Raw genomic sequence first — 71828 nt, forward strand, 5'->3', positions numbered from 1 at the left:
TTACAAACTGTGAGAGCTCAAAAAATGTCAGATACCACCATAGGCGCGAGAGTACTGTCACTTTGCATGAGTAAAGTGCTGACGACCCCGGATATCTTCAAATCAATGTTTCCGTCTTTCCTTGGAAATACCAGAAGGCCCAGGAACATCATCATGAAGGCTACCCGTCTGTGTTTGTCCCACTTCTGACGAATACCTTTGCTGCACAGTTTGTTGATTGGATTATTGAATCCTCCCTCATGACCGTACCTATCATATATGAAGCATGGAGTACAAAAACCGGCAGCCAGATCCGGGTTGTGGACCGTTCTGGGTATTTTCAATGAATCTAGGAACCGATGTACCGTGACAGCTCTTGGGGCGACCAAGTATTTTTGCCTCAACGGAAGTTCCGCATTTCCAGTGTACCCAGCCATTTCTTCCAAAGTCGGGGTGAGTTCAAAATCAGAGAAATGGAAAACATTGTGCGCCGGGTCCCAGTAGGTAACCAAAGCTCTTATGATATCTCCCCGAGGCTGGATTTCCAACAAACCCACGAGACCTTTCAGATATTTCTTGACCTCATTTTGTCCTTCAACACCTAGATCATTCCACCATAGCCGTAACTTGACAGGGATTTTGGTCATTATTGAAAAATGTTCATTTTGCATCGTGCTCATCCTGCACATTTATTAAGGTGATTTTAACAAAATGACTTGACTCAAAAATATTTTACAAAGGGGATCAAGTTTTGAACACGGCCTTTAAGCACTTTGGGGACGAAGATTTTAAGGCTGTGTGGGTCAACTAGACAAAAATACTAAACAAGACTCAAAGGTGGTTGTTTATGCAAAGTCAGCCTTCCGGTGTCCCTTTCGGGAACATTCGGCTATTTATGACAAACCGCATCACCTGACTTATTTATGACTTGTTTATAGTTTTTCAAATTAGAGAACTCAAATATTGCCAACACGACCTTTCAACGCCTCGGTGACGAAGATTTTAAGGCTGTGTGGGTCAACTGGATCAAACCTTGAAAAATGACTCAAAGGTGGTCGTTTATGCAAAGTCAGCCTTCCGGCGTCCCTTTCGGGAACATTCGGCTATTTATGACAAAACAGCATCACCTGACTTATTTATGACTCTTTTAAAATTTGACACATCTTTTTCCTTTTTTTTTCTTTTCTTTTTATTTATTTATTGATTTTGGCTATTTTAGCAAAAATGGGGTTGAACCCGACGAGGGTTGCCTACGTATCTCACATCCGGTGAGAATCAAACCGGCGTAGTTCGGCACATCGTGAATCAATTAAACCCAGAAAGCAAAAAAAAAAAAAAAAAATTATTCTTGAAAAGAGATAAGGACAAAAGAAAATCTTTTTTTTTTTGTTTTTTTTTTATTATTTTTTTTATACATTTTTTTTTAAGGAATATTTGGACTATTAGTCTGAATTTATAACGGAGGTATTAGGAAAGAAACAACATTTTTTTTTTGAATTATGAATTTTCCGTTTTTTTTTTTTTTACTTTTACTTTTAAAGAAATACCCTTTTTTATTTTGAGAGTGATAAAAAAAGATTTTTTTGTTTTTGTTTTTTTTAATAAATCAAACTAGAGAAAAAAAAAATTTTAAGAAAATTCCGGCGAGGTTTTGACACTACTTGGACATTGGTTTTATTTTTCCAAAATAAGTAATTATCTCCCTACACTGCTATTTTCCATTTTTTTTAGAAACCGGTCAGCATGTGGAACCGAAGCAAATAAATGCGCAAAACAGATAGGAATGCAGCAGGATGGTCTTTTCATTTCAGGTTGCCTGTCCTAGACGGACCCAACCCCTGTGTTGAGCCCCCTAAGTCAAATGCAACATGATGCAAATAAACGTTCCTACTAGGGATCCGGCATGAAGTTTCGTTATACTAGGTTTATAACCTGGGCATTTGTTCTAGACTGTGTACCCGAGCGGACAACTCGAGTCGAGGAGGGGGCTACGTACCGGGGACCCGCGAGATCGTCCGGCTTTGTAACTTGTCCGACCTCTTTCTTATTTCAGGTATCGACACTAACAGAATAGGGAGTCTCGACCAGCGAGCTTCTCCCCGGAGGTAAGAAAAGAAGGGTTTCGGCACAGTTTATATACAGTTCAGATAATATCAAAGCGGTAAAAGACAACATTTAGCACGTTATGCAAAAACATGTAATAAAAATCAGATAATAAAGCCAAATATAACAATTATTCTAAGCTCGAATTCTTGAACCCTGAACCAGTGGTTCTGGGTTAATTATCCCCAGCAGAGTCGCCAGAGCTGTCACACCTCCTTTTTGCGCGCCCGCCCCGAAGGTTTAAATGCGCGAGGGAATTTTTCCAATTTAAGTGACAATATTCGAAATGAGATTATTTATTTAATTCAGAGTCGCCACTTGGGAAAGGTTTGGCTTTTGGTGTCCCAAGTCACCGGTCTATCTTGAATCCCAAATCGAGGAAAATATTCGACTTTTCCAAATGAAGTCTGCGAACCAGAAATTCTAAGTAAGGAATTCTGTTGACCCGAGGGAAGGTGTTAGGCACCCTCAAATCCCGTGGTTCTAGCACGGTCGCTTAAATTGTTATAATGGCTAAATATCTGATTTAAATATATGTTATGACTTACGTGCTTTTATTAAGTTTAAACCGCTTTTATTATTATCATTGTATTTTTATAGAATTGCAACGTCGTGAGGATGCATCTCGAACCACGTCACAATCAATGCACCCGTGGTCGTCGACACATTTCGACTCCGTTGAGATTTGGATTTGGGTCACATCAATGTGCACCCGAATTCAAGAATATGATTTAATTAAGCCGCGCCTAAAGAGTCTAACGCGTTATTATTTTTTGAGAAGGCCATGAGATTCACTAAACGGCCTAGCCTGAATTCTAAATATTATGATTAGTTGTTGAGGGCCCCGCAATTTGCATCTTTTATTTGGCGAGGCTCGTCTCATTATTAAAAAAAGGATATCCTAAAGTGACTACATTTCTGTTATATAGGTCTCTAAATAAAAGAAAAGACCCAACTTACTTGTTGAAACAACTACCTACTAAATATCTACTATGTTTAACGAATCCGAATTTTGTTCGATTACCTAATTGGTTGTTTATGAGATAAGAATTACCTTGTGCCTTGTTTTTGAGGACTGAATGAGCTTCGTTAATTTGCCAAGCAAGATTGCAAGCAAACTAATAACACATACCGAATTTACATTAAACAACCCTCGAATTTGACTTTTAAAATTAACTCATTTAGGCTAGATAAATGAAATCGGCTATTTACTAAGAAAACCACTACTAATTGAATTCAAAATGCCTATTAGTTTTCCTCAAAAGTCAACGCATTATTTCGAAACTATGAATCTATATTGAAGCCCATGTCGAACCTATATAGGAACGAGTAATCTAACAAGAGGATTGGCGTGCATCATCACCCTGTTAGCGTAACGCTGCACGAGAACTAGTTTAGGGCACAATTATCTTGAAATTAAATGGAACCAAATATGACAGGTTTAACAGTTTAGAGATCTAAACAAAACACGTACAAACGCTTGCTACGATTCTATGTTATAATGTCGTAACTAAAACAAGACCTGATGGTTGGGTGCATTAAAACACATCTGATATAACAAACAAATACTATCTAATAGTTCATCTCAGATCAGAATGTATGTTATTTCATACAGAGTATTTGCAGTTTGAATTTAAACAAATACAGGCTAAACTAACATTCGACCTATTTGAACACAAGTACTATGCAGTAAACAGCCATTTGTTCCTTTATTTCTGCTTCCAACTTCAAACTTTCAACAACATATGGTTTCAGAAATTGTGTACCTGGAAGTGTGTTACAATTGAAGAAAGAAGAGGAGTCAGCAGAGTAACGATGGCAACAAATGCAGCAGCAGTAACAGCAGGTAACCAATAGAACAAAATCCCAGTGCAAGATGTAGTTTAAAGCCAATGGAGAAATGGAAGAATGAAGCAAATTCCCAGTGGTATGGAAACAGAATTTAGGCAGAATAGATCCCGAAATGAACTGATGCTACACACAACTAGTAATCTCAAACAGGACTCAAAAGAAAATCAATATGGGACAGGCAAATCCAGACCCGTGAGAATCAAGACAAAGATAAAAATGCAGTTCCTCTTTTCTGTGTTATGCCTCTCTCTATCTATTTCTGTGTGTGTGTATTATCCAATCTAATATCCAGAAACCTGAATTTTAAGCCTAAAAATCTACCTGCCTTTTCTTCTTTCAAAATTTGTTTTCAAAATCAATCCAGTTCCCTCCCAATCTCTCTCTGTCTGTGTGTGTCTATCTGTCTATATCTGTCATCCCAGGTTTGTATGCCTGTCTATCCCCCCTCTCTGCCCAACCCCTCTTCTTTCCTTTATAAGCCTAAAATCTGCCCTTTAACAACCTGTTAGACAATCACAGTACCCTCCCATGTGCTGCCTTTCTTTTCAGTTTCCACTTAACAATTAAAATAAAAACAAACTCTCATGATATTCCCTGGCAGACTCACTTTTGAGTAATGTTTATTATTTCTGAAACTAAAGTAGAGTATGGGCAGCAGAATATAGTCTGACAGCATATGCTGTCAAACTATTTTAATTCAAACAGGGCCTTTTATGCACATGTTGTGCACAAGTGCACATGCCATCAATTCAGATTACAATTACAGCCTACACCTCTGAAATCAAATTAGCAATTATAAGTAACTAAACTCAGTTCCTAATCGATTCAGGCAATGCTTAGCAAAAACAAGTCAATTTGTTATTGTTCAGACAGCTGAAACTAATTGACGACACATGTCGACTCGACTATATCAAACATAACATGTACAATTGTAGCCAAAATCAGACATTTAACAGTATCAAGCACATGATTTGAATTGTACTGACTAAGCAGAATTGTTACTCAAGGAATCAGTTAATCAGTTCAAATTTGAAATTCAGCTAATTGCACAACACATACATACATACACATTATCAGAACAAATAGAAGAAGGACTCAAAACACCGAGGTTCAGGCAAAGTGGACAGGATACAGTTGATAAAATTTGAAACAAATTACACAAAATATGAACAGACCTTGAAACCACACACGTACTGAATAACAAGGAGAAAACAAACTTACCTTAGAAGCTTTGAAAGAAGAAACAGAAAATCAGCATTGTGTTTGAACAAACCCTTTTTAAGGTTGAACGGACTCTAATCGAAGTGTTTCTTAGATGAGAAACACTTCGATTAAGGTCCATTAGACCCTAATCTCTTGGCTTGAGCAGGCACGGACCAGGCTTGGGGTTTCTAGGGTTCGTGGATGGTAGATTTGGGATTTGTGCTTCCATGGTTAGATTCGGACCAAACCAAGCATGGTTTGGTCATGAGGGGGGTCTGGGGACTATCTGCTACGAAACTGGGGTGCATCGGTGTGGATCAAGTTTTTTGCTCGAATCTTCGACTAGAGGATGATTCGACCTAAACGGTCAACAGATTCATGTTCAGGGTGTCAAAGTGGTCCTAGGGTGTTAAGGTAAAGGTCACCGGCGTTCATGCCGCCGGGATTAATGGCGAGGAATAAGGGGGCGGCTAGGGTTTCGTGGGGAAGGGGATGAGGAAGAAGGCTGGGGTATTGGATAGGGGGGCAGGGTATGGTTGGAAACTTATATATGAGATGGGTGGGGTTGATCTCAGCCGTTGGATGAGGCGAAATGGAAGGCTCAGATCTTTCATCTGATGAGGAAACGGTGTCGTTTCTCATTCAGGGTTTGGGGGTTGGTTTGGGTAAGACGGGTCGGGTTAGTTCATGGGTATGGGAATGTGATCTAGGCCGTTGATCAATCTGAGATCAACGGCCCAGATTAGATCAGGTTAAAACGGTGTCGTTTGAACGCTTTTGGAGTAGGCTGGTCTGGACCGGGTCACACAAGGGTTTTGGATTTGAATTTTGGGCCTTGAATTAAAAGTGAAAATAAGCCCAACTGATTTTCAACCCAATTTTGCACTCTCTTTTATTATTATTTATTTTTTATTATTATATTTTATTTTAAAACAAAACCTAAGTAAATCAGAAATAAAATTAAATAGACACTTAATACAATTATTTGCACACACATATTAAAATATTTGAAGCAGGTAAAAATCAAAACAAAAATCACAGACAAAGACGCCTATTTATGGTTTTCTTATTTAACAATCGGATTACGGTTCCAATTACGCATGACACATACATTTTTTGTATTTTGTTTTGATAAGATAAAATGGGCAAAAATATCATAAATAATTAACAAAGTGCCATGTAAAATCCAAAAATTGTACAGCAGGACCATTTGTTATTATTTTTTATTTCTTTTGGAGCGATCGTCGCGTAAGACAAAAATCACGTGCTCACAGAAGCGATGAGCACGGAATGGATGAGAAAATTGACCGTGATGGAGAGTAAAGTCGCTGGTTTGGAGAACATCGAGAGAGCTTGGTCTGAGGCTTTGGCGAGGGCAGCATCCCTGGAGGACACCATCCTCATACTCCAATCTGAACACGAGTTGGAGAGAGCGATAGCTACCCTTAGGGAGGCGAGGCGAGACTCGAGGAGAGCATTGGCAGGATTGATCAGGAGGCGTCAATTCTAGGAGATCAGGTCGCGGCCTTGGAGGCGGAAAATGAGCGATTACAGGCCCAGGTTGAGTCGCCTTCCGCTGTTGTTCCTTGCCAAATGCATGAGCTCTGGGTTTATGTTGAAGCCCAGCGGGACATATATAAGAGTTTGTGGGAAGCGGGCACCGTGGCTGAGGCTGCTTATGAAGAAGCGTGAGTGAAAGCTCGTAAGGTTTGCATTAACTGTAGATACGACGCGGCGATTCCCGAAGCCAATGGGGGTGCGGATGATGATAATGGTGAACCTCGTGGAGACGATGATGATAGTGGTGATGGTGACAGCGGTGATGACGCCGAATGAAGAATGTTGTCCTTTATTTTATTTTTATTTTGTTTATTGACTGTCGTTTGCCTTGTACTTCACTTTTTATTCCAACTATTTATGGCTTTGGTGCAAGATAGAGGCTCGTCCGACGAGTCCCGGTTTTTCTTTTCTTCCGTTGGTTGTCGACCTTCGGTGATGTCGTTTTGAACTTATCAAAATGTCGGCCTGTCGCCGTTCGATTGAGGTCGAACCTTTTCTTTTTTGATGGCGAAGGCCCTTGGCCTCAAAGGGTGTTATTTCAAACTTATCGAAATAACAGCCCGTCGTCGTTCCATCGAGGTCGAACATTTTTTTTTTATGGCAAAGGCCCTTGGCCTTGAAGGGTATTATTTCGAACTTATCGAAATAATAGCCCGTCGTCGTTCAATCGAGGTCCAACCTTTCTTTTTTGATGGCGAAGGCCCTTGGCCTTGAAGGGTGTTATTTCAAACTTATTGAAATAACAGACCATCGTCGTTCGATCGAGGTCGAACCTTTCTTTTTTGACGGCGAAGGCCCTTGGCCTCAAAGGGTGTTATTTCGAACTTATCGAAATAACAGCCCATCGTCGTCCGATCGAGGTCAACCCTTTCTTTTTGATGGCGAAGGTCCTTGGCCTCAAAGGGTTTATTTCGAACTTATCGAAATAACAGCCCACCGTCATTCGATCGAGGTCAAACTTTTCTTTTTTGATGGTGAAGGCCCTTGGCCTCAAAGGGTGTTATTTTGAACTTATCGAAATAATAGCCCGTCGTCGTTCAATTGAGGTCGAACCTTTCTTTTTTGATGGCGAAGGCCCTTGGCCTTGAAGGGTGTTATTTCGAACTTATCGAAATAACAGCCCGTCGTCTTTCGATCGAGGTCAAGCATTTCATTTTTGATGGCAAAGTCCCTTGGCCTCAAAGAGTGTTATTTCGAACTTATCGAAATAACAGCCCGTCGTCATTCGATCGAGGTCGAACCTTTCTTTTTGATGGCGAAGGCCCTTGGCCTTGAAGGGTGTTATTTCGAACTTATCGAAATAACAACCCGTCGTCGTTCGATCGAGGTCGAACCCTTCTTTTTTGATGGCGAAGGCCCTTGGACTCAAAGGGTGTTATTTCGAACTTATCAAAATAACAGCCCGTCGTCGTTCGATCGAGGTCGAACCTTTCTTTTTTGATGGCGAAGGTCCTTGACCTTGAAGGGTGTTATTTCAAACTTATCGAAATAACAGCCCGTCGTCGTTCGATCGAGGTCGAACCTTTCTTTTTTGATGGCGAAGGCCCTTGGACTTAAAGGGTGTTATTCGAACATATCGAAATAACAGCCCGTCATCGTTCAATCGAGGTCGAACCTTTCTTTTTTGATGGCGAAGGCCCTTGGCCTCAAAGGGTGTTATTTCGAACTTATCGAAATAATAGCCCGTCTTCATTGGATCGAGGTTGAACCTTTCTTTTTTGATGGCAAAGGCCCTTGTCCTCATAGGGTGTTATTTCAAACTTATCGAAATAACAGCCCGTCGTCGTTCGATCGAGATCGAACCTTTCTTTTTTGATGGCGAAGGCCCTTGTTCGAATTTATCAAAATTATAGACCACCGCCAGTCCAAGTTTCTGGAGAGTTGGGCATCTTCCGTGGGAGTCCCAGTTTGTTTGGTATTGCTTGCATCAGATGGTGCAACGTTGGTGGACAAGAGGTGTCAACATTTCACATAGGCTCACGCAGTGCGCGCATTATAGTTTTCTTGTCTGACTCCGGCCGTTCAACTTGGAGATGCTGCCGGCAGGGAGGGTTTCAGTTGTATTAAAGTTCTTTTTGTTCTTCAATCTAGATGTCCTTGTGTACGTTTGTCCGCGCGGATCTTATGTGCTTGCCTTGACGAAGTGTAGGAGGTAAGGGTGAGATTTTCTTCGCTTCCGTCCGGTGGTTCAGTGGGGGAGAGCTGGTTTTGAAGCACTGTTTGCCTTGTTTAGAATATTTGCAGCTGATGGGGTGAGGAATTCCAGGTTCGGTGAACAGTGAGTTAGATTCTCCCTTCGTGCTTCTCTCGGTGAATGATTGTGTTTCTCAGTTTTGATCTGGGAAAAACTAGGAGTTTTCACTAAGAAATTCCCACAGACGACGCCAAATTGTTTGACTCAAAAGGTGTTAAGACCTTTTTGAACAAATCAATCGAAGGTGAAGGGGTAAATCGTAGTCAAACTTAGTTAATTCCAGACCGAAAAAATTTAATAATGACGATTGCATATGGGATGAAGGAAATATGATCAATCTTGTTAAGATTCAGTAATGCCATCCTCATCAATCGACGAGGAAGGAGAATTAGAATCGCTTCCTTTCTTATGGGATACAAAAAAGGAACTTTTTTGTCTTTTCTTTTTTCCTCGAGAGGATCCAGAAGCCCCCCTTTAATAGAAAGTCTTCCTTGGCTATATATAGTCGAAGTCCCTTTACCCTTTGTGTGACTCGACGCTTTCTCGTCAATGGTGCATTCTGGTCATGACTTTAGGTGTTACTCTTTTCGATTCGTCGGATGTCTCAGAGGGGAAATGGAGTAGGCTCTTATTGAGTTTCACTACCCGATTGCTGAGATGGGGTATCGGACAACCCGATCGTGGTGGTCAGATTTTGACCAATACATGTTTATGATTCTGTGTTGTGTGTCATTTGTTTATTTAATAGTTACGTGTTAACAAGTAAAAATTGCTATGACAACAATTGACGGTTTACAGTAACTTTTAAAATAACGACCACTCCAAATTTCCTCTATATAAATGCTTTCGATCGAAGACTTTTGAGTTATTAAAACCAACGACGACGACGGCCATGAGGCTTATTTTTGGTCCATACTAGTGAGTAGTGATGTTTACTTGGTTAGGGACTTAGGAGAGTGATGACTCTCAAAAAGTATTTCAACGTTTCACATGTTTAATACTACAAAAACGTACTTAACATTGGGTCACCTCACGCGTATCTTAATTATATAATTATATATATGTATATATATACATATATATATCTCGATTATTTTATGAGATATTTGTTATATTTTAGATTTCGGATAATACTATTCACCAAAGCTTATACAAATAATAAAAAATTATCTAACATTTTTATTTGCCTCATGTGCTAAAACTTGAACATTAATTTCCATAAGTTTTATCTCATTTATTAATAGCTGAACGATCTGGTGCTAGGAAGAGGTTTATAAGAGGACTATTGCATTTGAGCTGACGTTTGAGACTCGACAAGATATTTCTACTTGCTAGTGAAATTTTTTAACGATCACATTTATAAGTGTGATATTTCAACTTTAATATCTCTCTCACTATTTAATCCATTCGGATTTTAAATTTGGCTGGAATTTAATTGATACGTGTGGTTATACATAATAATCGATGAATAATGTTTATAGAAGAAGTAAGACATTGAATAAACTATGAATTTCTATGAATAATGCTTTTGTTTAAAAAACCACATGAGTCCATCCTTGTTTTACTTGATAGTCTCATTTTCCATTTCTGCTACATTGCTCCTATTACGTAATATTTAAGTTGTCCAAAAAATAAGCAGAAAAAGAAACTTATAGTATTATTTTGCAACTTTTTGCGTCTTGAGAGGAAGGAGAAACCAAAGAAGAGGACAAAAGAAGTCAGTGAGATAACTCAGAATCATTTACTCTTATTTAGAGTTTTCAAAATTAAACTAAAAAATAAAAATAATATTACAATAGGTAGCGCTTTAGCCCACACATCAACGCGGACCTTGTTAGAAATTACCGTCTCTTCTAGAGACTTCTAGTGTGGCTCACATATAAGGTAATAAATTATTTATCTTGTCTCCCAAAGGAAATAATATATCAGATAATATTCTGTAGTTATGCATATATGGTAGTTTCTTTGATGGAAAGAAATTACCACCCTAGGGTAATTATAATTTATAGAGAAGTCCCTAGAGCTAAAGTATTTGCCTAAGAGTCCCTAGCCTACCTATAAATACGCCTCTGACTCCATCAGTCTGACATCCTACGATAGGCATAGGCTAGAAGGCTCCTAGGTTTTTTGTCAACGTTTTACGAAGGTGATTCCCTACAACACTTGAATAAATATGGCTGAAGGTACGTTCCTTGTTTAATTTCCGCTACGTTGGCTCTGTGTATGTGTTTAAATTACAACATGTGGTATCAGAGCCTGTCTTTAACCGGTTGTTCAGTATTTTGAAACGACTAATATTTGATTTGAAGTTGTGATCCAAAACCGTATAATGAAAAAGAATTGATAAACTCATTAACAAGAAGCTTCGACAGTGCCTTTATGTTCGGTTAAGACTTATGTATTAATTTCTTATTTGACCTTTGTATTGATTCTACCGTGTCATGGACAATTTGAATGTGTTTGTCTGAATTCTATGAAACACTTGGTCGAATATGAGGTAACGAACCTACCGTGTCAGTTCTGGATCTCGAATTATTCAATATATTTAATGTGATTCTAGAATAACTTTAGACAATCTATCTTTGGTAATAGATTTTGTTAGTTTATGGTTTCAAACCATGTTATTCAGCAGTTAATTGGCAATAAATGGGTCTTCTAGCAAAACTAATTGTCAATAGATGTTTAAGTTGATTAATATAGTTCAAGACTTCGTGAAATATTTGTATGCAATAATCGTACTGTTGATGTCCTTTCTCTCACTTAAAGCTTTTATAAAGTGATTATCTTCATCTGGTATCATCTCCGTTCATAAGACCATCTTTGTATATGCAATTGTGATCTACAATTGAATTATGATTAAAAGCTACTGTATTGCAAGAAATTGCAACTATTTGTTTTACTTCCATTGAAGTTGTTCTTATAATATTTAGATTAATTATAAGAGTTAATTTTGTTTACGGGCTATAGAAGATTGGTGCTCATTTAATCTGTGTGCCTATTTTGATTTGAAATCAATCAATATTCTATATATTTTGATTGTTTAAACAAATCATTGTAAGATGTCATTAGGAATTTTCTTTTGTATTATGTATTTAGGAGTAGCCACAGCATCTTGAGTACTTGATATAAAAGAAATTAAGTTGTTTAATCACATAAAGTTTAGTGATTAAAATTAATATTATAATGACATTTATTTTGTCCGATTATCTTATTAAAGGGTAAACCCGGCCCTACATGGAGGTAACTATTTTGGTGAGATTAATTGGAATGAGATAGTAAACCTTTAAGTTGGAAATTATCTTATGTCCACAAGTACAGATTAATTTCTATGTGTCTTGGTTTACTAGCCTAATAAAGTAAAGTAAATTCTATGCATGGGTTGCAACCTCTGCCCACAGGAAGGTCTAGAATTTACTAGCAATCGGTATTTTACGTGATTCACCTTGATGGATTGTACTTCATAGCTTATGTATGTTTATCCTTGTTTTGCAGTCTTTACCATTTTTCCTACCGCTATTTTTAATGAGAATGCTCGAATTCCAATGCTTTCTGGTGACAATTATGTTGACTGGAAGGAGAAAGTCCTTCTCACTTTAGGGTTCTCGGATCTAGACCTGGCACTCCGTGTAGATAAACCACCTATTCCCACGGAATCAAGTACACCGGCTGCTAAGGCTAATTATGAGCGGTGGGAGCGATCTAATCGCTTAAGTTTAATGCTCATAAAAGCTCACATAAGCCAAAGCATTAGGGGTTCTATCCCTAATAGCGATAAGGTCAAAGCTTACATGAAGACAATTGATAAACAATTCATAAGCTCTGACAAGGCATTGACCAGCACCCTTATGAAGAGGCTCTCAAGTATGACTTTCGACAGAAGTCGTACAGTGCGTGAGCACATTATGGAGATGAGAGACATTGCTGCTAAACTCAAGTCCCTTGAGGTGGATATGTCTGAACCATTTCTTGTGCATTCATTCTCAACTCCCTTCCTGCGTAATATGGTCCGTTCAAGATTTCTTACAACACACATAAGGATAAATGGTCAATCAATGAACTTTTGACCATGTGTGTTCAAGAATAATAGAGGTTGAAGTCTGAGATACCTGAAAGTGTTAATATGGTGACTCATGGTAAGATAAATGCAAAGAAGGGCAAAAGTGTTCCCATGAAGAAGAAAAACACCTTTGACAAAGATGCTTGTCGTTTCTGTAAGAAGAAGGGACACTGGAAGAAGGATTGCCTGAAATACAAGAAATGGCTTGAGAAGAAAGGTAATTTTACGTTGGTATGTTATGAATCTAATTTTACTAAAGTTTCTGATAATACATGGTGGATTGATTCTGGTGCTACAATTCACATTGCCAAAATCATGCAGGGCTTTCTAACTCAGAGGAAGCTGATAGGAAGTGAACAATACGTTTATTCTGGCGATAAGACGCGTTCACGTGTGGAAGGCATGAGGACTTATAGACTCATTTTGAAGGATGATTTTCACTTAGATTTAGAAATACTTTTTATGTTCCAGAATATTCTAGAAATTTAATTTCTCTTTCAAGATTATCAATTAGTGGATACAATTTGAATTTTCATTATCCTTCTGTGAAACTTTTGAAAGATAATAAAGTTATTGGTTTTGAAAATTTGAATGAAAAATTATATAAACTTGAGCTAGACCCCACATTTGAATGCAATGTCTTAACTTTGCATGATAAAGAAATTGGCACTAAGCAATGTATTATCAATGAGAACTCATCTGGTCTTTGGCACAAGAGATTGGGATACATCTCTATTGATAGAGTCAAAAGGTTGGTTAATGATGGAGTTCTAAAAGCTCTTGATTTTTCTGATTTTGGGACTTGGGTGGACTGCATAAAGGGTAAGCAGACCAATAAATCAACTAAATGTGCCAAAAAGAGTTCTCAATTACTTGAGATCATATATAAAGACATATGTGGACCTTTTCCTATCCCTTGCTTGAGTGGTGAGAGATATTTTATCTCGTTTATTGATGACTATTCAAGATATATGTATCTCTATTTCCTGTTTAACAAATTAGAAGCACTTGATGCTTTTAAAGTTTACAAAACAAAAGTAGAGAAACAAACTGGTGCTCAGATCAAAATTGTAAGATCTAATAGGGTGGAGATTATTATGGTAGGTACACGGATAAAGGACAGGTTAAGGGTCCATTTGCTGAGTTTCTTGAAAGTGAAGTTATAATTGCTCAATATACCATGCCAGGAACACCACAACAAAATTGTGTGGCAGAAAGAAGGAACCGGACATTAATGGACATGGTAAGAAGCATGATTAGCAGATCAAGTTTACATTTATCCTTATGGAGTGAAGCCTTAAAAACCGCTGTGTATATTTTAAATAGGGTTCCATCCAAGGCTGTCCCCAAGACACCTTTTGAGTTATGGAAAGGATGAAAACCTAGTTTAAACCATTTACACATTTGGGGATGTCCAACTTAAGTGAGAGTTTATAACCCACAACTAAAGAAGTTGGATGAAAGAACAATAACCAGTTATTTTATAGGCTATGCGGTTAACTCTAAGGGATTTAGGTTTTATTGTCCTTCTCATTCTCCTAAAATTGTTGAAGCTAGAAACGCTAAATTTCTTGAGGAGCATGAAGAGAGTGGGAGTGGTTTGACTCAAAGGGTGGAATTGAAATAAATAAGGTAACCACTTGTGGTACCTTTATATATTGGGAACTTAAATGTTGCTCAAAAAAATTCTCATGAATTATCTGAACAACAACAAGTTCAAGAGCCACCACCACTTGAGGAACCACATGAACATCAACCCGATTTACCTAAACCCACTGAAGAAGTGTCTGAACCAGTGGGAGTGAGAAAATCCTCAAGAATTCGAAAATTAGCAATTTCTAGCGACTATGTTGTATATCTCCAAGAGTCTGATTATGATATTGGACTAAAAGATGATCCATGCTCGTTTTCACAAGCCATGAGTGGAGAAAACTCCACACTTTGGTATGATGTCATGAAAGAAGAGTTAGAATCTATGGCTAAAAATAAAGTCTGGGATCTCGTTGAATTACCAAAGGGATCCTCTACCATAGGTTCCAAGTGGGTCTTTAAAATTAAAAGAGACTCATATGGTAATATCAAACGATATAAAGCCAGACTTGTAGCCAAATGTTTTACTCAAAGGGAAGGCATTGATTACCATGAAACCTTCTCTCCAGTATCAAAGAAGGATTCATTGAGAATAATCATGGCATTAGTAGCTCATTTTGATTTAGAGTTACATCAAATGAATGTGAAAACAACTTTCCTGAATGGAGATCTTGAAGAGGAGGTATACATGCGTCAGCCTGAAAGATTTTGTGATAAGGACAAAAGTCACCTTGTTTGCAAGTTGAATAAATCCATTTATGGGCTAAAACAGGCTTCCTGCCAATGATATATTAAATTTCATAAAGTTGTTTCTTCATTTGGATTTACGGAGAACATCATTGATCAGTGTATATACCTTAAGATAAGTGGGAGCAAATATATTTTCTAGTCCTATATGTGGATGATATTTTACTTGCAAGTAGTGACTTGGGATTGTTGCACGAGACTAAACAGTTTCTTATCCAGAATTTTGAGATGAAGGATATGGGTGAAGCCTCTTATGTCATTGGCATAGAGATTCACAGAGACAGATCCCAAAGATTACTTGAACTATCTCAAAAGGCCTACATTGAAAGAATTCTGCAAAGATTCGGGATGAAGAACTGTTACATATAGCAGCACCCATAATTAAAGGTGACAAATTCTCATTGAATCAATATCCACAAAATGCATTGGAAAAGGAGCAAATGAAAGACGTTCCCTATGTTTCGCTTGTTGGGAGCCTTATGTATGCACAGGTCTGTACTAGACCTGATATTGCTTTTGTAGTAGGAATGCTTGGCAGATATCAAAGTAACCCCAGTCTTGACCACTGGAAAGCTGGTAAAAGGGTCTTGAGATATTTGCAAGGAACCAAGGATTTTAAGCTCACATACAAATATTCTGACTCATTGGAGGTGATTGGATATTTAGACTCTGATCTGGATGGATGCAAAGACACTGGTAAATCTACTTCGAGATACATTTCCCTTCTTGCTGGAGGTGCTGTGTCTTGGAGAAGTGTCAAGCAGACCATTGTTGCAACATCCACAATGGAAGATGAATTTATAGCATGCTATGAAGCTACATCACAGGCGTTATGGTTGAAAAACTTTATTTCCGGCCTTAGGATTGTCTATTCCATTTCAAGGCCATTGAGAATCTTTTGTGACAATTCAGCTGCAGTTTTCTTTTCTAAGAATAATAAAAGTGACAGCCCAAGCAAGCACATCGACATAAAGTAATTGATGGTTAGAGACTATGTGAAGAAGCAAGATGTGAATTTTGAGCATATTAGTACTACTTTGATGATTGCTAATCCTATGACTAAAGGTCTGCCGACTAATATTTTCAAGGATCATGTAACCCACATGTGGCTTAGTAGCTCAATTTAGTCTTGCTTTGCTCTCTAACAGTTTGTCTAAATATTATATTTATTTTGATATACATGACAGTGCACACTTGCGGTTTTTCATGTATGATCATTGGATCAATAAAGTTGGACTCTGAATGGCTTATATTAAGTTCATTCATAAAGTTGTTAGACACTTTGTTAGAATATATTGTGCATTGTAATACATGGAAGGAAGTGTTTGTCTAAAAGCATGACCGCCATGATTCGTGTAATAATATATTCTAGTTAAAGGAATTGTTGCATAACTTTTAGTTGAGTAATAAAGTTTGTGGCCATATTATATGTTTATCTCTCATAAATGATTACCTGATTTTAATATGTAGGCCAAGTGGGAGAATGTTAGAAATTACCGTCTCTTCTAGAGACTTCTAGTGTGGCCCACATATAAGGTAATAAATTATTTACCTTGTCTCCTAAAGGAAATAATATATCAGATAATATTCTGTAGTTATGCATATATGGTAGTTTCTTTGATGGAAAGAAATTACCATATATTAAGAGTCCCTAAGGTAATTATAATTTATGGAGAAGTCCCTAGGGCTAAAGTATTTGCCTAAGAGTCCCTAGCCTACCTATAAATACGCCTGTGACTCCATCATTCTGGCATCCTATGATAGGCACAGGCTAGAAGGCTCCTAGGTTTTCTGGCAACGTTTTACGAAGGTGATTCCCTACAACACTTGAACAACTATGGCTGAAGGTATGTTCCTTGTTTAATTTCCGATGCGTTGGCTCTGTGTATGTGTTTAAATTACAACAGACCTACCTTAGGGTAGGAGGTCACTGGCACTCACTACAACAATAACAATAACAACAAATCAGTTTGATCTTATATGTGGGGTCTGGAAAGGGTAACGTGTACGCATACCTTACCCTTACCTGATAAAGGTCTCCGGTAGATCCTCGGCTCAATAACAAGATGAAGAAGAGAAAGGAAGAAAAAGAAGAAGAGAAGGAAAAGAAGAAGACAGACACTCCGTAATTATATATATAGGAAACAACCTTTCTACCCCTTCGAGTAGGGGTAAAGTCTGCGTACACACTACCCTCCCCAAACTCCACTTGTGAGATTCTACTGGGTTGTTATTGTTGTTATATATATATATATATATATATATATAATGCCCCGCCAATTTTAAATCTTGATCGACTCTGCTCAACACCAATACCAAGTGGTGAAGAAAAACACGAATACCCAATGTTTTCAAAAGAAGGTTCTAGAGCAATTTTCTTTTGTTCTACTCTTTTTCTTCTTCTTTTGCAGGGGGTTGTGCATGTTTGGAAACTTGGCAATAAATAAAGAAATGAAGTTAACAAATGGATTCCATGCAATAGAAAAGAAGAAACAATGCCAAGTGGAATATACTTGGCAAGGGTTTTTTCGTGCCTTAAAATTCACCGCACTCTCTCCTCGACCACATCAACACCCTTTAATTTTTCGTTTTTTCCAATATTTTAACACTAATTCAAAGATGCTGTTGACAACTGTGGACTTTTCCCTTACCCACTCATATTGACTATTTTGCCCCTTCTTTGAGTTCAATTTTACCCCAATAGAAGTAGAAGTTCCTCTTTAGTACACCTACGATGTCTTATCAAAATGTTACTACTATCACTATGTATCCTGATTTTGTGGGCGTTTGGACATAAGAATGGTAAAGTTTCGGAAAAAAGTAAATACAAAAAATTCTAGCGAAAACATTAGTTAAAAATTAAAGATGTCTTTGGATATGAATGTAATTTTTGGTTGTTTTTGAATGTTCGTGAGTGATCTGAAGTGAAAATTTTGAAAAATAGTTTTTTGAAGTTTTTCAAATTTTCTAAAAATTCAGAAATTCATCTTCAAATAAAAATTGAAAAATTTATGATCAAATACTGATTTTAAAAAAAAGTAAAAAAAATCAGGAAAAAGTGAATTTTATGCCAAACGAGCCCTTTATATATACCTAATCATATATATATATATATATATATATTTATTTATTTATTTATTTATATTAGCAACTACAATGTATAAGATAAAATGACTGTGATTTTAAATCTTTGCTACAAATAGTTTTAGATTAAAATTAGTTAAACAACAAGAGAAGTAAAGTAATGAACTCACACATTTGTTTTTTTATTAAAAGGGTAATCAGGTAAATAAGAAGACATTTAGGGGCAAAATTTGCTGCAATATCAAGTACAGTACTTATATTTCCAGTGAAATATTGTTAAGTCCAACTGGGTTTGGCCTGTCCCACTTGTCCGCTCACTTCTCATATAAGTTTGCTATTCGCTTTCAGTTCTGTGGAGGAAACAAATCCTGAAAAAAAGAAACCAAAATCACAAGAAAAAAGAAGAAGAAGAAGAAGAAGAAGAAGAAGAAGAAGAAGAAAGGATTGAGGAAAAGTAGAGAAAAATGGCGTTGAAGTTAAATGCCTTCAACTTTCAATCTCACAAATACTCTTCTTTTGTTCTTCCACCAATGGTCAGCCTTAGATCTCCAAAGTTTTTCATGGCTGCTAGCCTTCGTTCTGGTACAAAGTAAGTATCATCTTTTCATTTTCTTTTTATGTTCTTTTTTCTTCAACCTTTTTGTTTTATTCTTTTTCTTATATTAAAGTTGGTAAGAAAGATTTCAGGTGTAACATGAGTTTCATTTTCTTTATTTTTTTCTTTTTATGCTCTTCAGTTGCCTTTTAGTTTATTCTTGAAACCCCATTACTCCCTTTTCATTTTATATATTAACGCTTGGATCTTTGTTAAAAAAAGATTGTTTCTTGACAACTTTTTTATTGGATTTTTTTTTTCTTTTGTTCTATTTTGTCTTTTGAATTGGTTTATTTTTATGTGAGATTTTTTTTTCTCTTTTTCTTAGGCTAAACATTGATGGGATTAATCTTGAGGAAATTTGGGCAACTATAAGTTTACTGTTCTTTACTCAAGTTTGTTGTTTGGGTTTTGTTGTATAGATTGGTTATTATTGGGTGATGTTTCTGAAGATTTATACTACTGACATTGTGAATATTTTTGTGCAGTTCACTTTTGCTGAGTTTCTTTGAGCATGCTGATTTATTTTCTCTAGTTTACTTGTGCTATTTGCCTTTTATATGTTGAGTTTTCAGGATTTATTACTACTTCTGTTCTCTGACATAGACAGAAAAGAATGAGATTTTTTTTTGGGGGGGGGGGGGGTAGGGGAAGAGAATTTAATGGTATACAGAGTCTTGAGATTTTCTTTGTCTTTAATTTTTTTTATGTGGAAGGAAACTCAGATTCTAAAATTGTCTTTCCATTGTGAAATTAATTTGTTGGGAATTAGGTTTCAAGGGCTAGATATGTTGGTTTCAGCTACATCATAGAGTTGACTGATTTTATGACTAGTTGGTCCCCAACTGGTTTACCTTCTTAATTCCATAATGAGGTTCTTTAATTGATTGTGAAATATAACTAATTTTTTCCATTTCATAAATAATGAGGTTGTTAATCTTCTCTGAATGATTTTATAAACATCTCTCTCCCTCTCTGGTATTATAGTTCAATAATATTTGTATTTTCTTTTATCTTTTCTTTGACTCATGACCTTTCTTTTTCATTTAAAATTTATGTTTCAGTTATCCATGCTTCCTTTCCTTCTTTTTTTTAAAGTTTTGTTGGGGGAGGGAGTGCATAGCCTTTAAATTTGATTGAGGTTGTATACACACAAATTTTCTGTGTTTTATTTTCCTATTATGATTGTGATTTTTTCAGTGACTTCAGTAGTTTCATTACCAATGCTTTCTAGAAGCGTATTTCTATGTGTCAAACAAAAGTTAGCTGGCACAGTCAGTAGTAAAGCTGGAAATTTCAGTATTTCTGGCCTGGGATTCATTTACTTAATTGTTTTAGGATTTTGCCATGAGTCAAGCTTCTAGGAGTGTCTGTTTGTTTTTTTTCTTCTTTTGATAGCGGTGGTGTTCGGCCTAGCGTACATGCACCTCAACTGCTACTAGCAATTTTTTTGTGTGAGAGTTTGTTTGTTTAGACCTTTGTTGTTTTTTGATTTTCTGTTTCTTGGCATTTGATGTTAACTCTTTTGGACTATAATGGTTACTTTGTGATTGGATCCCTCTTTCATTACATAGTTCCAAATTACTTGTCCGAGTTCATAGATTTGGTTGAAGTGATGATGCATGAATGAAACTTCTTAGTGCCTTCTTTACATGCATAATTTTGCCTCAATTTGCGTACTCATTGGTTATCAATTAGCTTAGGCACATTCTTGTTTTCTAGCTTTTTTCTTATTCTGTGAGCTTATGTTTTCTTGGTTTTCCCTTGGGTTTTCTTTTCGTTTGGAGTCTCAACCTACTTCCTTTTAACTACCTGGTTGTATGGATATTTTTGATTACTTTTGTCCGCCCTCCTTTAAAGTGAGCCTAAGAGGATTCTGTAAGATGCATAAAGTAGTTTTAATATATGCTTGGAGATTAAGTGGCTTCTTCAGCTACTTACAAAAGCGCTCGTGCAATTGAAACGTGGAAAGCGTCGTGCAATTGAAACGTGGAAAGCCTGGAGACTTATCTTCGGAACCTTAGCTGATGATATAGTTGGGACCAAAACCTGTATAAAACATAGCATTGGAGTTGCTCTATCATATCCAATTGTTAAGCTTAAGCCTTTTCTCCACTGATTAGACAAGTATGGTCTCTAGAAAACCCTTTGAACACAATGCCTGAACTAGGAAACCCTTTGAACAAAATGCCCGAACCTTTCCAAACATGTGATTCCTTTGTTCAGAACACAAATATAGTAACAAGCTGAAACCTAAGTTGCTCGGACACCCACACCCGTACTAGTGTCGTGTTGACACGGGTGCGGCACCTAAACTGCCGTGTCGGAGCAACTTAGGCTGAGATCATATTTCACCATGCTGATGCCTCTGGTCGTGGAGATTGTGCAATGAACCTAAGACAATATTTCATATATAGGATTCTTGGTTCCCATATAATTGGTACTGCGATGACAACGACTAGAATTCGTTATTGCTGTTGAATGCAAACTCAGTATTTGTTCTCATATACGATTTTGATATGTATGTCGCAGATTGGGTGTTTTGCTTGACCCTCTCTTTTAATTTGGTTTTCTTTTTCATTCTGTCTAGGGAAGTTGAGACGAAGAAGCCCTTTTCTCCTCCTCGTGAGGTTCATGTTCAAGTAACACACTCTATGCCGCCTCAAAAAATTGAGATTTTTAAATCATTGGAGGATTGGGCGGATCAAAATTTATTGGTTCACCTGAAATCAGTGGAAAAATGCTGGCAACCACAGGATTTCCTGCCTGATCCTGCTTCAGATGGATTTCATGATCAAGTTAAGGAATTGAGGGAGAGGGCTAAAGAGATTCCAGATGACTATTTTGTTGTTCTAGTTGGGGATATGATCACAGAAGAAGCCCTTCCAACATATCAGACTATGCTTAATACATTGGATGGTGTTCGTGATGAAACCGGTGCAAGCCCTACTTCTTGGGCCATTTGGACACGGGCCTGGACTGCCGAAGAGAACCGGCATGGTGACCTCCTCAACAAGTATCTTTATCTTTCAGGGAGAGTGGACATGAGAGCAATTGAGAAGACAATCCAATACTTAATTGGATCCGGAATGGTGAGTTCTGCCTATTTAAGCTTTAGTTTCAAAATTCCCTCTACAATGATACTATCTATTAAAGCTGGAAAACGTCATCTTATACGGGCTGAGACTATCAGATAAATACAATCAGTGGGCTGTTAAAACTTATGAATACATGTAAGCACCTTCAAAATTTAGAAAACAATATTTACCCATATGCTGAGAGACGAATTCATAGTGTCGTCATATGTTGTTCCTCATCTGGTTTACAAATCCCATTTCTCTCCTCCCGAAACAAAGAACAGAACTCGTCTCTCAAGAGAATCCAAACAGGTGATATTTTCTTTTGTTTTTTGAACCTACTCTGTTCAGTAAATGGCAGAATAGAGAATTGGTGTTTTGTTACTGGTTAGTGCCATACAATTTGATGTGTCAATCTGCTGTTTGCATATATTTCATTTGTCCAAAATGTTTCAGGATCCTAGGACAGAAAACAATCCATACCTAGGATTTATTTACACATCATTCCAAGAGAGGGCAACTTTTGTCTCCCATGGGAATACAGCTAGACTTGCTAAGGAGCATGGAGACATCAAGCTGGCTCAAATATGCGGCATAATTGCTGCAGACGAGAAGCGCCATGAGACAGCCTACACCAAGATTGTTGAAAAGCTTTTCGAGATCGACCCTGATGGCACTGTGCTAGCATTTGCTGATATGATGAGGAAAAAGATATCTATGCCAGCACACTTGATGTACGATGGGCGCGACGACAACCTCTTTGATCACTTCTCAGCAGTTGCTCAGCGTCTCGGTGTTTACACTGCTAAAGACTACGCAGATATATTGGAGTTTCTTGTAGGTAGGTGGAAAGTGGCTGATCTTACTGGATTAACTGGAGAAGGAAGAAAAGCTCAGGAATACGTATGCGGGTTGCCACCAAGAATCCGAAGATTGGAAGAAAGAGCTCAGGGGAGGGCAAAACAAGGACCAATCATGCCATTTAGCTGGATATATGATAGAGAGGTGAAGCTCTGAGTTGCACAACAAATGAAAGAAACAAAGGTTGTGTTTGTGTTGTTCTCTCCAGCAAGTCTCTGCTCCTATAGGATTCTATTATATATAGTGTGTTTAAATCTGTAATGTCTTTGCAATTCACATTTATTGGTTTCTTTATGGGAAGAGATTTTAGCTGGGGATGATTCTAGGAAAGATGTAGATACAGTTGTTTCTGTTTGTGTTGTTAGGTCTCTGCTATATAGGAACAGCTGTAGTTTCTTTGGTTTTTTCCCTCTTTGAAATGTTCTGAATTGTATGAGTTTGTTTCCCTTGCTAGTGCTTTTGTGACTAAACATGATATCAAATCTAAATGCAATTTTGATACTTGTCATGATCTTGCAAGGAGGTAGTATTATTCGGTGAATTAGTTGAGTGCCCTCAAATTTATTAGTTACTTCTAAAAAGGCAGCCTGGTGTACCATGGATCCCACATGTTCATGCAGGGTTCGGAGAAGGGTCGCACCCCTTGTCCCCTACAAGGGGTGCGAGGGGTGCGATGTAGACAGTCTATTATATCGCGATGCAAACATTAGTGGCTGTTTTCACGGTTTGAATTTATGATCTATAGGTCATATCATATCCTAATGCAAACATTAGTGGTTGCTTCCACGGTTCGAATCTACGACCTATAGGTCATATTATATTGTAATGCAAATATTAGTGGTTGCTTTCACGGTTCGAACCTGAGACCTATGGGTCACACAGAGACAATTTTCATAGTCCCCTTAACAACAACAAACCCAGTGTAGTTCCACAAGCAGGGTTGGGGAGGGTAGAGCGCACGCAAACCTTACCCCTGCCTTTAAAAAGATAGAGAGACCATTTCCGATAGACCCTTGGCTCATGGAAGAAAAAAGGAAAGGGCAATAACAAACAAACCAATCTGACAATCAAAGCGAAAATATAAAACTAAAACTAAGTAATGCAAACAGCAAACCAATCTGACAACCAAAGCGAAAATACAAAACTAAAATTAAGTAATGCAAACAGAAAACCGAAATAAGGCAGCATAGCTCCCCTTCTTATACTTCTAATTATATGTTACTTCTGATATACTCCAAATCTAATTTAAGCTAATAATATCTTTCTCTTTTCCGTGGTTAATAGACTATGTTGGCGTTTGATTAGAAAAGTGATGAATTTTGTTTTTCCAAATTTTGCAAACTTACGTTCTTGCAAAGTACGTGGTTTAGTATTTTCTTAAAGTGGGCAATAATGCTCCAGCAGTCCTATACTGGCTTTTAATACACATAGAGAAACACCCCCAATCTTATAACTGGCTTTGGTATAAGTGATGAGAAAAGTAATTCTAGAAAAATCTTTTTTTTTTTTAAAACTTTTTACGACTAAACTGTATGTGAAGGTACAGACGTTTTCACCTATTTTAGTGGTGTATTTATGAAGTATGAAAATAGAGAATTAAGGGTGTGTTTGGTAGGAAAGGAAAATATTTTTCGGAAAATGTTTTTCAATTTTTCCATGTTTGGTTGGCTTAAATGTTTTGAAAAATATTTTCCTTATCAATTCATTTTCCTTCAATTAGAGGAAAAAGTTTTCCTTATCAAGAGAAGGGAAAACATTTTCAAAAGCTCCTTCTCAACCTTACCCACTCTCACCAACCCACAAGGTTTTTTTTTTTTTTTTCAAATTTCAGTTTTTCCGTTACCACTCACCCAACTACCCCTCCATCCCCCACCCCCGCGCGCAAAAAAAAAATATTTTTTTTACCTTAATTTTTTGTTTTTGCAATTTCAAATTTCTGTTTTTTCATTTTTCTGCACCACCCACCACCCCAACCCCCCCCCCCCCACCTCCCTTCCCCTGCACAAAATTTTTTTTTAACTTTTTATTTTTGTAATTTAAATTTCTGTTTTTTCGTTTTACTGCCCCAGCCCCCCCCCCCCCTCCAGCCCAAACAAAAAAAATTTAAAATATATTTTTCAGTTTTAATTTTATTATTTATCGGTTTAAAGGCTCAAAATTTTATAAGTTCCAAAATTATGAGTTCGGAGGTTTACGGGTTTAGAAATTATAAAGTTTACGGGTTTGAAATTCCGCGGTTTTAAAAATTTAGCGGTTCGAAAGTTTATGAAATTTGTGGGTCCGGAAGTTTGTTGGTTTGAAAGTTTATGACTTCATATTTATTATATCTAAATTATTTTTGAATACTCTTGAGAAGTCATTTTCCTTAATTTGAGTACCAAACACTGAAAAATGAATAAGATTACTACTTGTTTTCCAAGAAAACATTTTCTTGAAAAACATTTTCTACGGAAAACATTTTCCGTTATACCAAACACACCCAAAATAGCTACAAGTTTAGGTCGTCTTCTTGATTGAAATACGAAATCAATGTGAACTGTGAAGTGCCGTAAAGTAAAAATTAGTTCTAGTTGGAAAAGTTCCCTCTTTTTTTCCCTTTGCTTTTGTTACGCTGACAGTGACCGTTCTGCCTCCTCCTCAAATTATCAACGCAATATTTTATTATTTTAGTCTTATTTATATCTTAAATATTTATTATATTTATGTGTCATCCCTATTTTTAAGAACAAATACTAAATGTGAAATGAATTATTAATTTGTCTTGAACGTTTAAAATAATAAATAATTTATGACAATTATTTTTAGAAATCACGATAGATAATAAGGGTTAAATTTGTACGTAATTTTTATAGTCCGGTTTAAATTAAATGACAAAAGGGAATAAAAAGTAACTTTTAAGTGTATTGGTGGTCCACATGTTTTCCTGTACCAATTATTGGTGGTTCGCCAATTTTATTTCCAATTATGGAAGTAATTCTCGTTCACTTGTTTTAGATTTGGGAACAAGTAGAGACCCAAAAATATCAGAAGGTACAATAGTACATGGTGTGACTTTTGCATTCCTTATTGGTCCTGAGTAAATACTGAGTATTTCATAAACACAATTTATCACTTAACCATTTCGTATCCATTATCACTTTAATTTTAACAATTATTGTTAAATTGTTTAGCTTATATTATTACTTCAATTTTAACAATTATGGTTCAATTGTTTAGCTTGGTAATGCAGATAAATATTAACATTATAACCACACAAATGCTCTTCTCTCCAAATGCCCTTGTACTCTTACCACAAATTTAGTAGTATATCCTTAATACTTATAGTCTTACTAAACATTCACACATCTAACCAGATTTTTATCATACTAATATTATTTTATCATACTAATATTATTTTATCATTATGCTCTTAAATCTTTTTGACCAATAGTTAATATGATGAAGATCTTGTAATAAACCTTGTTATTTTCCGTCTTTTCCATAACATGTGCTTCTTTTTGGACGATGAATGAAAGATAGTTTCAATACAGTCAAAATGTTAAGATGTCTTTTAATTATGTATACAGAGATATTTTTTAGTTTGATCGGACACTCATATTGCAATCACGAATTCAAATTCGTGCCAAATTAAGTTAGATCCAAGCAAAAGAATGTCCATCTTACCATTAAAGAAAACAGTTTGCCAAATTTACTTAATAGATTTCCTTTAATTATAGTTTGAAATTTCATCAATATACACTCTTTTTTTTCTCCCACGAATCTAACTGTAGCCTCACATATTAGAATCTCTATCTTTCTTTCTTTTTGGAAAACACCCATATATATCAAGTTCGAAATACATTTTCACACATAAAATTCGTGCCAAAAACTGTACATATAACATGTACATAACTAGTGTAGAAGAAAAGTAGAGAACAGATTTGTGAAAATGTAGCGACTTGTTCGAGGCCGTAATCAAAACGAAAATAAAATCTGAAAGGCACGGAGAATCGCTTTTTCTAAATATCGCCAACCTTCAATGCAAGCGTTCGTCATTTTTGGAAGACGCCCTTGCTCTGCTAATTGGCTTTCTTAAAACACAAATTAAAAGGAAAAAAATCAAATTCGAAAACCATTAATATGAACATGGAAAGAGGAAATGAGGCAGCTAAAAGGGAATGGGTGAGGAGAAATCTGATTTCTCACAAAATTACGGAAAGGAATTTGAATTTATAGGCAGAAGAAACTGGGGATAAACCCTAAGACTGACAAGACTGAAATGTGCAAAATGGACTATATAGTTTTGAGTTAGGACTTCTAGCCCAGTCCGAGTGGTAATAGGCCCAACTCCAATATGATCAAATTCATTCCGACCCATATAAAATCCAAAACTAATGTATTTGCTAGCCAAAAAGTATATAAGTATGTATATTTTTTTGTATATACAGTCACATTTCTCTATGACAGCATCCTCATATAAAAGTCAAGTGGAGTTGATTAGATCCACAGCCCAGATGGGGCCCCTAAAAAATTGGATCTAATTGCACTTCTCGCTCCAAAATTTTGATGATTAAATTTACCTTTCTTGGATTTACGATAAAAGCCAAGTTTTTCTCGAAATTCATTTTCTATGTTATATTTTACTTTTCTATAATAACATTTTACCTATAAAAATAATATTCATCTTTATAGCAGTACGCTCTTTGTAAAATTACCCCTCTATAACATCCATGCACAATCTCTAATAATAAATTTAAAGTTTTTGACCTCAAGTCCTCAATCTACTGCTACTTGGACCGAGATAGAAGATTCAACTGTTAACCTCTTTGATTGCTTTCAAGGAAAGCTATTAGGTATCCTTTTACTGAAAGTTTGGACACAAATCTTGGCTAATTCAAGCGTTATATCGCTAGTAAGAGACTGGAAACTATGAAACAAGCTACAATTACAGAGTTTTTCCATCAACCTTGAGATAATTTAATCTTCTAGTAGCTTTAGAATGTAAGTTTTAGAGTTTAAATCTTTATACATTTAGTTACGAATTTATTAATAATGTTAGCATTTTTTAATATTTGATTAGTAAAAATTTACATATCTTTTGAGTATTTTAAATTTGAATAATTTTCTTATTTTTTATATGTAACATTTAAAAAATTAAGTTTTGGATAATTTTTGTTTATAACAGTTAAAATATATTTAAATTTTAAATATTATTATAGGTGTATAACAGTCATTCCCTATAAAAGAAAAAAATATCGGATCAAACAATGATGTTATAAAATAGTTTGACTGTAATACACATATATACAAAAAAGATATATTTTGTGTGTTAGTTATTTCTAGAAACGGCTAATAATATACATTTCACTCTCATATGTTACATAAAAAAAAAAAATATAAAAAAAAAAAAGGAAAAGAAAGAAAGAGAGAGGAACGGATGATAATTTCGTAAAAGTTTGAGGTTTCCTTAATTGAAAGGGCTTAGCTGGAATCCAAAAACCCGTCTAAAACCCTAACCACCAAACCTCCAAATACAATTCTTTCTTCTAACTATAGCAAATTGGGGTACCAAAAACAACAAATTGAAGAATGGACGCAATAGCAGCAGCTGAAGAGAGGATAGTTTCAGAAAGATTAAGGCAAAAACTCAACGAAGTGAACACAGCTGCCCAAACCCAACTCGCTGGCATCCAAGACCATGTTAATTTCACCCTTCAGGTTCTGCTGTATAATCTATACATATACACACACAACTGAGTTAACTTATTTATTAAATATTGTATGTTAATTTGTTCTTTTTTTTGCCCAATGGGAATGTGCAGCAAGCTTACTACAAATGTGCTTACGAATGCTTTGATAGGAGAAGGAGGCAAGAGGAGATAGGGCACTGTGTGGAGCATTGTAGTGTTCATGTACACAATGCTCAGAATCTTGTTCAGAATGAAATGGCCAAGTTTCAGGTAAAGTTTATTTCTTTATTCCTAATTTTACTTTTCTTGCTGTCTTAATTTCAGCTCATACCTAAACAACGAAAAGTGGTGCTTGTTACTATGTTGTTTTTGTGCTTTAGTAGGTCATACTTGTCGTTCCATTATAAAAATTACCAAGCTGGAAAAGGGATATAATTTTGTCGTAACGCTTCGTGTGAAAATTCTTCTTCTTGGTGGAAAAGGGATATAATTGTGCTGTAGCGTTTTTTCGTTAGGTATAACATAGGTGAGTTGTGATGTTAAGAATAGGCAGTGAGAATAGTATTTGACGATATTATTCAGTATTAAAGATTGAGAAAGTGTTCACGTGATGGTTTAAGCAAGTGTGATGAAGTAGGAGTGGTAATATTTGAGGACAAATTAACTCCCGCTTATAAGTGAAGAAAGTTGTATTGGTAAAAAAATTTCTTTATAAAATATTTCCTAGTAAGAAACATTGGAAAATGACTTCATCATGGAATATATTTTCCTGGATAATATTTTCCGTCATGCCAATCTCAACATGTTTTTGCCCATCTGGAGAAGGTAGATTCATTTTATGTACACTGATGGCTAGACAATTTTTGGATTGAGTCATTGCAACTTACAGATGAAACATCCCGGAGCTAGGAAAAGAATTGCTTGGTATTCTGGTATCAGTATTGATGGCCAGGACCTAGGATTTTGCTTTATTTAATATTTGGAATGAGTTAATTAGGTCGCCATTGCGGTTAATTTAATTTTGGCTAAAATTTTGTTAGGAACAGAGAAAAATTTGGGGACTAAAAAAGTGATTATGGTAGGAATGATAACTCCATGAGATCTGACAGAAAAGAATTGGAAGGGGTGAAGTAGACGGACGGTCATGAGAAACAAAGGAAGGACTACCTATTGATAAAGATCCTCCACCTCCAACCATAAGATTGGGGATTCGAGTCACCAAAGGTATAAAGTGGGGAAGGGCCACAGTTAGGCTCCTATGTAGGGGGTGAGCTTTACCATGTAAAACAAAAGGTAGATGGATGGTCAGGGTGACGGAATCCTGCCTTACAGTTTACATATAGTGTTCGTCTTATAGGATAGCGATTTTTCAGTTCTCTTCTTCCCCTTGTCCTTTTTAGGTGGATTGTTTGTTTGTTTTAAAGTGAGCTTGGGCTTGTATAAAGAATTGAAGCTGGTGTTATGGTCCTACTGGGTTTGTAAAAGAGAGCTTGTTCATCTTAGATTCTGTCCGGCGTGTAGTAAATAGTGCTCTTCTTCTACTTATCTAGAGGTAATAGAAACAAAAGATGGAAGAAAGAAGAAATCAAGCGGCTAGATTCTGATCTTTTTTTTCCTAGGACAGGAGGGTGATGTTTCCGCCATCCAATGATGGACTTCAATGTTACGTCAAATCTGAATTCTGCTTCTCTTTGTGAAGATGTCGTTCTTTTCATCAATTACTCAGTAGATCATTTGAAGAATTTACTAATAAACTGAAGCTTTGGGTCGTGCATCTTTGATTTTGCCATTCAGAAGCTCAAGCTATCATTTACCTCCCTATTGGTGGAAAGGGATGCTCCTTCCCTAGTGCTCGTACACATGTTCTGGTATTTAGAAGTGATAATACTACGAGTACAAGGTCGTGATCTTATGGACTCGTGATAACATAACCTATAAATTTTACAAGATTTTAGATGCTATTCTCTGCCTTCTCCAACAACAACAACTACCCAGTAAAATCCCACTAAGTGGGGTCTGGGAAGGGTAATGTGTACGCAGACCTTACCCCTACCCCGATAGGGCAGAGAGGCTGTTTCCGATAGACCCTCGGCATTCTCTGCCTTCTCCATACTGAGGAAATAGCAATTGGTTGAATAGGTACGTTGCATATCCAATATAAATAGAAAATCTTCTAAAAGCGAGGATTGGGTTGGGTGGGTGGGTGAGTGGGGAACCTGATCAATTAAAAAGTTAACTGATTCAATTGAGAGGTCTACATACTTCTTCTCCTCTCAGCTTTTAAATGCCGGAACAGAGTTGCTGGAATGGAATATTTGAAGATAACGATCCCAGAGTAAATTAGCTCTGAGAATTGAAATCAAATCACTCTCATCTGATGATTTTGATGTTCTTGTAAGATTAAGGGGCTGCTGAAGCTTGTGAATGACACTATCGTAGTTGCATGACTAGTTTGAGTTGAATGGCTAAGTTGTCTGAGTTGGATGGCGGAATAGATGGTCCAGTCCTAGTTTTGGATTCTGGCCCATTATTTTTTTATTTCAGATTAACTTTCCTGCCTTGGGCTAGACATCTTTTCTCCCCTCCCCTGTTTCCTTCCATCCCACACCAAAGCTGAGGCCTGGGGTTGGGTGGGTGGGTGGGTGGAGGGGTTTGTTACTTGCTGTATAATCTGAATTTGTTATTTTCTTGAGTTCGCTGAAGTTGTGATATTTGGAGACAGAGATTTGGAGCCATTACGAAAACGAGCATCCCATAATAATAAAGTAAAGGTGATACCAATTAGTTGGGACTTGGGAATATGCTTTAGTCTTGTTAGTATGTTTAGGAGTCTTTTAGTCCTATAAAAGATTTATGTGCTCTCTGGTATTTTTATATTTATTTTTACTTTGTATTATATTGGCATGAGATAAGCTTAAAGGAGCGCCATTGTTAGTGAGGATTCATATTGTCGAACCCAACTATTTGGTCGAGCATTTATCAAGTGTTCCTGAATGTAAATATTTGTGTAACAGGAAAGAATGAACAGGTCTCTAATGGTCTGCCAAGACAAGTATGAGACAGCCAAACTTCAGAAGAACAGAAGTGATGCAACAAAGGATTTGGAGTCATGTGTTGACCAGTCGGTTCATGATAACATCAACACATTGCCACATCTGGTTGCAAGATTAAAAGGTTCTCTTGGCATCAGCAACTGAAATATTGTAGCATCACCATGCAGTTGAAGATATTTGGGGGGGGGGGGTGTTGAATTCTGGATTACTTATTAGTTTTCATAAATGGTATGCTGAGATGAAAAATAGTGAATATTATTCACTTTGCAAACTATAACATGGAGTGTTTCTCCATTTATGACTTGCCAAAATGCGATACTTATTTTTGAGACAAATCCTTTGGGTCGTTTCTTAGTTGGAATTAGTCTCCTAATCAGACTGCGTTAGAATTTAACGTGCATTTTCTTCGCTTGTTATCTCCAGATTAGACTATAGATCATGTTTTGATTCAAAAAGTGACATGTTCATAGAGGCAATCTTATTTAATCTTTGTTATTCTTGTGTGTCATTGCGTCAAGTGTTTTCATTAATTTGTATTACGCTCTGAAGCCCAGTCAAATTAGCTCGCAATAAAATAAGAAAAGTAAAAAGATAATTTTCTATCTTACCATGATATGCAGCTTTTATCAATTTGATCCCCAAATATACGAGCAATGACTTAACACGACTTGCTTTTGAAAGATGAATTTGTTTATACCTTCTCACAAGTCACATCTGAACGTATTATGAAATGCAGATGTACGCCAGAGCTAGGTTCAGTTGCAAGAAACACAATAGTCAATACTGTTGTAGGGTAAATCAGGCTGCCTACTCATCTTGCATTTAACATATTGCCATGTCGAATCTAATTAACCAGGGCCTTTGCTACACAAAAATAGGTTTCAAATCCCCCTCAATTCCCATTCCAAAGAAATGATAATTGGTGTCCTTTTGATAAGGAAATAAAAGAAACATGCTGAATGTAGTCTGAAGAAATTTGAGAAAAATTTATCACAATGAGAAAGCTTAAAAAGAAATAGAGTATCTTGATATCTTTACAGCAAAGCATATATATCCGGAAAGCATGAGAAACAGGAGAAGTTATTCAACAAGCATAAGATGATCGAAGTCCTGTTTCACTGTTTCACAAACATCCAACACTTCTTCCTAATTGCTAAATTACCTTCATATTGGACACAATCAGGACTTGGGTGCCAAACTTGCTTCAGACTCACTGTTATGTTTTGCCTCTTCAAACTTATCAATGGCTACCTGAAGTTCATCTGAGCCTCCAACAGCTCTCATAGTATAGTAATACACACCAAAAACAAATGCTGACAAACCTCCGGCCATAACCAGATTCTTAGTCTTGGGGGCAAGGGCACCGTATCCTGGAAATCCAGCCATCTTCTCAGAAGGAATTAACCTACACTTGTTATTTTGCTTTTTCCCCTGCAATAAGATGCAGAAAAGCGCTGACTTGGGAATGTTTGAAAATTCAAGACATCTGGTGAGATAAAAATAGAAATCACGTCCATGAAATGTGACTAAGGCTTTCTTCATTCTCCTTTCTTAGTTTTTGATGCACGTAAAGAGTAAATTGCATAATTAAAGAATCAAGATGACCAATAAGTCATAGACTATCGTATTTAAGTAAGCAAGTTCTTTTTCTTAAAAAATGTATAACTGAAAATTTCAGGACATACCCTTCCCTCTGCCTCAACACCTATGTAGCAATAAAAAATGAAAACAATTTGGCGGTATCATATTTTTAATAACTAAGCGAAGGTCTAAAAAAACCAAACTTGAACTCAAGCTGGAGGTAAGTCCACAAGGACATAGTAATTTACTGCCTTCGCTCTATAACATTTCTCCGCTCGATCTTTTCCTGACTAATAATGTTTATATCAACATATGCAAAGATGTTTCAACATTAGGTGACCTTTGCCATAAAAAAAATTACAATTCAAGGGAAACGAAAGATTGACTAGTCTCTCTTTTATCCATCAGCAGGTTGTGACCTTCAATTCCTCCTCATCAGATACCGAAAGGAAATCATGAGCCACAAAGAAAGACACAAGTAAATAGCTCGGGCAAGTACTTGCCCTAACATTTTTTATCTATATAATACACAAGCACTTCCAATGTCTACTTAGGTACTGCAACCGAACCTTAGTCTAAGCGTATAAGCAAATGCAGTACAGCAGTAGTACACTGATCCAAAACAATATCGATCCTCAATCAAAGTATCGCATCAATACTAAGATAATTCAACGTTAAGTAAACAAAAACCAATCATAGATTACGGATGCGCAGTGTGTCTATGTATAATGCATATATACTCATTTCTTCCATAAGGGTGAGCGGGTGAATCAAATTCGAAGTTTTCAGCTTCCCACTCCACCCCCCCCCCCCAAAACCGGCCAACCCAAACCCCCAAACCCCCAAAAAGAAAAAAAGAAAAAAAAAGAAACAGATGTATGGCAGAAGAGAAGCCCCATATCTAACTTTGCTTTTCTCCATAGTTTCGATTAAGATTTTACATAGCGCAATCAGCTTGTAACTAAAAAGGAAAAAATATACAAGAAAAAAGATAACTGAATAGTATCTCGTTATTAAGGGAACACGATTTCAGTGAAAGAAGCAAAACTAAATTAAATAAATAAATAAAAATAAAATAAATGAGAAATTTGAGGATGAACCTGGAAATCTTGGTGAAGAATTAATCTCGAGATTGTCTAAAACCCTAAAAATGTTCAACTATTTTGGCAATTGACATAAACCTCTTCCTTGTGGGCCGGGTCAACTAGGTCGGTCTTGCCTTGTATCAATCCGATCCACGTGTTATTGACACAGTGTGGCCAATTTTGTGGCCTTGTATTCACAAGTTGGCCATTTCTTTTTTCCAAATTAGATTCCAAGTGGCCACATTCAAAAGTAGACCAGAGGTGGATCTAGCAAAATATAAGAGTAGAAATGACACCGGATAGCCACTTTACTTTAGCCAGTGCATCCTAAATTTTAATTTTTTAATTCAAATTTTCAGGACAAAAATATTCGGAGTTATTTTGACGTTAAAATTTTTTGTTTACAGTTGCCCCTAAATAAGATGACCTCAATAGCTGATCCATTTTCGTTTGCAAGTCCAATTGCTAATAAGAAATTTGGGGCAATGCCAGAGACGTTGACTGTTGTGTACGTTGTAGTATTTTCCTCTCTCTATTGTGACACTTTTCTTTTTGGTTATCCAAAAAAAAAAAAAAAAAAAAAAGATACGTTCTTATATTTAATAACAAAGTAACTTTACAATGCCTACTTTAATCCAATAAGTGTTCTCCAAACCAAGCTAGACAGGCTTCTATTACTGAGCTCACCAACCAACTTGGACTTTTTTATTATTATTCCTACCGAATATCAAAACACACCATAAGAATTGGTAAAAATAGCACGGTATATCCAGTTTTTGGATTGATCATTCAAAAATAGTCAGCGTTTACCAAGTTAATGAAAAATAGCTACTATTTTGCTGCAACAGAGATCGATCCAGTATAATTTACTGGAGTTCGGTGCACCTGTGTATGAACTCCAACATATTATGCAGGACCGGTATACTTTGATGGCTCCAGTATAATATACTGGATACTGGAGCACCGGTGCTCCAAACTCCAGTATATTATGCTGGAACTCCAGTATATTATGCTGGAGTTCTAGTGTACTTATGCTGGAACTCCATATATTATGCCGGAGTTCCAGCATACTTATCCTGGAACTCCATATATTATGCCGGAGTTCCAGCATACTTATCCTGGAACTCCAGCATAATATACTGGTGTATTTTCTGGGTTTTGAACAGTGTTTTCGCTCAGATTTATCTTTACATGAAAAGTGGCTAAATTTCGATAACTTTTGAAACTGAGCTATTTTTGAACGACCAGTTATAAATCTGGCTATTTTTGAATTTCACCCTAAGAATTGTTTCCAGCAATGAGTTCCCATGGGTGGGGTGGGCCATTCCATCATATCTTAATGAGCTGATTTATCATCACATAAATATATATATATAATTATTGTAGATCACAAGCCTTATTTATTACTTAAACTCAGTCTCCAATCAAACATTATCACATAACAGAGGGAGTATAAATTTTCTACAAGATTAGACCTTTTATTTGGTTTAGTGATTTAGCACAGACCGAAGGCACTACAATAAATTTGGCCTAAAATCACATTAGTTTTAGATAACGCTTGAAATATATTGGCAAAGTACTTGTGACAACGTTTTTAAAGGGTAGACTTTGTTGAGAGCTTCCGACTATTGAGTTTTTTCTCTCGGGGCTAGAGTTAATAATTACAATCCATTTGAAATTATTTGTTGAATATTGATAATTCCGGCTATTTATCATGCTTACCGGTCATCTTATCATTTGAAATTATTTGTTGATTATTCAACATAGAATTAAAGTTTGTCATTGCTTGTTGCTCAGGCTCGGAGGTCCAGCTTTTCCTGCATCCGCCACAGCCGGCCGATGAGGTACCTTCTCTCGTGGTCTGTGCAGCATTGGCACGCAACGCACCACCTTGACCATGCCCTCCATTCAATCCTCCTCTCTGATTCTGCTGTTGTCCTCTTTTACGTCCATTACTCTTCTCATCACCACTAGGGATTTTTCTCCACCACTTTGGATAACCTATAAGCTGGAAATATTTTTTGGGTTCATGCCATGCATGTGCGCTTGCAATAAGAGTACGTAGCGACTTGTGTAGGGAGATATGCCTTGTACAACAAAGGCCATCGCGAGCAAGTTTGATCTCACTGTCCCATATATGATCTCGTCAGATCCCATGAGGAAAAGATGAACCTTCTCCTCTTTCTTCTTCTTCTCCAAAATAGCACCAAGATTGCACCCCCATGTACCAGTCGGAATCTGACCGAAATTGTCAGTTTTTCATAGTAGTATTTAACTACGGTCATGCCCAATTCTGTTTACAAACCGTAAGTTCAGCGTTCAATGTTGTATCCTTGGGCCATTAGAGACCGCAAAATGCTCTCTAATACTCACCCATAAGTCTTCGGCCACCTCAATATGAGGTATGGTCAAACACAAAATGGGTTCAATTGTGTTTCGAATTCAAGACATAGTTGATGGTCCCGCCAATCTTCAACTTCAAGATCTGGATACTCTTCAGTAGGTTTCTTGATCGCTAGCTCCGTCTGTAAATATCATATGGAGCTAGCGATTATCATTAGATGTTATATCAAGACTTCAAATTACGCATGTTCTACTAGACTAGAGGTTATCTATGTTGTTGGATCTAGTCAAATAAGATGACTTCATAGTTGATTTATTTCCAATTGCTAAGAAGAAATTAGGCCAATGCCTGGTGTTGAGTACTGTTGTGCACCTAGTCTTTACTAAGTATAATTTTTCTTCAAGATCAGAGTTTTTTTTGTTTTTTCTCTGGGCTCGAGTTGATAATTGCAATCCATGTATAGGTTCTTGCGCTTTATTATCTCTTCGAGATTATCAATTCTCATTTTAGTTACTTGAAAAAGACATACTTCCTCATTTTAGTGCAAACTAATAATATTTGCAGTGGGGCTATTGGTTTTGTTATTTGCTCAACTGAGGGGCCTCCAGTTGATTTCAAGCATACCGTCAACAAATCTGATGCGGACATCATCTCCACAAAATCTGAATCACCTTTGAAGTACTATAACTCAGAGGTACCTTCTTCTTCTTCTTTTTTTCAGTAAGATTTTAAATTTTCTTTTATCATAAAGCTAGTTATATATGGTCTTCTAAGATATATTTTTCTCTACTTGCATCAGGGTCTAGAAAAGGTACTACTCTAGCTTTATGGTCCATCTCTAAATGTTTATTTAGTAATCAAGTGTCACGACCCGGATTTCCCACCATCAGGAGTCGTGATGACGCCTACTAGTGAAAGCTAGACAAGCCAACCAACTGAACTATTTACCTTGTTTCCATTTTTAATCCGATAATAGTTAAGGGCCAACAATTAGATAACAACAGAATTGAATAAGCGAAAGGCTGCATTGTAAAGTTTTAATAATACTGCTAATACCAATCCATAACAAATCTAGTCAAGACTGGTGTCACAACTTCACAGACTGTCTAGGAGTACTACAAATAAAGGTCTGAAAGAAATAAATACAACATTGTCTCTGGAAATACATGAAAGAAATAGGAATAGTAGATAGAAGGAGACACCAAGGCCTGCGGACACCTGCAGGACTACCTCGGGTCGCCGGATGAACAAGAAACAACAATCTCACTGCGGTCCGAAGTCTACAGCACTGGGATCTTCACAAAAAAGTGCAGAGTGTAGTATCAGCACAACCGGCCCCATGTGCTGGTAAGTGCCTAGTCTAACCTCGGTGAAGTAGTGACGAGGCTAGGACCAGACTACCAAACAAACATGTGCAGTTAAATCATATATAGCAGAAATATAAGTAGATAATTACAACTAAAGTTGGGCGGGGGAATCATGCTGCGGGGAGTAACAGATAACAACAGGACAACAGTAGAGAAATGTAAGGAATGTCATAAATCAATTACCAGCAAAGATAAGGAAATAAGAAGAACAAGTACACATGTAATACCGTTGCAAGCGTGCAACCCGATCCCATTTCATATAGTACCGTTGTAGGCGTGCAACCCGCTCCCATTTCATATTGTACCGTTGCAGGCGTGCAACCCGCTCCCATTTCATATATTACCTTTGCAGGCGTGCAACCCGCTCCCATTTCATATATTACCGCTGCAGGCATGCACCCGCTCCCATTTCATATGTTACCGTTGCAAGCGTGCAACCCGCTCCCATTTCATATATCAACACCAATCATAAGAGAACCCGGCAAGGGAACAATAACATAATAACAACATCCCAGCAAGGGAACAATAATATTACAACAACATCCCGGTAAGGGAACAATAACATCACAACAAACATTCCGACAAGGGAACAATAATACCACAACAACATCCCGGCAAGGGAACAATAATGATAATCCTCATTGAAGCATAATAAACCACAACGGAGTCATAATGATTACAATACAAGACTCACGGGCATGCTTGACACCGACGTATATATACTCGTCACCATGCCTATACATCGTACTCCATAATTAGCACATAGCAGATAAGACCCAACTCCTAATCCCTCAAGCTAAGGTTAGACCAAACACTTACCTCGATGCCACGAACACAATTCAAGCCTCAACTATCGCTTTACCTCTTGATTCCACTACCAACTCACTCGTATCTAGCCACAAGTTACTTAATAATATTAATAAGTGCTAAATGAATCAATTCTAATGCATGCAAATAAGTTTTCTAAAGTTTTTTCCCTAAAAGTCAAAAATCGACCCCGGGCCCGCTTGGTCCAAACCCGAAATTCGGGCCAAAACTCGATTACCCATTCACCTCCGAGCCCGGATATATAATTGGTTTTGGAATCCGACCTCAATTTGAGGTCTAAATCCCCAAATTTTAATATTCTTAGGTTTTACCCAAAATTCCCAATTCCACTATGAAAACCCTAGATTCTAGGATGAAATCTTGTAAAAAGAAGTTAAGGAGTAAAGAAAATGAGTTAGTAATCACTTACTAATGTTTTGGAGAAGAAAGGTTGGTTGAAAAATCGCCTCTTATGTTTTTGGGGTTTTGAAAAATGAAAAATAACTGAAAATCCCATTTAAATATACCCCTCTCAGACCCCTTCCGCGGACCGCACAAAAAAGAGTGCGGCCGCGAAGCTCACTACGGAGACTGCAGTGACATGCTTTAGTATTTTGGCTATAACTTTCTCTACAGATGTCCATATTGTGAGTTTTTTAACTTTCTGGAAACTAGACACGAAGGGATACAACTTTAATTTTTGAATTATCTCAAAATTCCTTGTAGATTAAAAGATATAGGCTTCCGAAGTCAGACCAGTGAACCTGCGGATTCTTCCTCACAGCGGACCGCACAAAATCGAGTGCGACCGCAAAGGCCCCTCTGCGGCAGCACAAAATCAATGCGGACCGCACTGGCGGGTTCAGAGATCTGCAACTTCTCTGAAGCTGCAACAACTATGTTTTAAGCCTAAAACATCCCGGAACCTACCCGAAACTCACCCGAGCCCTTGAGACCTCAAACCAAATGTGCATACTAACTCAAAAACATCATATGAACCTACTCGTGTGATCACATCATCAAAATAACACGTAAAACCATGAATTAAACCTCAAAACTCAACATTTTCATCAAGAACATTCAAAGTTCATAACTCTTCAACCGGAAATCCAACTCACGTCAAATAAACTCCGTTTTCACCAAATTTCACAGTTATCTTTTAAATACTATAACAAGTTTGTACCGGGCTCCGGAACCAAAATACGGGCCCGATACCAATAGTTTCAAACATTAATTCGTTTCTTCATTTCTTAGATAATTCAGCAAAATAATTTCTTTCAAAAATTGATTTCTATGGCTTGGGTTCATTTCCGGGCATACGCCCAAGTTCTATATTTTACTGCGGACCTCACGGGATCGTCGGAATACGGATCTGGATCCGTTTGCTCAAAATGTTGGCCAAAGTCAACCAAAATCAAATTTTTTAACTCTAGAAAATTCTATTTCTCATCTTTTCACATAGAAGGCTTTCCGGATATAGGTCCGGACCACACATACAAATCAATCAACCCCAAGCCTGCTTGGTCCAAACCCGAAATTCGGACCAAAATCCGATTACCCATTCACGTCTGAGCCCGGATATATAATTGGTTTTGGAATCCAACTTCAATTTGAGGTCTAAATCCCCAAATTTTAATATTCTTAGGTTTTACCCAAAATTTCCAATTCCACCATGAAAACCCTAGATTCTAGGATGAAATCTAGTTAAGGAGTAAAGAAAATGAGTTAGAAATCACTCACTAATGTTTTGGAGAAGAAAGGTTATTTGAAAAATCGCCTCTTATGTTTTTGGGGTTTTGAAAAATGAAAAATAACTGAAAATCCCGTTTAGATATACCTCTCTCAGATCCCCTCCGCGGACCGCACAAAAAGGAGTGCGACCGCGAAGCTCACCACGGAGACTGCAGTGACATGCTTTAGTATTTTGGCTATAACTTTCTCTACAGATGTCCATATTGTGATTTCTTTACCTTTCTGGAAACTAGACACAAAGGACTACAACTTTCTTTTTGAATCATCTCAAAATTCCTTGTAGATCAAAAGATATAGGCTTCCGAAGTTAGAACAGTGAACCTGCGGATTCTTCTTCACTGCGGACCGCACAAAATCGAGTGCGGCCGCAAAGGCCTCTCTGCAGCAGCACAAAATCAATGCAGACCGCACTAGCGGGTTCAGAGATCTGCAACTTCTCTGAGCCTGCAACAGCTATGTTTTAAGCCTAAAACATCCCGGAACCTATCCGAAACTCACCCGAACCCTCGGGACCTCAAACCAAATGTGCATACTAACTCAAAAACATCATATGGACCTACTCGTGCGATCACATCATAAAAATAACATGTAAAACCATGAATTAAACCTCAAAACTCAACATTTCATCAAGAACATTCAAAGTTCATAACTCTTCAACCGAAAGTCCAACTCACGTCAAATAAACTCCGTTTTTCACCAAATTTCACAGTTGTCTTTTAAATACTATAACAAGTTTGTACCGGGCTCCAGAACCAAAATACGGGCCCGATACCAATGGTTTCAAACATTAATTCTTTTCTTCATTTCTTAGATAATTCAGCAAACTAATTTCTTTCAAAAATTGATTTCTAAGGCTTGGGACCTCGAAATTCATTTCCGGGCATACACCCAGGTCCCATATTTGACTGCGGACCTCACGGGATCGTCGGAACACGGATGCGGATCCGTTTGCTCAAAATGTTGATTAAAGTCAACCAAAATCAAAATTTTTAACTCTAGAAATTTCTATTTCTCATCTTTTCATATAGAAGGCTTTCCGGATATAGGTCTGGACCACACACGCAAATCAAGGTGAGGTAAAAAGGAGGTTTTTAGGCCTCGGAACACTGAATTTGTTTCTAAAATAAGTGATGACCTTTTGGGTCATCACATCAAGGCTGCTTCCATGGCTCAAATCCGAGACCTATAGATCACATGAAGATCACTTTACCGTTGCTTCAAGGCTCCCTTCACAAAAGTACCTCTTCTGTAATGAGAAAATGACCCTATTTGTGTTATCAATATGCAAAATTTAAAATGGTCTTTCGATTAATGCCTAAGAATTGCTTGATTTTGATCTGGTTGTTCCCTAAGACCCTTTTAGCATACGTAGTCTCAGTTTTGGATAAAATCTAGAGGTATTATCACTTTTAGCCCGTATCGGAAACTAATTATATTTGGTAGCTGAAAAAGTATATAAAATTTGTATAATTTTTTTTATATAACATACAAAATGTATTTCTATATCTATATATATATATATATATATATATATATATATATATATATATATATATATATATATATATTCCAGCTATTATTTTGAGAGCGTTTATACAACATCATTTTCCCTTAGATATATATTACCTCTATTTCTTTGTTTGAAAGAAACTATCTGAAATAGTTTTGGTTCTACTGAAGTTTACCAGGAAAATTAACGTTTTCTAAAGAGAACTAGCATTTCATATTCCATGAATATTTCCAATAGCTAGTCAATTTCCCAAATCAATTCCAAACGCATATTATTGTATGAAAATCTAAACGCCTATGGATAATCTCACAGATAGCCAAAGCTCTCCACAAACATCACTAAAATCCACCTTAATATCATGCATAAATACACCAAAAAGCAGCTGTTTCCCTAAACTAGTACTTCTACTGTTCTACCACATTAACACAATTACTCTATTATACTTCTGTTTCCCATTCGCGCCCCTCTATGTATTACAAATTTTTTACATGTGGGATGGTTCAGCTATTGGTAAAACATGTGAAGATCAATCATTGGACTCATCTGAATGGTTCAACTGGTGCAGATTCTTGGAGAAGTGCAGCAGCCTCAAAGCACTCAGCGGCTTCGAGTGCAGATGCACCATTTTCACTTTTGTATAACAAGCCAAGATTGTACCAAGCTGAAGAATTTGTTCTGTCAATCCGTAATGCATCGGTCAGAAAGCTTTTCACGACAGGCAATGATTGGCCGCTGAGTTGTCGAAGAACAATGGCAGTGGAAACCAAACTCGGAACATGGTTTGGTTCTATGTCTAAAGCCTTCTGAAAAGATTGTAATGCTTCTTTGTGGAGTCCTCTAGCTTGATAGAGTAACCCTGCAAAATGACCACCATTGTTGATACCTTCAGAAGTTGGCTCTGTAAGATCTCATCTCAAAGATGATTAAACAGAAAACATGAAAGAAAACCCTGTTTAATCAACATTTACAAGACTTGTCTATGTAACATCATGCAACAATTTTTCCCCAAAAAAGCAGTACCTACTATGCAGACTCACAAATAGCGCTATGAGACGCCTATTAGTCCATAAAGGTTTCTATCCTATCTAATTTACACACTTAAACTCCCCAGCATCAGACAAAAAATTATTTATTTGAAAGACCAAAATCTAAAGCCATTAGTCTATCTGAAAAAGACAGGCAACAAAATAATCAAATGGATTCTTATCTAATTTTTCCTTCACTTACAGATATAGTTTCAAGTAACGAGTTTAGTGTATGAAAGACAAAAGAGTAGTACCAAATTTGTATTACTACCAAAATTCAAGTCTCATATCCCATCAGATAATTTTAGATGGAAAAGAAACACTTGCTCACTAGTGTTTGATGCAGGTCTATGAGCGTTTAATACTTTACAATGTACGCCACAATCTCCAGCCTTAATGATAAGCTGGGCATTAAAATCACATACTAAAAAAGAAGTGAAATATTTCTAATGTGGAGCAATAAGAATGCTGATACATGGGGGGTCAGGCAATTCAAATGCAAATCTTTCAAGATCATGATCGAAGTCTTTAAGAAATGAGAGCATATTGTTTCTCCGATCTTCTTTACTGGGTTTGCAAAGAGGCATAAAACAGCAGTGATCAAACCCACTTTGGCTCTAAGATTACAATCTAAAACTTAGTATATAGCAATTTAACCCCCCCCCCCCGGGGAAGGTGTTATTAAATTGCCTTGGCAACAGATATTCACAACGAGACTGCCTTGACCTGTGCCAGAGGGATAAATATCTCTTTGCGGAAAGAAAAACTAACTCCAACCCTATATCTTGTACACTCCAAGAAACATCTTATAAGAAAAGTTCAGAACATATGCCAAGATAAATGGAAAGAAAAAAACTAATACCTGCAGAGTGGCATCTTGAAGCAGAATGAGGATTGATAGCCTCAGATTTGATTAGGCAAACCTCCGCATCACGCCACTGAGACAAGCTTGTGTAAACATTTGCTAGGTCATGCCATGTTTCCATTTCTAAACTTCTAGTGTTGTTTCTCATGTTCTGTGGGTTTAAAGGGCAAAAAGAACAACACAACTGATGAGAGACGGAGAATTAAAAGGACAAAGCAAAGTACAAAAGCCAGACAAACTACTAAGGAATACAAGATTGAACTTGAACATCCACCAATTTCCTACAGTCCTGCCTGAAGAAGAGAAATAGGATTGAAAGAGAACTGAAACAGAAGATTACATTTGGAAAAATTCCTTCCCCATTTTCCCTCTTCAATTGCAAATGTGAAGGTTCTTATCTCGGAAAGAGAACGAATAAAGGTTGAAAGCAAGCGCTTTGCAAGGTCATGTATCGTTTCAGTAAGTGTCAAGAATTTGAAAAGTGTCACTAAATTAAACTAGAAGGTCTATTAGACTTATTAGATTAGCAAGATTTGTTATCCAAGTTGATATTTCATGTCATGAGGAACCATACCTTTAACAACTTTTTCTGAACTCCAAAACTTTTTCTCTGAACTTGGAGTACAGCAAGAAGATGAGTATATGTCTCCACCGCATCCCGCAGATGTTCCTGGGCAATCTGTAGTTTAGCCTTAGTGCGTAGTAGTTCTCCTTGATTCCATTTTCCTGTTTCGTCTAGTGCAGCATTAACTATGTTTTCTGCATCTATATACCTCTTTTGAGCAGATAGTATACGAGCAAGAAGAAGCCATCCTTTGACAATAGATCCTCCCTCCAACTTCAACAGCTGCTTTGCATAGTAGAGAGCAATATCCAACTTTCTCTGCTCTGCATTCTCCAAACTAAGGTAGAAAAGAACAGTAGGATTTCTTCCTTCAGTTATCTTTTGAGCCGATTCAAGTGATTCAAGAGCTTCACTCAGTCTTGACGTTCTCTCAGAATCAGACACGAGGGCACGAGATCGACCTGAGAGCAGAAGACCAAGTAAGCATTTTGCAACACTAGCCATCTGGTTACATTTCCCATCAATTTTTGGGAGCACTTTCCGGGCATACCCCATCCCTTCTTCCGATAAATTGGGATACTCTGCACAAATTTTGGCAGCAAGTAGTAACTCAAATATGCCGTTCTCGTTGTCCCTGTTATTCATTAGGTTCCTTAACAGATTCAAAGAGACCATGTCATCACCTTCTGCATAATAACACAGGGCAAGGGTAGTGTACTTTTGTCTTCTAACAACAATTCCAGGGAGCAACTCCTCAACCTGATGGGCGAGTGCCCTAAACTCACCTGCAATGGATAATGCAAAGCAGAGGTGATCCAAGATCGATGGATCCCATACAATTTTATTGACGATGTATCTTCTTAGAAGAACCAGAAGCAGCAAAATAGCTTCTTCTATATTGTTTCTAGGTATGAAGGAACCTTCTGCCTGTGCGCGAAGATTTGGAGGAGCTGCATCAGTGCCACTGTATAAGAGAAATATAGCATACTGCTTTTCTATTTTGCTTCTCGTTTCCACATCAAGATTCCACCGATAAAGCAGGGCCCTTCTATATGACAAGATTGCTTCTTGAGGAGCACAAGCTAGCTTCCACAGCTCAGGAAGTAACTCCATCGCCTTGTTCAAGGTTTCCAACAATTTGCAATCAGCAGAAAAGTTCTCATGTAAGCCATCTGGCAAAGCAGACTCAACTGTATCCAGTATCACTGTACACGACTGAGCAGCTTCTGCAAAAGTCATAAAGGAAATCTTTAATGCCCAATAACAATCGACAATGCCAGTACATTAAAAAGAATAAACATGCACAGAGCAGGCATCTTCTTGACTCAGTATTCCACAATAAAGTCAGCGGAATTATAATTGCCAAAGAATAAAATATGCAGTAGAATAAACACATATCATGAACTTAGCTAATAAGGTGAGGAAGCACCTGTAAACCTCCCAAGTGCCTGCAGGGATATTGCTTTGAGCAAAATGGCCTCAAAGAGCAGACTTACTGCATGCATTGACATAGGCGGGATAGCGTCGCTAAGTGAATTCCGTCTTGGTATCTCACATCTTCTTGCAATCGAAAGTTTTATCTTGGGAACCACCGCAGCAATATCTATTCCATCAAATACATGAAGAGCAGCCTCAATGTTACCTTTTTGATACTCAAGCCGACCTAATAATGCTCTTGCTTCCTAAAATAAAAGTGTCTCTTAGCCTCCAAGTAGAATATGAAGGGAATAGAAGTTGTAAGTCAAGAGCTTTTACTCATGAGAATTCAAGTTAGTTATGTCGTCCACCATGGACATTGCAGCTGACATGTTGAAAAGTTTTTTGTATTTCAATACAGTCACGCCATGTTAATTTTCGTTGATATGACAGAATCTCCAGTTTTAAAATGGTATTAGTGATCCATTACAAAGTAAAATATAAGCACACCATTACGGGAGAATTGCAAGTAAAAACAACGGTAATCATCATTCATGCAAAGAAAGTGGGGAAAACTTTATGTACAACTTCATACAGAGATGTATATAAATCAGAGAAAGTCTCATTCATTTAAACCTTTTGCATGCAAAGTAGCTTATTTTCCTTCTGCTTCCATTATGAATTTAATTTTACTCACATGCTACTGATCCATCCCCTCAATTCTTTGAGGATGCAAGAATGCACTTTACTCTTTAAATGTAAAAATAACTGTGTCTACCAAATCATCGGTCTGATTATATAAATTTTAGACCACGTACACAGTGGAAAAAGAAATACATGGACTTCTATTCCCTGTGCCTCAGTAAGAAAACAAATCTCGGTTTGCCCAACACCAGATTAACAATGGAATTTATCTAATAACAAAACTAGATTCTGCCATTCTCAACTGAAAAATTCCCTAGTATCTGGAATGTATAAATGAGAAAACTTCCTTACTGCATCAAAATCAAATTGAGAGGCAAAAATTGTGATAATAACATCTGATTATGAAAAAGATAGGAACAGTTAACTATGGGATCGAAAGAAAAGCTAACTTCATCATTAGTATCCTTTGCAGCACCAACCTCATAATTCAAAATGCCACTCTCACGAAGTGATGATTCTGCTTCTTCTATGTTACTGGTGTCTGCCTTAGCGTCATCTCCGGCTCGCGAAGAATACCCACTAGCTGAATAGTCCCGAGTTGCAAGAGACTCGGATGATGGAATAATATCTTCAATCCTCAGTTGTTCCCCTGAGCAAATGCACTTCATCATCTTCCGCAATCTAAGGCTTAAACTAATTTTCTGCTTGTAAATCCAATACTTAACTCTCATCCTGTCTCATTACGCTGAAATGTTTAATCACAAAACATATCAGAACCCACAGTGGAACATGAATCAGAAGTTAGTAAACCAACAACAATAATAACAAACTCAGTGTATAAGAGAAGAAAGCAAGAAAAAACAAAAAAATAAACTTGGCATAGAATACATAACAAAAATTCTACTTTGATTGAAAAAGGAAAAGGAAAGATTAGCCCAAATTCAATCTCTTTCCCCTTGCAGGATTGTGTGTTGATTACACATATACCCTTTTAGCTGGAATTCAAGATGACCCTTTTTTCTTCCAAAGAAGGCCCAACTAAAAAGTTTTACACTGTTCAAGAAATGTTGCACCTAAATTATGTGGATCATAGACATTAAATACCCTAAAACAAATAGAACAAAATTATTAAGGTTTGTAAAGCCCTAAGATATTGAATTGAGTAAAATTAAGCAAAATCCAGATACAGGAAAAACCCAACATTACCCAAACAGAGCCTCCTCAGTTGAGCTAAACACAAAGGGTTTAACCAATAACAGAACTGAAACAAAAACTCAATAATCCAGAAAAGTTCACCAACAACCAAGCAGATGTTGCATCATTCAGGGGAGAAGATTTCAACTTTCTTAAAGCCAGGACAGCTAAAAATTTCAAGGGGAAAAAAAACTCAATGTATCATAAAAATGGGTGCAAGCAATCAACTCCAAACAGTGAAAGATAGGGTTAAATCAAAAGTACCTTTTGATTGGTAAAAAGCATTGACTGAGCTGAGCCCACAAGATATTAAAGCCTCCACTACCTCCCATTTCTTCCAAAAATTAAAGCTTTTTAGCTTGATTTTCTTGACTGAGTTAAACCCAAAAATGAAGAATCCAAAGCTTTATAAAATTATGTTTTTCTTGCACAAGTTTTCAACTGTAGATTTTAGTGGTTCTATTTACACATGGAACTGTGGAAGAGAAGATTCAAAAAGTCAGACAGACACAAGTAGTGAGTGCATTAAATGTGAGAGACCCAACAAACCCTGAAATCTTCTCTTCCTTTATCAGTAAGAAATTAGAATTTAGAATGCAGCAATTATTTTGTTAATGTGGGTAAATTTTTAGTTAATTGTGACTAAGATTTTTCTTACAATAAATTAGTAAATCTCTGACAGAGTCTTGAATTCCTTTGCAGTGGGAGTACTAAATTTAATTATGTTGATTATTTTAATGGCTGCTTTAGAGAAAGGAATAGAATGGGTCCCATTGTTGAATTTTGGGTACAAAGGCCTTTCAAATGTCTGTCAGTTGCCAACTGTGTATTTAATATAAAAATGATTCTTTCATTTACTGATTTATTTCTCTTTTCTTAACTTTAAGAATAAAAATTATCAATTGTTTTATCCCTCTGCACGTGCTTTATTTCATTTTTGTTTTTCGAACGGAATACTGCTTTATTTAAAGTTTTAAACTACAATTGATAAAGCGGATTACTTGGAGTCCGTTTGGACATAAGAAATTTTTCTTCTTTATGTTTGATTATGAAAGTTTTATATTTTTTTTAAATCCAATTTGAAAATGTATTTTCCAATTTGAAAAGCGACTTCTATTGAAAAATTGGAAAGTTAGTATTTTTAAGTTTTACAAATTTACCCTACAACTATCCACCATCTGATTGAGTGGCCTTGGACTATATTTTAGTATCCACTGTTGAGATCTACAATTTATACTTTTACCCGAAAGAGCCACTACAACTTCTATTAGAGATTGTTCGTACAGTTAAACAATCAGAATGTTTGATTGTTTGTTTTAAGTCGGGTGATTTTGATATTTTTTTATATAAATTATGGGTATAAATCATGTTTCATAGTTATGAAAAAAGTACATCCAAATATGTTACAAAAATTATAACCAAATACAACTTTATCTTTAAATCAAATTTTAGTGAAATTCCAAATTTTAAAAAAAATAATTAAAATTTATTTCCAAACGCCAACTTAAAATTGATAAATCCATATTGCAAATGTACATTGTTTGCGATAAGAGGAGAATTTTTTTTATTGTTTAAAGTTGAATGAGAAATTTAATTTTTAAGACAGAATGAGAGGAGGAAATGATTTTAACCCCAATGTATTACTGATAAAATTGGAGGTGATGCAGGCATATTATTTTGTATCCCAAATTAAACAACAAGAATTTTCCAGAGTACAATCCAAATATGATTTGCAATTTATTTTTGTTAAAATAAAATATGTGAAAAGTAAACACAAAGGACTTAGCTAGCGTTTGGTTATAGATCCCAAATTTGTTTTGAAAAATCTTATTTGGTGAAGTTTGGTTTGAAGATGAAAATGTGTTTGGACATACGTTTTCAAAACATATTTCCCAACTTTATTTTGGAAAAACATGTATATAATTCCCAAGTTTTGGGATTTTGGCCCAAAATCAGCAATTGGGGTGATTTTGAAATTTGGGATTTGGGATTTTGTCAAAATATGGACAAAATTTATGGCCAAACATGAATTTTGAAAATAAATTCCAAATTTATTTTGGCAAAATTCATGACCAAATGGGTCCTTATTGCTCTTTAAAGAAAGAAAACGGCACTCCTGCCATTTTCAGTGACTCAAAGGGATATGACATTAACTTTTTAAATGTGTTAGTACATATAATTCAACAACCTTTTTATTCAAAATTTAAACTTTAGAAAGAGAGTCATACTTCCTCTATTTTATTCTATGTTACATATAATTCCACTATATTTGATTCAACATAGAATTGATGATCTTAATTTAATTTATATATATTATATTAATGATCATGGAAGAAATGTTAATGTAGTGGTCAAAGATCAGATTGATAGAGAATATCCAATTAAAGTTTTAAGTTGAATAATCTTATGAGCTTAGTATAATAAATTCTTGAAATTTTTGAAGATTATTAAATGTAATGGTGTCAAACATTTTGAAACATTTATATGAATCCCCTCCATTCTTACTTAAGTTCCATTAAGAAGAGAAAACGCTTATTTTGGCAATGGGACTTCAAGATTTGGAATTGGTTTTTATCCATGCTTATTTGTCCACTATACAAAAAATAGATGTCCATTTTTACTTGTCTGATTGGAAAATCAATGGATAATTTACCATTTTATACATATTCTACCCTTCTTATTAAGTAGTACTTATTTTCAATTACTTTTCAACATATAATAAATAGGAGGTAATAATATAGCAAAATTATCAAGTTATTTATTGTTTTTAAAGAGGGGTGCCAAGTCAATAATGAACAAGACCTGGACAGATGGAGTACCATTCTATGAGATACAATATTTTGGGTTTATGGTATTATCCATTTTACCATTGCTAGCTAGGACTGCATGCGCTGATTATACCTGTCCATGGTTAATTTGTGTTGAAGACGAAGTTTCTGAACCTCTTGTGAAGTAATCATTGGGCCTAAACACAGCACACATATATTGGGCATGAATAGAGCAAATATACATTGGGCTTGTTATATATGACTATGGAACTGTCCTTAATACATAAATCAGTACAAGCACAACTGATATACATAAATTAGGGATTTACTATTTGTCTCCCATTATGCAGGACATTGTCCTTAAATTATGCTTGTACAACTTTTATTGTTTGTCCTTTGTACAGATACAGTGACAGATGTTTTCTCGCTTTACATTCCTAGTTTTGTATATAATAGCATATAGACTTTGTAATACATAGGAGCAGAAATACAAAGAAGCTAAGAAAATCTTTCTCTGCAATTTTTTCTACTTACATGGTATCAGAGCAGGAGCTCTAATACACACATATACATTTTTTTTATCCTCATTTTTTGCTACGGAAGTCCCCTCTGTATCTGATGCTTCATCTGGAACAGTTTTCACAGGGACTGTTCCAAATCCCATTGATGGATCACACCCCTATTTTTTGAACTCTTCAGATTCACCTGGAATGAATCTAATTAATGTTAATTTTCATGGAAGCAGTTATGGAAACTGGAGGAGGGGAGTTTTGATTTTACTTTCTGCTAAAAACAAACTGGGTTTTATAAATGGATCTTGCAAAATCCCAGAAGAAAGCTCGCCTTTGTTTGAATAATGGAGAAGATGCAATGATATGGTCATTGCATGGCTGTTGAACTCTTTGAGCAAAGATATAGCTGAGAGTGTGATTTACTCTCAAACTGCTGAGGAACTTTGGAATGAGCTGGAGCAGAGATATGGACAGGCCGATGGTGCTAAGTTGTTTCAGCTGCAAAGAGAACTCAACAATATTTCACAGGACACCAATGATGTTGCAGTATATTTTACTAAACTTAAAAGGATTTGGGACCAAATGAAGGTTCTTAACACATTCATGACTTGTAGTTGTGAATGTAAGTGTGGAGCCAAGAGTCACAACCAAAAAATGAATGAGGACCAGAAGTTAATCCAGTTCCTCATGGGTTTGAATGAGGGGTACTCAGGTGTTAGGGGAAACATTCTCATGATGAAACCCCTACCTTCTACAGCACACGCATACTCTATCATTCTCCATGAAGAATCTCAAAGGGAGGTCCATTCTGCAAGCCAAGTGTGCACTGAATCTAGTGTCTTCAATGTTAATGCACCAAAATGGAATAGACAGAAAAGCAATACTGAATACAGGGCAAATAACCAAATTTCAGCAACGACGGAAAAAGAAACAATCATTTTTGCTCATATTGCAAGAAACCAGGGCATAACAAGGAAAAATGCTACAAATTGGTTGGATATCCAGTCTTTTAAGTTCACCAAGCCTAAGAGAAATTATGGAGACACTCAAGCTAATATTGCCACTGTTGAAGAAAGGGAAAGAAAGCTCAGGTGGTACAGTGGGTATTGGAGGAACTGTACCTGCTATGATAAGTACACAGGGGTTCTCTAAGGAACAGTGTGAGCAGCTGATCCACATGTTACAGGCTATGCAAGTTGGAACCTCTAATGGTTCAGGTACTGATGCCAATGCCAACTTTGTGGGTAAAAGTTCTTTCCTGCTTTAACTATATTTCTTGTTTTACCACTCATACATCTAAATATTGGATAATAGATTCTGGCGCTTCCCAACATATGACATTTGATAAAACATAATTAAGAAATATGAGAGCTCTCTCTGTCCCTATTCAAGTAAAATTGCCAAATTCTTATGTGGTCAAAGTTTATTACATAGAAAGTGTTTCTCTCTCACCCAAATTTCAATTACACAATGTTCTTTATATACCTAGATTTAAACATAATCTTCTTTCTGTTAACTAGTTATGCTTGCAACTAAACTGCCTTGTCATTTTTTTTTAAAATTGGATGTTTTGTGCAGGCCCCTTCTCTGAAGAGGCCAATGATGCTTGGTGAAGCCAATGCAGGAATCTATCTGCTGGAAGATGGTTCATTAAAATCTAGAGTGCCTGGGTCTGATCCTACTTGTTCAGAATCTTTACTTTATTTCCCTAAAAGTTTTGAGAAGACTTGTAGTTTAGCCAATTCTGAGTCTTTTGGTCCAGTCCTTTAATTCTGCCCCAGAGTCAGTTCAAACATCTGTAAAAGGATCTTTTGCATCTAATGAGAAGATGACTATGGATGAAATTAATATTTCTCATTCTACGAACCCCAATAGACTTTGGCATTTAAGATTAGGACATCTTCCCTTCTATGCAATGAAGAACATCAAGAAAATACCTTGTCATACTTCAGACAAACATATTTTTCCTTGTGACATATGCCCCATAGCAAGACAGTCCAAATTGCCATTTCTAACTAGTAGTATAAAACACTGTTTTGAGATGCTTCACATAGACATTTGGGGTCCATACATTGTTCCTACATACAAAGGAGAACGATATTTCCTAACTATTGTGGATAATTTCTCAATATTTACTTGGACTTATCTTTTGTCTTCAAAATCTAATGCTTTTCCTACTTTAAAGTCCTTTTTGACCCTTATTGAAACACAATTTTCAGCCAAAGTTAAAGTAATTAGATCTGATAATGCATATGAATTACGAACAGGGACTGTTTCTTCAAATTTTTTTCTTTCTAAAGGAATCATACACCATACTTCTTGTACTGCTATCCCACAACAAAATGGGGTAGTAGAAAAAAAACACAAGCACTTGCTAGAGACTTGTAGAGCTTTACTTTTTCAATCTCATTTACCAAAGAAATATTGGGGCGACTGTTTGTTAACAACTACATACTTAATCAATAGGTTTCCTTCAAGAGTTCTAAAGCACAAATCCCCCGATCAAGTTTTGTTTGGCAAGGTGCCCGATTATTCGTAATTACGACCCTTTGGTTGTTTATGTTTTGCTTCTACTCTAAACAGAAACAGGGATAAACTACATACTAGGGCAATTCCGGGAGTTTTCCTAGGCTATCCTTTTGGAAAAAAGGGATATAAAATTCTAAACCTTCGGTCCAATCAAATTTTTGTGACTAGAGATGTCAAATTCTATGAGTTTATATTTCCCTTTTCATATTATGCACCTCTGTCAAAGTTATTTCCAGCAAGCATTCCTGTTGTTGATAAGGATTTACCCATTTTTTCTTCCCACCAAGAATCTCAGAATCAAATTATGACACAAGAGATCTCCTCAATTTCTTCCCCTAGTCCTACAGATTTAGTTTCTCCTATTTCCAGTTATTCTGTTCCTACAGGTGAACCACTTCCAGCAGATGGGCTACGCAGGTCAGCCAGAGAGCACAATGCACCAAAGTATCTTTCGGATTATATATGTAATGCAGCTTTTTCGGTTATATCTCCTAACCCACCTATCACACCCTTTCATTCTTTCTTTTTTTTCTGTACTTTCACACTTCAACCAACATTTTATTAATTCAGTATGCCATATCACTGAACCTAAGTCTTACCGAGAGGCAGTACTTCATCCTGGTCGGCAACTGGCTATGGCAAAAGAACTTGATGCTTTAGAATCCAATGGTACTTGGGAAGTAGTTCCTCTTCCAGCCAGAAAGAAAGCACTGCCTTGCAAATAGGTTTACAAAATAAAGGTTAGATCAGATGGGAGTTTGGAAAGACTAAAAGCAAGATTAGTTATACGAGGAGATACACAAAGGAAAGGGGTCGATTACACAGACAAATTCTCTCCTGTGGTAAAAATGACTATTATTGGGTGTCTGTTGGCAGTAGCAGTAAAAAGAGATTGGAAATTATACCAACTAGATGTGAACAACGCGTTCCTTCATGGAGACTTGGATGAAGAAGTCTTTATGAAATTTCCACCAGGTGCTGCAACACCAAGTGATTCCCATGTCTGTCGTCTTTGCAAATCTCCCTATGGCCTAAAACAGGCATCTCGCCAATGGTATGCACGATTGTCATGTGCATTGGGAACCAGAGGTTTTACTTCCTCCCTCAATGACTACTCTCTATTCTTCAAATCTTCTGGTACTCTCACCACTATTATCGCAGTACATGTGGACGACATTCTCCTAACAGGAAACAACCAAGCAGAAATTAATGAGATTAAATCATTTCTTGATTTTGAATTCAGAATTAAAAATTGAGGAGAGGCAAGTTATTTTTTGTGAATGGAAATCTTACACAAGAATGGTGGACTAATTTTGACTCAGAGAAAATTTGCTCTTGATTTACTTTCTGAATTTGATTCTCAGCACTCAAGGGTTGTTTCCACTCCACTTGACTCGAATTTTAAGCTCACAGCAGATTCTGGAGAGCTTTTGTCAGATCCAACAGTATACCGACGATTATTGGGAAAATTAAACTATCTGACTCACACTAGACCAGATCTTTCCTTCACTATACAGACCTTGAGTCAATATATGCAAGCCCCCAGGACCGGACACTTCCAAGCTGCTTTGCATGCTCTTCGATACATCCAAAATGACCCAAGTTTGGGTCTTTTCTTCTCTTCGGAACAATCTTTCCAAATTCTCAGTTATTGTGATGCTGATTGGGCATCTTGTTCGGATACTCGCAGATCTGTGAGTGGATTCTTCTTGACTATGGGCAATTGTCCCATTTCGTGGAAATCGAAAAAGCAACAGGTCGTTTCCCTATAATCGGCGGAAGCTGAGTACCGATCTCTTCGCAGATTAGTAGCTGAACTCTCTTGGATAGTACGTCTTCTCGCTGACATCTCTGTTTCTCCTTCACTACCGGTCTTCGTCAACTGCGACAATCAGGCAGCGATCCACATCGCCAAAAACCCAGTTTTTCACGAACGAACAAAGCACATCGAATTAGACTGCCATTTCGTTCGCGAGAAACTGCTTGATTAGCCGGACCTTTGCATCGGCATTTTTTGGGCAAGTTAGGAGTCCGATTTCGGGCTCCCACTTGAAGGGGGGTGTTGAAGACGAAGTTTCTGAAGCTTCTGATCCACTTGTGAAGTAATCATTGGGCCTAAACACAACACACATATATTGGGCCTGAATAGAGCAAATATACATTGGGCTTGTTATACATGACTATGGAACTGTCCTTAATACATAAATCAGTACAAGCACAACTGATGTACATAAATTAGGGATTTACTATATATCTGTCTCCCATTATGCAGGACATTGTCCTTAAATTGTGCTTGTACATTGTCCTTAAATTATGTTTGTACAGCTTTTATTGTTTGTTCTTTGTACAGATACAGTGGTAGATGTTTTCTCACTTTACATTCCTAGTTTTGTATATAATAGCATATAGACTTTGTAATACATAGGAGCAGAAATACAAAGAAGCTAAGAAAATCTTTCTCTGCAATTTTTCTACTTACAATTTGTAAGTATTATCAAAATAATTATAATTCGCTTAAGTTAGTAATATAACTAGGCTGAGTAAACTCTAGAAGTTTTCAGATTTATTCCTACTATATAGCGAATGAGAAATTATGATTTGATTTTCGTTTAGCTTAAGTAATTTGCACAACTGCTGGATTAAAGATTAAGACTTTATATATTTTGTCAGCCGTTCTGCAAATCTACGAACAAGTTATTACCTGCAAGAGGTATGAAATTTGCACAATACTTCGACGAGCTAATTATTTTAATCATAAAGCGCTATCGTCTAAAGAAGTATTTCCTTTTCAAAAATCTATCACATCGATCTTTTCATTTTCCTGCGAATCCAAGTAATAATTTCTCCCAACATGCAAAACAACAGGTGGGATAAACATGAGTTTGGGAACTGCGAATTAGCCTGGGACTTGTGTCCACAGAAAAAGAATTGAATTTAGAGCAACGAAAGGGTAACACTGATTTTGAATAATTATAGGCCAGAAAAGAAAATTTTACAGTAGTACTGATTTCGAGTCTTCGACCCTCGATTTTTCATGCGCGCGCACACACGTGTGTATATATATATATATATATATATATATATATATATATATATATATATATATATATATATCAAGAGGTAAATATTCTCAGTCTTATCTTCATGCATTTGACGAGTGCAATCAGGGGCGAAGCCACCTTTTACGACCACCCTTCACTCAAATATTACACTGCGTATATAAGTAAAATACTGATTTTAGATGTATAAAATATATATTGAACACCTTTTGTCGAAAATTCTTTTTTAGTTCTTTCAAATTTGAAACCCTTAAAAATATTTTTGACTTTGCCACTGAGTGCAATACGTACGTGATAAAGCAATATATTTGAATGTGTAGATATTAAGGAATATATATATATAGCCCAATAGGTTAGAAGGACGATTTCATTTCATTGATAACTTGCATGTGAATAAAAAATGCATGTACGTAACAACATGGAAATTAATTAATGATAACAGCATTGTGGTACATGCTAATTAAAAGTCAACAATCTTTTTCTTGAAAATAATGCAAGTCCTTGCATGTTTTTGAGTTCATGCAACTGAAGAAACTAGCTAACAGTATTAGTGATGTCCACCAATTCCACCACCAAAAGCACCTCCAACTCCCCCACCAAAACCACCTCCAAATCCACCATATTTGCCAAAGCCTCCTCCTTCACCACCACCTTTGCCAAATCCGCCTCCAGCTCCAGCTCCAGCACCACCACCTTTGCCAAATTCGCCTCCAATTCCTCCTCCTGCTCCATTGCTATCTCCTCCACCATTTCCAATTCCACCTCCAATGCCTCCACCTTTACCAAATCCTCCGCCTACACCACTACCAACACTTCCACCTTTGCCAATGCAATCTCCACCAATGCCTATCCCTTCTCCAATTCCACCACTCTTTCCAAATCCTCCTCCAACACCACTACCAATTCCACCACCTTTGCCAAATCCTCCTCCTACGCCACCAACTCCGCCTCCTTTGCCAAAGCCACCACCAACTCCACCTCCAATACCACCAGCCTCTCCACCTATTCCTCCTCCATTTCCAAATCCTGCACCACCTAAACCACTTCCACTTCCAATGCCGCCACCAAATCCACCCCCATACCCCGCTCCAAACGCACCACCAAATCCACCACGCTTACCCATCCAGAAAAACTTCTCATCATCAACATCTTTCACCTTTCTCGCAAGAACCATATTACTTCCCACAAGGACATGAAAGCAAACCAATGCTAACACACATATCCTCATTCCCAGGCCTATCATCTTCAAGGAATTCATGTGAAATTACGTGACTTTTCTCTCTCTCTCTCTATTTTCGATATATATATGCAAATAGCATTAAGAGTTAAACGGCTTTATATACTTGTGTATTCTTATGTGGTACGTACTTCACATTCTTGCTCTAGCTAGCATTGATGCGCTTTAAATAGCTTCAACTTCTACCCGTTAGCCGCACTGTAGATGCTGAAATAATTATGGAACTGGTATAGAAGTGCCCTTCTTTCAGTTTACAGTTACACTTTGCAATAAAGAATGTTCAACTTTATTATTATTATTGCAATATAGTATAACTGGCCAGCCACTTTACAACATAGTGCATGAATAATGGAGTGGATAACAATAAATTTGTTCCATTTAGATCTCTTCGCACCGTAAGAATTTATTTCGAGGGTGAAAAACTAGTAGACAGTGGTGGCTTCTGTTAATGATCGATCAAGTTACAGTTCACTCTCTGATCAAAGAGCATCTATACTTATTTTTTGAACAATAATTTTAATTTTTTCAAAAAAGTGCTAGCTATACCTTTACTTCCATTTTTATTTGAACAATAATTTTGTTTTTTCATAAGTGCTAGGAGAGTAGCTTCTTCATTTCTTGCTTGCTTGTAATTAATCATGATCTAAATCGTTTCAGTCCTCCCTTTAGACATGTATAAGAATTTTTTTTGAATATTTAAAAACATCACATTCAAACAAATTTGCAAGGCTATATATTGTCCTGTAGTTTTTTTAATTTCTTTTTCCACTGATTCAAAGAATTTTATTATCCCAGCTTTTCCCGATGAAGGTACTACTCCTTAGTCAAGTGTTCTAAAAATAAATTTTTATTTTTACTTGTCACTTTTCGCATATCAAGAGAAAAATAACTTATTTTTCATGTTTTGCCCTTAGCATTAATTACTCATTCCAAATATCTTTTCCAAATTTATTAAGACTATACACCAATTAATATGGGTGTCGTGGTAAATTATTCCCTTCATTTATTACTATTTCTTAAGGGGTATGAAAAGTCCATAGTGGACAACTAAAAGTGAACGGAGGGAGTATTTGTTTCCTCTCTTTTTTTTCATTGCTTTTATTCAATTATCTTTAAAGCTCATACTTAAAGGCATTAATTACCAAAATTTCTCTCTGATAATTAATTTCTCCAGAATTTTGAATGACAAGACTTCTGCTGGCACAATTGGGAGCTGAATTTTACTTCTGTTGGCTCAATAATTGGGAGTTGAAATTAATTTACTCCCTTAGAATTGTATGTATTGTCAACTTTAACAATGTAAAAGAGAGATTGAAGAGAGGAGAAGAGTAGAAGAAGACTTGGAGAGAAAAATTAACAGATTCTCATTTCTTCTTCATACTACAGTAGTGTATAGTAGATTATATATATACACAGCTTCTAACCGACTTTAATTTACTAACAAACTAGAATTACATAAATAACTATTGTATTAAGTAACTAGCCAACTAATACACAGCAGTTTATATTCTCAACACTCCCCCTTAAGCTGATGCTTTGAATATATTCTCAATACCAAGTTGATTCAACAGGGCCTCATGTTATGCTTTTCCAATGCTCTTGGTCAGTAGATCTGCTAGTTGATCCTTTGTTGAGAGATGATGAGTTGTGATTACTCCTTGACTCAACTTTTTCCTTACAAAATGACAGTCAATGTAAATACCTAATTTTTGCTCTTTCCATTTCTCCTACATTTTATTTTTCTTCTAGGTTTCTTGTGTGCATTTATAGATTTTTGAATTTGATTTTAGTCTAGTTAGTTTGTTAAAAGGTTTAAGGGATTGAGTTAATTATTTCAAAGTTGAAATTGGCCCAAATTTGGACAAAATTGGCGGCCCAGACCCGGTCCATTTGTAGGTCTGCTGAGCATAGTAACAAAACGACGTTGTTTTGTTTAATGAGGCAAGATTGAATCTCAGCCACTCATCATCACATGATCCAACGGTCCTAATTCAATCTCTCACCTAGGTATTTAAAACCTATAGAGACCGAAAATTGCCCCCATTTCCCCATATCTCTTTCTTCTTCCTCTCTCTTCTCACTCTCTCCTCTCTTCTTATAGATCCGCCTGTCGCCGCCCAGCGCCGCCCGCCGAAATTTGCCACCGGCGGCGGCCAACCTCCAATCCACCCCAAAATTTCACCACTTCTTCCGCTCAACCTCCTCTCCATGAATCCGAACCCCAAATCCCCATAACCCTTCTCAATCTCCGTAAATATAAGCTTAACCGAAACCCTAGCCGCCGTTCACCACCTCCAATCTCCGCTGAAATCGCACCATTTCCTCCTCTTCTCCTCCTCCCTCCATATCTCCAACTCATGTCCCCAAAATCCCCATCACTGCCGACCCGAACACCCAACTGTCCCGCCATTTCTGCCCTCCCACTACCTCATTCTTTAAGCCTATTCGATCCAAAAACTTAATTTCCTTCTAGCATGACGCCAGAACTTATTTGTTTAGGCGTATACTAAAAGGAAGCTTGCGTTTTGGAGTCGTATAATCATTGGTTGATATCCTCGGCATCTTCTCGTTGTGCGATTTGTCCTCGAATGTGCCCGAGTTTTGATAACACCTCTTTCCTTTTTCTGATTTCGTTCTTGTAATTAGCATTAGGTTTAAAGTTTAATTCTCATTCACGTTTATGTTGTTCTTATAAATTTAATTAGTAATCTGTTGTTTACTATTATTTTCATGTCATTATACGCTGCTTCAAATCATTCCTTTTGTTGCTCGTCATGATTAGTTTAGACGTATCGGTTAGGCGACTGAGATCAATTGAGCTACTTTTTGACTGATTAATCATTTAGTTGGTTACATTGATCTGATTCATATGTGAGATTTCTATGTCGTTCTTCGTGTTAGTTTATTTTTATCAGTTTAGTTTTTTTGATTAATTATTGGTCAGTTCAGAATCAATAGTGTTTAGTTGTCATGTTTCGTTATGCCTCCGGACTTTAACTGAATTTTCAAAGTCTTTGGACTCCAACTGAAACCTGAATCATTTCTTTAGGTTTCTGATTTTTGTTGCCTACTATTTTATTGTAGTTATTGTAGTAATATAAGTTCTGTTAGTGGTCGATTCTAGTTCATTTTCTATCTAGTTTTCAGTTTCGTCTTTGCTTAGTCAATCTTTTTCACTAAGTTGTTTTCTCTGTTAACATGTGTCTTGCTTGGTTTGATTTTAGTCATTAGGTTTTAAGTTCTCTTGATTGATTAATGGTTCAGTGATAAGTTTCAGTCACATATTTGTGGTAGATCAACTATGTTCTGGTTACTTGCTTTTCATTTGGTTGGAGCAAGCGGTTTGGTATTGTTGTTGTTAAAAAGCTGCAGAGTAGATGCGTAATCATATGTTAGGGGTACATTAGCAACTTATTTTTAGTGCTAGAGTGGCTGAAATACTCCCTTTTACCCCATGCTTCTACCACAGTTGTTGAAGGACTGTCCTTTCCCCTTTTGGACATACTTTTAGCACACAAAAATATGTCTTTTGGGTAGTTATTTGGTAGCAAAAGTTAGTCCTTTTGGACAGACTTTTGGTAAACCAAAATCTATCCAAAAGTTGCTTCTTTCTCCTACTTAAGAGCTCATTTTGACGCACACAATCGAACACACTTAGCCATCACCTTCTATACCTTGAAAAAGCACAAAACTTCAGAAAAGATCAGCTGAACATAATTAATAGTGATCTTAAAATTCTGAACTTCGTGAGTGTTTCTTAGAGTGTAAAACTTGTAAGAAAAATAGAGGAATCCTAGGTGATTGCATGAGGAAGTAGCTACTGGTTTCAAATACTTACTTGCTGGATTTTTCTGGGCTGTTTCTTGAGTCATAAGTTGTTGATTTTGCTGCTGTTGCGTTGCTAAAATTAAATCCCTCCCTTGCTAATATTTTTTCTCTGTTGATCAGGTAATTCCTCAACTATTGTACTACTTTTGGGTCAAGAATGAATGGAAAGGGAGTGTTTTGAATCCCTTTAGAATATTCTATACCTTGAAAGTATTATGTTTGTGTATAATCTGTTTCCCTTTTAAGTATCAAGCATGTACAAGAGTTTAGCTAAACTTTTTTTTGTGTTAGTCAATGACTTGTTTAGATGATGTTCTAATTGCTGATTTTTCTGTGTTAGACATTCCTTTCTACCTTCAATAGTGTAAATCTTGAATGAAGTTTATGGAAAGTCCTTTCCATATAATGCTTATGTTGTTTAGAATGTTGTAGTTAGAGTTCATGTTGGTCTCCTAATGAAAATGCTCTTAGTGACCAAATCTTAAAGCATGTTAGTGTCATTATAATCTCATCTTTCTCTTTTCTTAGTTATGAGTTCATATAACTGCTCTTAGAGGTTTTGCACAATTATTACATGAGTTGATGGCTTTTCTTGTTTACTGATGGTTTCAAACTTAGTTCGAACTGAATGTCATATGAGTATACGGGTAAAAGAAAAACTCAAGATGTTTTAAATATAAATAGACTTGAGTTAAATAGAAATTGAGTTTTGTTCTCTATTTAAAGAAGATATGTAATAGGAAATTAATATTGTTTAGTAGTTAGATTGCCAAATTTGTTTAAAAACAATTACTAAATGATCCAATGTTGGTGTAAATTTAGGCAATTTGGTGTCACGATCCGGATTTCCCACCCTCGAGAGTCGTGATGACGCCTACTCGTAGAAGCTAGGTAAGCCATGAAATATAGAAAATTCAATCTCTTTTATTTTTAACTCTTTTTAACGAATTGAATTAACAGGTGATCAACATTTAAATAATAGCGAAAGATGAAATTGAGCGGAAGATTTAGACTAATATAATACCAAAATCAGTACGAAAATGCCAACATGCGTCTCTACCTAGAAACCAGTGTCACAATATCCACGGACTGTCTATGAATACTACATACAAATGTCTAAACAAGGAAATACAGTCTGGCTCGGAAACAAGTGGAAACAGAATATATAAATAGATAGAAGAGAACGTCGGGCCTGCGGACGCCTGTAGGACTACCTCGGGATCTCTGAGTGGACTGAAAGCTGGCTCCCCAAGTGCTACTGTCCAAATACTGCTCTGGTATCTGCACATAGTGCAGAGTGTAGCATCATCACAACCGACCCCATGTGCTGGTAAGTGTCTAGCCTAACCCCGACGAGGTAGTGACGAGGCTAGGACCAGACTCCAGATGAACCTGTGCAATTATATAATATACAACAAAAAAATAAACAAGAATAAACAATGTAAGTGGGAGGGGGTACATGCTACGGGAAACATATCAAATCCAACAGAAGCTAAAGAGTGATAAGAGAGAACAGTTCAAGTTCTACAACAAACAATAATAACACTATTGCTGCGCACAACCCGATCCCTTATCATTTAACACTGTTGCGACGTGCAACCCGATCCATTTATATTACTGTTGCGGCATGCTACCCGATCCAATATAACATTGTTGCGGCGTGCAAACCGATCCAATATATAATAATGTTGCGACGTGCAACCCGATCCAATATATAATAATATTGCGGTGTGCAACCCGATCCAATATATAATAATATTGCAACGTGCAACCCGATCCAATATATTTATATTCTTAAACTCAACCATACCACGAGTCCCGACAAGGGATCAACAATAAACTACACTATCCCGGTAAGGGAATTCAACAGTAAAAGTATATATACGTCCCGGCAAGGGAGAATCAGCTATAACCAATCTTAACTCAATCCCTACTTATCTCAGCTAACACCAATACTCAATTATAATTACTTTCCACGAAAATAAACTTATTCCTTGCTCAATATCGAGAATCACTAATTAAAGCATCCGTAGTATCATTTAAGAACACAACAAATATCAATTTAAGACTCACGGTCATGCTCGATACCAACGTATAGATACTCATCACCATGCCTATACGTTGTACTCAACAAGAAGCAAATAGCAAATAGGACATAACTCCTAATCCCTCAAGCTAAGGTTAGACCGAACACTTACCTCAAACTTCCACGGCCAACTCAAGCCTCAAACACCGCCTTTCCTTTCGAATTCGGATCCAAATCAATTGTATCTATACAAAATCGACTTCATAACATCACTAAACGCTAAACAATCCAAAAAAATCGGCCAAGAGGTGTGGAAAAGATGAAGTTTGTGAAAAATAATGAAAATCCTGTAATGTGTTTTGTTTTTCGAACTTAAAATAACTAGGCGAAATTACTCATCGCGTTCGCGACAGGTCCATCGCGTTTGCGATGGGTTAGGCCTACTAAGCCTTCGCGTTCGCGGAAGACGGCTCTTGATTGCGGAGAAATGACCCCTCGAGCCTTCGCGTTCGCGTCCATATGGTCACATTCGCGTAGGTTTAATGCCCCACCCCCTGCCCAGGCTCAATTAGCCTTCGCGTTCGCGTTACCAGGCCCGCGTTCACGAAGGGAAGACCCCTCAACGCCTCGCGTTCGTGACCTGGGTTACGCGCTCGTGTAGAAGGAATTTCCTTCAGCATAATTAACACATCAAGTTCGCTAAGGTCCTCCCGCGAATGCGAAGAAGGAAATATCAGAATACCAACAGCTGAAAACCTACAACTTTTAAGAGTTTAAAACCTTCCGAAACTCACCCGAGCCCTCGGGGCTCCAAAATCAGACGTACGTACTAACTCAAAAACACCATATGAACTTATCCATGCGATCAAATCGCCAAATTAACATCATTAACATCGAATTAAACCTCAAAAATCAATGAATTATTTCAAATTTCTTAAAACATCAAATTTTGCAATTTAGGTCCGAATCACGTCAAATGACATCTGTTTCTTACCAAACTTCACAGAGTTATCTTAAATCATATATAAGACCTGTATTGGGTGCCGAAACCAAAATACGGGCCCGATACCAACATGTTCTAATAAAAATTCATTTGAAATTCCTTTAAACAATTTCAGAAAATAATTTTCTTTAAAAATTTATTTCGCGGACTTGGGACCTCGAAATTCAATTTCGGGCATATGCCCAAGTCCCATATTTTCCTACGGACCCTCCAGGACTGTCATATCATGGGACCGGGTCCGTTTACCCAAAACGTTGACCGAAGTCAAATTAACTCATTTTATAGTCAAAACTTTTCATTTTTCATAGATTTTCATATTTAGGCTTTCCGGCTACGCGTCCGGACTACACACGCAAATCGAGGTAATACTAAATGAGGTGTTCAAGGCCTCAGAATACAGAATTCAATTTAAAAGCAAGTGATGACCTTTTGGGTCATCACATTTGACTAGGCCCATTTTATTGTGAACCAAGTCCATAAGCATATAAGGTGGCCTAATGCCTTGAAAATCTAATAAGCAAAAATGACCCAAGCCTTCAAATGCCGATTCCTTTACTAACTCCAATAATAATAGGTTTTCTAATTTTTATAATGTAAAACGCTAGGAAATTAGTAGGCGCGCTTTAAATCACGGAATTGCTTGCATAGCGTGATGCTTAACATTCAATAAATTAATTCAATAATCTCATACCATACCCATTAGTTTAATTAATTTCTAATCTAATTAATTATTTTGCTAAAATTGCGGATTTGCTTACGTAGCGCGATACTTAATATTTTAGTAATTTCTTTAAGTGTAACTTTTTTTTCAAAAGTAATAATGTACTAATAATCTTTGTCATAACTACGGATTCGCTTGTATAGCACTGTTACGATAAAATTAATAAATTTCGTCTCAATCACGCATTCGCTTGCGTAGTGTGGTTATGGCATCTTATTATTCAAAATTTTCTTTAATTTTTCTAATAATTAAGGAATAAAAGTGGATAGTTAAACATGAAAATCATATAAATCACAGTTTGTCCAAAATTAATTCAAGCCAAGTTTTAAGTCAATAAAGCGACCGTGCTAGAACCACGAGACTCGGGGAATGCCTTACACCTTCTCCCCGGTCAACAGAATTCCTTACCCGAACTTTATTTTCGCGGATCGATATAAAAGAGTCAAATCTTCCTTTGAATAGGGATTCAAATAAAAGGTGACTTGGAACACCCAAAAATCAATTCCAAGTGGCGACTCTGTAAATAATCCCTACTCAAATTTGTCACTTTAATTGGAAAAATTCTTTAACCTACAAATCCATACACACATATTCTTTGGCGGGGGTAGAAAAGAGGTGTGACAACTCTGGCGACTATGCTGAAGACTAATAAGAATTCGAGCTTGTACATGTTGACTTTTTATTTGGCTTTATTAATTCTGTAAATCATATGATTTATTTGTTCCTAATGTGCTACCTGTTCGCTTTTTACCGTTTTGATATTGTTGAACTGTACATATAAACTGTTTTCTCACGCACCCCCTCTGAGTCTTCTTGAAATTAAAAATTGGGCATTTGCTTGACATAGCCCGCTTTCTTTGAGATAGCCGAGGTGTTTGTCCCCAGGTGAAGGATTTTAGTCACACATGTTTTAGGCGGGGAGCACCACCAGTTAAGCCGGAAAGCAATGCTACCGGTACACTGACCCTCCTCTCCTCGAGTTGTCCGCTCGAGTAAGCCAGTCTAGATACCTTCTCCACCAAGATTTAAACCTAGAAGAACAAACCTCATGCCGGATATCCCTAGTAGGTTCGCTTTATGTGCATCACGTGCATTTGACTTAGCAAAACTCGGCACAGGGGCCAGGTTCGTATAATACAGGTATCCTCTTTGAGACCATCATGTTCACTTATGTGCTACTTGATACATCATTTGGAAGGCTTACCTGCATTGTCGGCCGGCTTTAGAAAATTAGTGTAGCGGAATTATTAGAAAAAAAAAGAAGAAATAAAGAAAAAATAAGGGAATCATTCTCCTAGTTCAGTGCAAATAAACCTTTGTTTAAAAAAAAAGATTTTGCAGTAGTCTGGCGTGAGGTGTAAAGATTAATTTTCATAAAAATCAAAAGAGAAAAGTACCTAGTTTTACCGAACTATGCGGGTTTGATTCTCACCGGATATGAGATACATACGCAACCTCCATCGGGTTCAGCCCACATTTTTCAAAAAAAAAGAAGGAAAATGAGCATAAAATTCTGCATGTGCATAAAAATTTTGAAAAAAAAATGCTATTTTTGGTCACCCTTTTACTGTTTTGCCCTTGTATTCCGGCTGTTTTGCCAAGACAGCCTTAAAATCTTCCTGGGAAGTGCCGAAGGGCCGTTTTTGTAAAAATAGTTTTTATTTATTTATTTTGTCTATTTTTATTATTTTGGTTCCTATGTTTAGCTGTTTTTGCCGAGACATCCTTTATGCCTTTTGTGGAAGTACCAAAGGGCCATTTTCATAATAATAGCCATTCTTCCTGCTTTTATCATCTCAACTTTTGTGTCCGATAATTTCAAAAAATATATATTATAATAATAATAAAATATATATATAAAATAGATCGAGTCCTAAGTTGGCAACAAACAAAAAAAAAGAATGATCAAAAGTTGCATATAGTTTAGGTAAGTCCTGACCCTTTTTATCTTATTCTTAGGTTTATCATGAGTTCTCCACAAAGAAGCAGTCAGAAAAGAGTAAGGAACAAGACACCTCCTATGTTCTTGATTAGAGATAAGACCTCGAGTAGGCTCTGTAATTGGTGGGCTTATTTTGCTACATGGGAACGGAATCAAGTATTTAAGCACCTCAAGTTCCTCACAAACATCATGGGAATTAAGCCTAATAGAGATTTAATCGAGGCTCTAGTGGGTTTTTGGGACCCCGTGAACAATGTCTTCAGGTTCAAAGATTGTGAAATGACGCCTACATTGGAAGAATTAGGTGGGTTCACCAGATTGGGGAGAGACCTTCGTGGGAAAAGTCTGCTACTCCGAGAAAAGTTGGTATGAACAACTTTTTAAAGAAGTTATGCCTCCGTCGAATTCCAATGGTTTTCTTAAACGAAGGTTGGGTTCCGTTGGAATATCTTTATGACAGATTTGGGGATGAGAAAGGGTTTGAGAACTTCTCGGGCACAGAATTCGTCAACTAGTTGACTTACGACGCTTGGAGGGAGTTGAGAACCTTCGCTTTCATGATATCATTTCTAGGGATCATGGTCTTTCCAGAGCGTGGTGGGCACATTAGAATTCGATTGGTTGTGGTAGTCTCATATTTGCAAAGTAGTGAGGATCATACCATTCTTCCTATGATTTTGGGAGATATTTTTCGACCTTTGACCCGTTGTCAAGAAGGTTAAGATTACTTCGAGGGATGCAACATTCTGCTGTAGATGTGGTTCATAGAGCACCTTTATCATCATCCAATAGTAGTAAATTTCAATGATAATTGGCTGAATTACATTGGATGTCACCCAGATAGAGCTACGAGTTGTAATCTTCCAGAGGGGGTGAGGGCCTAGCGGACATTACTTGGTTCATTGAGTGATGATAGAATCACTTGGAACTATTATTGGTTTCCTTCTGCTAGGGTCATGCATATGTCGATGTATCGCCCGTTCTTCATACTCATGGGTTTCATAGGTTTCCAACCCTATGTGCCCGACGCGTCATGCGCCAGCTAAGGAGAGAGCAAAAAAGGCCCCCCATTGAGGACATGCATCCATTCGTGTGGGAATTCAAGGGAGAGGAACCTCTAAGGGAGTCATATTCACAAAAGGTTTGGTTTGGTGGTCGATTTTCTGATTTGGACGAGATGGTAGCTGATCGTGAACGTGGGGAGGTAAGCCTCGCATACCTTGAGTGGTTTCAAAACTAGGCTATCCCCGAGCAAAGTTCAGAAAGATCCATACGGCACGCAGTTGATTGGGAGGAGGAGATCGAGGCTAGAGTTAGAACAACCAGAAGGGAAGTGGCACAAGAGTTCCAATCTCGTATTGACATTTTACAAGAAGATTAGGGCATTCTGGAGACAACCATGGACATACAACATGCTAATTTTGAAAGGGAAAAGTCTTAGTGGGCACAAGAGATGCGAGCACTCAAAGCTCAAACTAGGCAGAAAAAAGTGATCACTACCGCTCAACAACAAGAAGAAAGAGAAGCCCAGTTCAAGGTGGTCTGTGATCATGAGCGTAGAGGTTTTGCTCCATTAATCCAAGGTCTGAGAAAGCAGATAGGGGTAGTTGAGTCAAGCAAGGAGAGCCAGATCACGGAGTTTGAAGTAGAAAGACATCACTACCAAAGTATGATCAATCAGTTGGAAGGGGAGTTACTAGAAAATCAGCGCCAGAGAGATATGGCCTTGGACCGCAAGCGTGATGCGCTGGATCTAGCTGAGACCCGTGGTCAGCAATATTAAGGGTTGCGTGTGGCTCAAGAATACATTAAGGTAAAGATCCTCGAGGTAGCCACATATACCTCAAGAGCATGCAAGAGTTGCCAGGGAATGACGCCCGAGCGGTTTACAGAAGTATCATTGAACGTTGCTCGTCATATATCTGCACACTTGGAGAGGATATACCGCAATGTTGGGGGTCAGCCGCAGAAACAAGCGCCTTGATTACAGTGATCTTGGTGGATTCTACTACAGAGATCAAAGTCTTCTTTTAGTTATCAGTCCCTTTTCATATTCTTTTGTTGTTTTGAGTCTGTAAGAGTCTTTTAGTGTTTTGAGTTTTGTTGTTTTGCCTTTTATCCTAAAAAAGTCTGTTTGAGTCAGGTCTGGTCTTGTTTATCTTTATGTAATTCTTGCATTTTGAGTCTTGTATAAAATATATATATATATATATTGAAAATCAACGAAAAAAATTTTGTTTAGAAAAAATCGAAAATGAACCAAAAGATGTTTGTTTTGTAAAAAAAAAGGGTCATGTACATGAACTACGTAATGATCTGATTCATGCAGCGACATGATATGTAGGCAACCCACAAAAGGTTTGATCAAATATTTTTTAATGACTCTAAAGTAAGGGATCAAAATAAGGCGAGTGAAAGGAAAAAACGAAAAAAAAAGAGAGAAGGAAATAACAGTGTCAATAAGCAACAAAGTGATAAGCCGGAATGAAACATGAAGCCTTCTAAAAACATGTTAGAGATGGTGATATTTTAGGAGCATAGCATATCTACGTGTGATTCCTATCTATAAAATGTTTAACCCTAACACATTTGTTGCCTCTTATATAGTAATCTTAAGGTGGTTGGTTTGTGGAGAAACTGGCAACACATCATTACTTCACAAGATCTAAGGGAGCGGTAGTAATGGATAAACGTGATGAAATCGAGTTGGTCAGTGACAATCCACAAGTCAGTCAGTTGAGCAAGAGTTGGAGGAGATAAGAAAATTGAGACAACAACTATTAGATGTATATCAAGCTTGGGTTTCCGGTCGACCTCCACTCCAGGGTCCATCAGAGGGAATTTCCACCATACCCCAGGCTACTCAACCACCACTGAATGCAACGAGCGATCCTATTCTACCACTAGGGTATGTGCCAAACTACAGCCTCCATGCTGTCCCCGGTACCTCTAATATGCAACCTCCAGTCGCACTGGTCAGGAATACCCTTCTCGTCGTGTTTGGCGCACCGGTATATACAATCCCGCCACCACCTCCTGTGACGAGGCCAAACAATGAGCCACATCTCATACTTATGATGGCCAATACTATTCTCCAAATACGACTTTTAGGGTTTCGGCTCCATACAATCAGACTCCTCAGTACGAGTTACCAGTGGAAAATGAAAAGCCTGCCATGACAGTTGAGTCGGATGAGATGGCCAAGAAAATGAAAAGTCTTGAACAGATTATAAAGAACATACATGGACTAGGTAGTCAAGTGTTTCATTCAGTGATCTATGCATGTTCCCTCACATCCACTTGCCATGAGGGTTCAAGACCCAAAAATTTGAGAAATATGATGGACAGGGCGGCCCTATCGCCCACTTGAAAAGGTACTGCAACCAGTTAAGGGGTGCAGGAGGAAAGAAAGAGCTGCTGATGGCTTACTTTGGGGAAAGTTTTGTGGGGGTAGCTTCCAAATGGTTCATTGATCAAGACATCTCTCACTGGCATGTTTGGGGTGACATGGCCCAGGTCTTCGTCAAATAATTTTAGTACAATATTGATATTGCGCCGGATCGTAATTCCTCGTCCAATATGAAAAAAAAGCTGACCAAAAGTTTTAGGGAGTATTCCATTAAGTAGAGGGAGCAAACGACTAGAGTTAAGCCACCCATGGATAACCACGAGTTGATCACTGTTTTCTGGAGGCTCAAGAGCCTGATTACTTTTAAAGCCTGATTACTTTCACAACATGATGTCCGCGATGGGTAGACCTTTTGTAGAAGCAATCAAAATAGGGAGATGGTCAAAAATGGCCTCAAAACTGGAAGAATTGTAAGTCAAACTGCTTTCAAAGCCAACACCCAAGCTATCCATAATGGGTCTGGAGGTTTGGCAAATATAAAGAAGAGAGATGAAGGGTCCGTGATGGCTTCAGGATCTAGGGATGTTCAAAGAGGGGCTTCACACCCTTATGTGCAAGTTCAGCAGGAGCAATCCAGCTACCCTCAACATTATTATCCTCCGCCAATTCCTCAATACTATATGGGCCCACCACAATATACTGTGTTCAATGCTCAATCATATGCTCAGCCTCCCAATCAGTAGGTATGGGCACCAGCTCCAAGGGCCCCTCGACCTTAGCAGCAAAATTTTTGGGCACCCTACAATGCTCGTCCCAGGAAAGATTATGGTTGAGAGCAGAGGCCGATAGAAAAATTCTCTCCATTGGCCGAATCATACTCTAGTCTATTCCAGAAGCTGAAGCAAATAGGCGTGATTGGACCCATCGCTCCCACCATATGCATCCTAATTCACATGAATTTCAAGCAAATGCTAGATGTGGATATCATTCAGGTGCCCCGAGGCATAGCACTAATGATTGTTGGACTCTGAAAAGATCCATAGAGAGACTCATTTCTGAAAAATTAATTGTAGTG

At 37.0% G+C, this 71828-nt stretch overlaps 5 protein-coding genes, 1 long non-coding RNA gene and 1 other non-coding gene across 13 annotated transcripts; 2 read left to right on the top strand and 5 right to left on the bottom strand.

The window, feature by feature from the left end:
• Positions 1-18658: 18658 nt before the first annotated feature.
• On the top strand, positions 18659-23402 carry LOC104213530 (stearoyl-[acyl-carrier-protein] 9-desaturase, chloroplastic). Its single transcript, XM_009763046.2, has 3 exons — positions 18659-18957; positions 21554-22055; positions 22497-23402. The coding sequence occupies exons 1-3, from the start codon at positions 18833-18835 to the stop codon at positions 23055-23057; spliced, it is 1188 nt and encodes a 395-aa protein (XP_009761348.1). The 5' UTR covers positions 18659-18832; the 3' UTR covers positions 23058-23402.
• Positions 23403-26828: 3426 nt separating this feature from the next.
• LOC138872264 (small nucleolar RNA snoR86) lies at positions 26829-26957 on the bottom strand. The gene has a single exon (XR_011400731.1). It is a non-coding gene; the product is annotated as a small nucleolar RNA snoR86 (small nucleolar RNA).
• A 1414-nt stretch (positions 26958-28371) lies between these two features.
• On the top strand, positions 28372-32026 carry LOC104215118 (uncharacterized). The gene is made up of 3 exons (XM_009764863.2): positions 28372-28598; positions 28703-28840; positions 31585-32026. Exons 1-3 carry the CDS (start codon positions 28470-28472, stop codon positions 31765-31767), a joined length of 450 nt encoding a protein of 149 aa, XP_009763165.1. The 5' UTR covers positions 28372-28469; the 3' UTR covers positions 31768-32026.
• A 572-nt stretch (positions 32027-32598) lies between these two features.
• On the bottom strand, positions 32599-34394 carry LOC104215116 (uncharacterized). Its single transcript, XM_009764862.2, has 2 exons — positions 34305-34394; positions 32599-33054 (listed from the first exon to the last, which is right to left on the bottom strand). Exon 2 carries the CDS (start codon positions 33007-33009, stop codon positions 32803-32805), a length of 207 nt encoding a protein of 68 aa, XP_009763164.1. The 5' UTR covers positions 33010-33054; positions 34305-34394; the 3' UTR covers positions 32599-32802.
• Positions 34395-42392: 7998 nt separating this feature from the next.
• Positions 42393-48434, bottom strand: LOC104215115 (protein NPGR2-like). 2 transcript variants are annotated; one of them, XM_009764860.2, is made up of 6 exons: positions 48044-48434; positions 47065-47330; positions 45954-46206; positions 44534-45750; positions 43957-44110; positions 42393-42925 (listed from the first exon to the last, which is right to left on the bottom strand). In XM_009764860.2, exons 2-6 carry the CDS (start codon positions 47314-47316, stop codon positions 42609-42611), a joined length of 2193 nt encoding a protein of 730 aa, XP_009763162.1. In that variant the 5' UTR covers positions 47317-47330; positions 48044-48434; the 3' UTR covers positions 42393-42608. The 2 variants fall into 2 exon arrangements, with proteins under 2 accessions (XP_009763162.1, XP_009763163.1); XM_009764861.2 differs by lacking the exon at positions 48044-48434 and adding an exon at positions 47792-47999.
• Positions 48435-50775: 2341 nt separating this feature from the next.
• LOC104215114 (uncharacterized) lies at positions 50776-55773 on the bottom strand. 6 transcript variants are annotated; one of them, XR_011400256.1, is made up of 4 exons: positions 54882-55773; positions 54494-54769; positions 51808-54298; positions 50776-51557 (listed from the first exon to the last, which is right to left on the bottom strand). It is a non-coding gene; the product is annotated as an uncharacterized lncRNA (long non-coding RNA). The 6 variants fall into 6 exon arrangements; XR_011400255.1 differs by having other exon boundaries at positions 50776-51252; positions 51328-54298; positions 54882-55767; XR_011400257.1 differs by having other exon boundaries at positions 50776-51252; positions 51391-54298; positions 54882-55766.
• Positions 55774-57194: 1421 nt separating this feature from the next.
• On the bottom strand, positions 57195-57821 carry LOC104215119 (glycine-rich cell wall structural protein 1-like). The gene has a single exon (XM_009764864.1). The coding sequence runs from the start codon at positions 57819-57821 to the stop codon at positions 57195-57197; it is 627 nt and encodes a 208-aa protein (XP_009763166.1).
• Between the last annotated feature and the right edge of the window lie 14007 nt (positions 57822-71828).

The sequence above is a fragment of the Nicotiana sylvestris genome, chromosome 6 (assembly GCF_000393655.2).
Source record: "Nicotiana sylvestris chromosome 6, ASM39365v2, whole genome shotgun sequence".
Taxonomy (NCBI): domain Eukaryota; kingdom Viridiplantae; phylum Streptophyta; class Magnoliopsida; order Solanales; family Solanaceae; genus Nicotiana; species Nicotiana sylvestris.

Coding starts and splice junctions, on each gene's coding strand:
- LOC104213530 (XM_009763046.2), top strand. CDS start 18,833: ATGGCGTTGAAGTTAAATGCCTTCAACTTTCAATCTCACAAATACTCT. Junction 18,958..21,553: donor AGCCTTCGTTCTGGTACAAA/GTAAGTATCATC, acceptor CATTCTGTCTAG/GGAAGTTGAGACGAAGAAGC. Junction 22,056..22,496: donor ACTTAATTGGATCCGGAATG/GTGAGTTCTGCC, acceptor AAAATGTTTCAG/GATCCTAGGACAGAAAACAA.
- LOC104215115 (XM_009764860.2), bottom strand. CDS start 47,316: ATGAGAGTTAAGTATTGGATTTACAAGCAGAAAATTAGTTTAAGCCTT. Junction 45,751..45,953: donor GGCACTTGGGAGGTTTACAG/GTGCTTCCTCAC, acceptor TGACTTTTGCAG/AAGCTGCTCAGTCGTGTACA. Junction 42,926..43,956: donor TTCAAGATGCCACTCTGCAG/GTATTAGTTTTT, acceptor GTCATTTTGCAG/GGTTACTCTATCAAGCTAGA.
- LOC104215119 (XM_009764864.1), bottom strand. CDS start 57,821: ATGGTTCTTGCGAGAAAGGTGAAAGATGTTGATGATGAGAAGTTTTTC.
- LOC104215118 (XM_009764863.2), top strand. CDS start 28,470: ATGGACGCAATAGCAGCAGCTGAAGAGAGGATAGTTTCAGAAAGATTA. Junction 28,599..28,702: donor ATGTTAATTTCACCCTTCAG/GTTCTGCTGTAT, acceptor GGGAATGTGCAG/CAAGCTTACTACAAATGTGC. Junction 28,841..31,584: donor ATGAAATGGCCAAGTTTCAG/GTAAAGTTTATT, acceptor TTTGTGTAACAG/GAAAGAATGAACAGGTCTCT.
- LOC104215116 (XM_009764862.2), bottom strand. CDS start 33,009: ATGGCTGGATTTCCAGGATACGGTGCCCTTGCCCCCAAGACTAAGAAT.